Source organism: Cornus florida, unplaced genomic scaffold (genome assembly GCF_030987335.1).
Source record: "Cornus florida cultivar Cherokee Brave unplaced genomic scaffold, ASM3098733v1 CherokeeBrave_3.0.0_Hap2_Chr11, whole genome shotgun sequence".
Classification (NCBI taxonomy): domain Eukaryota; kingdom Viridiplantae; phylum Streptophyta; class Magnoliopsida; order Cornales; family Cornaceae; genus Cornus; species Cornus florida.
Genome location: NW_026775581.1, coordinates 74151179 through 74223267, shown reverse-complemented (window position 1 = coordinate 74223267; position 72089 = coordinate 74151179). Strand labels below are relative to the sequence as shown.

The following is a 72089-nucleotide window of genomic DNA, read 5'->3' as shown; positions in this document are numbered from 1 at the left end:
AGCTCAAAATGCTAATTCCTACCTTATGGATTTTAATTGGTGAACAGTATGACTGGTTCTATCAATTATATGGACTTTGTGGATTGTATGCACCGGTATGGGACGGTGGCATACTAGGGACAGACTGATTTAAAATACTCAGTCCTACCTGTTTTGGAATAAGGGAACGGGTTGTTAAATAAATCCTCCTTATATATATATAAGTCGGTACGGTTGAATACGCCGAATGACTTATCGGATTTCTTGTGAATGGTTAGGAACGGAGTTTAGATATATATGTTTATGGTACCACGAGTTGAGCTTGAGTCTCGAACTTGTTGGTTAGGGTGCGTATATGCAGTGGACGTGTAGCTGGTTATAGTAGGTTGGGTGTACCCTGTTAGGTCTAGGTACTCATGCCCACCTTTGGGTGCGTATTCGCATGTTGCCTTCTATTCAGGTTGAGATCCCTACTGTAGTTCAGTGAATGTCCCATAGTGTGGATATATATATGTATGGACTAGATAGATATTGTGAGGTATCTATGGTGTATCTGCGTATCGGGTCACTGTATGGATTGCAGTTAGATTAGAACTTGCTAGTGGGCCTGACCCACCCTTTTATTATTTTTTTCAGGTGTTCGTCAGTTCTGAGCTGTAGAGCGTGATCGTGCTGAGCAGATACAGTTATTCACTCTACTGATGGCGTAGGATTTTATTTCATGTTAAGACTTGGGTTTTGTTCCAGTCTTTTGAGTACCATCGGTTTTTAGGGGTCCACTAGATGGATTCCCGAGTTGTATACATTGGAGAACGATTTCCATTCTTGGTGGATCAGTTGTATCAAAAATAGTTTTAATTATCAATGAAATTATTTATTCTGAGGTTTTCAATTATTGGATTATCATTCTAGGTTCTTTTCAGCAAAATTTTATTTATTCTTGTTTTCTATATTGTATTCTGTGTTCATTAAATTGCTAATTGTTTTGATATCCTCGGGTAATCGGGCGTGGGCCTGGCCAACCCGCATCCGGAAATTCGGGGGTATTACAAAAATCACCAGTCCCGTCCAACTGGATTTGTACCATTCTCAGAAGCGAATGTGTCTTCATTTCAAGGCCATGGACGCAGACGTAGTGGTGGTCATGGATATGGTCGCAATAGAAATAATTATCATAATCGTGGTGGTCATAATTCCTCATTGGGAACTCCACACCGTCCCACCAGAAGTGGAATTCAAATGCGATCAAGCAGGTAAAAGGAAAAGCTTCTGAGATATATGATGACTAGCCTTGATATAGGTGTGGAATGAAAAGACATTGGTTGCGTTCCTGTCGTATGCCTAAACATCTAGCCGATCTTTGTCGTACCTCAATGAATGACAAGGGAAAAGGAAAGAAAATCGAAATGAATTTTGTTAATTATGACAAACCAGTTGATATTACTCACCATGATGTTTCTAACTTCTCTGCTGATCCTAGTGATAGTATTGATCATTTGATTGATGATGGAAATGTCCATACCAATTAACGTGTCTTTCTCTAACATGTTATCCTTTGTGTGTTTTATTTTGTCTGTATCAGTATGTTTAAATTTTCGTTGTATTAATATGTCCATATCTTGGTTGTACCAGTATGTTTTTATTTTGGTTGTCTTGTATGTTTTTATTTAGTTTGTATTTCTTGTTTGAAGTAATGAAATATATATTTTGTGTGTATGAAGAGGTATGGATCTAGCTAAGGCATTGACTGTACCCAAGATAAATAGTGAAGATATATGTCTGGTAGACAGTGCAACAACACACACTATACTCTGAGATAGAAAATATTTTCGCATATAACATTAGTTAAAACTAGTGTCAATGCAATATCAGGTCCGACATACCTAATTGAAGTCTCCGGGAGAACTATCATTGTGTTATCATGTGAAACAAAACTAAATATTGATGATGCTCTATATTCTACGAAATCCAAAAGAAATTTATTAAGGTTTAAAGATATACGTCTCAACAATTATCATATTGAGACTATAAATGAAGGGAGTGTTGAATATATCTGTATTACATGCCAGAAACATGTATTAGAAAAACTCCCTACTTTATCTTCTGGATTATATTATACAAATATAAGAGCAATTAAGTCACATGCAGTAACGTATCAGAAGTGCTCTGACCCAAATATTTTTATATTTTGGCATAATTGCCTTGGTCATCTTGGGTCAACAATGATGGGCCGAATCATTGAAAATTCACATGGGCATCCACTAAAGAACCAGAAGATTCTTTTGTCAAATAATTTTCCATGTACCGCTTCCTCACTAGGTAAATTAATTGTCAGACCGTCACCCTCAAAGGTCGTCATTGAATTCCCAATATTTTTACAAAGAATTCAAGGGGATATATGTAAACCATTTCATTCAGCGTGTGGACCATTTCGATATTTTATGGTCTTAATTGATGCATCAACACGATGGTCACATGTAAGTTTACTTTCTACTCGTAATGTTACATTTGCTCGATTTTTTGCTCAAAATTTGATTACGAGCACAATTTTCGGACTATTCGATCAAGACAATCCATCTTGATAATGCCCGTGAATTCACATCTCGAGCATTTGATGACTATTATATGTCAATTGGCATTGATGTTGAACATCCTGTTCCGCACACTCATACCCAAAATGATCTTACAGAATCTTTTATTAAACGTCTTCAATTAATTACTAGACCATTACTTATAAGAACAAAGCTCTCTATATCTGCTTGGGGACATGCCATATTACATACAACATCCTTAATTCGCATAAGACCAACTGCATACCATAGTTTTTCACTTTTATAACTTTTAGTTGGTTAATAACCAAATATTTCTCACTTACGAGTTTTTGGTTACGCTGTACATGTTCTTACTGCACCACCACAATGCATAAAAATGGGTCCTCAACGATGACTTGGGATTTATGTAGGTTTTGATTCTCCATCTATCATTAGATATCTTAAACCTATGACAGGTGATATCTTTAAAGCACGATTTGCTGACTGTTATTTTGTCGAGACTGTCTTCCCACCATTAGAGGGAGAAAAAAAACAACCAACAGAGCGGCATGAGATTAATTGGATTTAGCTTTATCTAATTTTGATCCTCGAACAAATCAATGTAAACTAAAAGTTCGGAGGATCATTTATTTGCAAGATATTGCAAATCAATTGCCAGATGCATTCACTGACACAAAGAAAGTGGTAAAGTACCATATACCGGCTGCAAATATTCCAGCTCGAATTGATGTCCCTGAAGGACAACCCATTAGTATTGTAGCTGATGTATTTAAAACACGCCAAAAGCGCGGTAGGCCTATTAGTGCAAAAAATATTGTTCCCCGGAAGAGGAAAGTACAAAAGAAATCAAATAAAGAAATTGGCGCTCCTGAAGAGGCCACACTTGCAAGAGGAAAAACGAAAATGATTGATCAATCTAAATTTTATAAACAATTAGCTCCAAAAGAGATACATGCCCCAGAAGACGCAAGCCCCAGAAGAGACAAAGGCCCCGGAAGTGGAGCATGCCCCGGAAGAAGCACTGGTAATTGAAAATAATGAGATCTGAATAAATTATGGAGAATTATGGGATAAAAATGCAATTATTATTAACGATATATTCTCCTTTGCAGTTGCTCTTGATATTGCAAGTGATAATGAGGATCCCGGACCTCAAAACGTCGAATAGTGTCGACGTAAAAATGATTAGCCAAAATGGAAAGAAGTAATACAGGCTGAGCTAAACTCATTAGCAAAACGTGAAGTATTTGGACCTGTAATCCAGACACCTGAAAATGTCATGCTTGTATGGTACAAATGGATATTTGTACGAAAATATAATGAGAAAAATGAAATTATAAGATACAAAGGTCAACTTGTAGCCCAAGGTTTCTCGCAGAGACCTGGTATTAATTATGAGGAGACATACTCTCATGTGATGGATGCAATCACATTTCATTTTTTGATCAGTTTGACAGTCTCAGAAGGATTGGATATGCGTCTGATGGACGTGGTTACGGCTTATTTATATGGATCACTAGATAGTGACATATATATGAAAATCCCTGAAGGGTTTAAAATGCCTGAAGCAAATAACTTGAAATCACGTACCATGTATTCGATCAAGCTACAACGATCCTTGTACGGATTGAAACAATCCTGGCGCATGTGGTATAATTGTCTCAGCGATTATATACTAAAAGAAAAATATTTGTGAATAATCCAATTTGCATGTCCATGCATTTTCATAAAGAGATCAAAATCTGAATTTGCCATTATAGCTATATATGTTAACAATCTAAATCTTGTGGGAACTCCTAAAGAGTTCGAAATGAAAGATCTTGGTAAAACAAAATTTTGTCTCGGCCTGCAGATCGAGCATTTACCAAATGGAATTCTTATCCATTTGTCAATATACACTGAAAAAGTCTTGAGGCGCTTTTATATGGATAAAGCTCACCTATTGAGTTCTCCAATGGTTGTCCGATCACATGATGTGAAGAAAGATCATTTTCGCCCTCAAGAAGATGATAAAGAAATTCTTAGTGCTGAAGTATCATATCTTAGTGCAATCGGTGCTCTTATGTACCTTCCGAATTGTACTAAACCTGATATAACATTTGCAGTCAACCTACTAGTATGGTATAGTTCTGCACCAACTCGGAGACATTGGAATAAAGTCAAACATATTCTGCGTTACCTTCGAGGAACGACTAATATGAGGTTGTTTTATTTAAGAAAATAAAGCCACAGTTAATTGGATATGCAGATGCAGGTTATCTTTCTGACCCACATACGGCCCAATCACAAACAATGTACTTGTTTACTTATGGTGATACCGCTATATCATGGCGATCTATGAAACAGACCATGACTGCATCTGCTTCCTCAAATCACTCTGAGATACTCGCAATTCATGAAACAGGTTAAGAGTGTGTTTGGTTGAGATCTGTGATACAACATATTTGGGAATCATGTGAACTTTCCTTAATCAAAGATAGACCAATAATATTATATGAAGATAATACAACATGTATTGCACAAGTAAGAGGAGGCTACATAAAAAATGACATAACCAAGCATATTTTGCTAAAATTCTTTTCCACACACAAGCTCCAGAAGAGCCGTGATATTGATGTTCAGCAAATACGCTCGAGTGATAATCTAGCAGATTTATTCACTAAAGCGCTTCCAACTACAACATTCAAGAAGTTGGTGGATAATTTTGGAATGTGTCGACTCAATGGTATTTAATGCTGAATGAGGGGGAGCAATTGAATTGAAAATGTATTGGCATATTTTACTCTTTTTCCTTCGCTATGGTTTTTCCAACTAGGTTTTGTGAGTTGTACGCAACAGAATATACTTAGGAAAGTTTTAGATTATGTTAAAATAGATATGTGTCTTTTTCCAACTTTACTTATTTTAGCAATTAAACAATTAATCACATGTAGATAAAATAAAGCAAAGTATAAAGTTAGAGATGACACCGGGATTTTAGTGAGAAAACCCTAGTTGATAAAATAAGTCAACTGTTATGGGAAAAACCTTATAAACTGTGCAGTCCAAAGTAAACCGATCCACTATGCTTGAAACAAAGTACACTGAATTTTGACTTTGGCTCACACCTTGTCGTTCTACCAAACACCAACTGCTGATAATCCTCTGGCTTTGCGACTCCCCGTCCAACAGCAATTTAACCCCAGGCTTACACTTGATATTTGTAGAAGAGTAGTAGGTAGATTAGACAACACTCCTCGAATGCTCCAACCCTTTCAAAGTGTGATTGTTTTTACTTCTGTTCTTTAACCGTCTGAACTTGATATTGAAGAAGATCTGCTTTTGTCTGATCGATGTAGATACAACTGTATGATCACGATCAGGATTCAAACTCCACAACTCTAACCTCACTAGGTGAATATATGTGTGTTCTAGGAAGACAACATAAAAATCAACTTTGATTTTCTGAGAGAAATAAACTTCCTAAGGCTTTGTATGATATATGAATAATGATGTAAAAGTCGTATCTCAACCTACGTGTATGATATGGTTTATATAGAGGTTTGCAAAGTCCCATTCCTTTTTAAAATAAAGGAAATTTCGTGCATAGGATTTAGAAGAAAAGTTGGATCAAAAAAGAATTAAACAGAATAAGGAAACTGGAAACCTTTTGCAATCAGGACACTTGGAACCAGTTCCCAATTAATCTTGATACCGGTTCCCAAAGGACAAAATATTGTTTCTCGAGTTTCAGCTTCTGGAACCGGTTCCCAAATGCAGGTACCGGTTCCCACTTGACAAAATCCAACGTGAAATTAGAATTTCTGTATTTTTGGAACTCTGAAAATATACCATGTAGGTAATGTGTTGTTTATTCCTTTTCGATGATCAACAGTACTTTCATCTTCTGAACAACCCCTGAGTTCCGCAGTCGATGTCAAGTCTAATATGGTAGCTGAAATTACAACTCGACTAGGACTTGTTTTGTTACCGAAATATGCCAATTACAAAAATATATCTCACAGGTTTTCCTAACAAGGTTTTAATGAGGTAGTTTTAACCTATGCAATACAATTTCCAATGACACAAGGATATTGTACTCTTTTTCCTTCGCTGTGTTTTTATCCCACTGGATTTTTCCTAATAAAGTTTTAATGAGACATATTCTTAGTGTAGTGCAGTGGACCCCAAGGGGGAGTGTTGTAATATAGTGGGGTCCACTTCATCATTTACTAGCTCCATGCATGATTGTTACTGCAGAATATGATATGTTCAGAGTATTGTATATCTCAGTGGATTATGTATTTATTGAAGTGGGTTATGTATTGCGTGCCTTCTATGATGAGTGAAGTGCAGTGCATTAGGTGGTGAAGACTCTATATAAAGAAGTGTAGTGTTTTGTAAAAGGAACACACCAACAAAAGTAAATAAGAGTTCTATCTTCCTTCTCTATCTATTGTTTCTCTTACATTCTGTTCTTGTATCAAGTATGTTGCAACTTCTCAATATTACTCTATATTTTCTCATAGTTTTATATAAGTTTGTGGAATATTTTGTAACGACATTTTGCAACAAATCATTTATTGTTACAAAAAATTAGAAGTTTGTTGCAAAATAGTTCACCTTAGGCAACAAATACAATAGTTGTCGCAAAAACTAAAGAATTGGCCAACAATTATTTTTGTTACTAAAAATAATAGAATTTGTAACAAAATATTTGGTGCTAAGTTCTAATTTTGCAACAAACCATTTTTTTGTTGCTAAACACAATATCAGAGGGTGCTATATGAGATTTTGCAACGACATTAGGCAAACTTGAATTTATTGCTAAGGTATAAGCACTTTGTAACAAACTTGAATTTCGTTGCAAAAAGTATACATTAGGCAACGAATGTGGAGGTTTGTTGTAAATAGTTAAACATAAGTGACAAAAAATTACCATCTTTTGCAACAAATTTGATTTCGTCGCTAAAAATCCGTCCCTAATACCTTTATTTGTTGTAGTATAACTATTGCATGCCATTTTTTCTTTTTACTATCAAAATGCCAATGACCAATTATCGTTCTTGGCTTATTTATTTAAAGTGACTAATGTTGGATGGCCATGATTCAAATTTTCAGGAATTACTGGATTCTCTAAATGAATCGTGTGACAACTCGTATAGTTTTTGGAACAAAATTGTTTATTCATAAAATGAGACTTATTGTGAATTCTTATATATAGAAAGAGAGAGAAGTTGATGGTAGCATCATATACATAAGAGGAGGCCATTTTGGGTAATATTGTGTTTTTTCCCTTTTACCTAGCAAAGAGGGGGAAAGTCGACGAACTTGGGCTCCCACATGACTTGGGGGAGTGTCTTTACCTACTAGGCTACCCAGCTCACCTCTATTAGGGTGCTATTGCGAGTGTGTTTGTTTACAATATAATATAACTAAACTGAACTGCATATCTTTTTCATTTACAAAAAAAAAAAAGTTAGTCATGTTTATCATAACTACACACACGGCGGATAAACATAAAACATGTGAAGTTCTTGAGTACATGTATAAGTAGCAGGGGTGATATCTAGATACAAACTGTACGTGATGGACCTGGTCAGAAGCCTTAGAAGGAAAGAAGAGATATAGAGACTAATCAATTAAATCAGTGATGAATATAGGAAGATCGGTTGCCTTGTGTGTGGTTTTTAAGTTGTTCATTCCTGACTTCATGCATACATATGAAAGTCTCTTTTATAGTCTCTATTAGCTCATTACCTAGTCCTCGAGGGTCACTCTTAAAGCTCGAGCCTACTTCATTAAGCCATCATGACCCTTCTAGGTGTAATAGGATTATAATGGTCTTTCGACTCGTGAAGATGTTTTGTGCGCATTTAATGCACATCCCCTCAAAATTGCGCGGTTGTAACTGAGCGCATTAAATGTGATTGAAGTGTTCCAGTCAAGGCACGTGATTTCATCAACTCATTGACTAGACCTATAGGTAAGGCGAGCTATAACCTTTCATCCTCCAAACCAAAGATCCTTCCATTTCCCAATAAAATAAATGCAAACCCCCGAGACCATCCTACGTACCTTGGTCTCGCCTTACCGCTACATTTATGGGTGTTATCCTCGAGCGCCTTAAGAAAGGCTCTGTTCTCATACTTGAAATGTGGCTACATGGTCTCTCTCAGGGTGCCTTATGAAGGTGTCCTTGATCTCAACCTGAGCCATGATGTCCAGGGAGTAGGGTCCATATGGGTGCCACGTGAACCTGTGGGATACATCCCCTACAGAACACGATGTAATAAACGCATGGATCGGAACATTGTGTAATTAATATTAAATATGATTGTCGTGAGTGGTTAGACCAAATCTTAAAAATGTCTATATATTTTACCTTAAAAATAAGTATATTGTTGCACCTAGGTAGCATCCTCAATGATCGATCGAATCATACTTTTTAAATTATTTTTTTCTTCGTTAATGGTGGTTTCGGGACTCGTAAAACACCAACACCAGTTAAAAGAGAAATTTATTACAAGGATACTTGTCTACTAGTGCGTGTAGGTGTAGGTTCTGTTTCCCTATATGGATGTGCTACAAGTCCATTTTCAATTCAAATATATAAGAGAGGGAAATTAAGATTTTTGTAAATATAAATATATATATATATATATGTTTTAAATTTAAAATAGACATATGTGCTACATTGATAAAAAATAAATAATAAATAATAAATAATAAATAATAATAATAATATCTACTCACCGGAGTACGCAAGTACTGTTTCAATTTCTTAATGATGTTCAAGAAAATTGACAATCTCTAACTGAAAATTTATTAAATAATTTGAAGTCATAGGCGGCCAATCCAATAAAAAATCCACGTACAATCAAATGTCTACATTGATTTTAGTCAACTTTTTTATTGGCTAGAATTTCTCCGATCTTCAACTCGTTGCTGGATTTTATTTTATTATTTTTATTATTATTAGTATTACTATTTATTTTTTGTTTGTGATTGTGGATAATGTCATGAGCAAAGGAAAAAAAAATTTATAAAAAAACTTCTTTTAACCGCAGTCAAATGGAGATAGCCAGGTGTAAGTGGGAACCATCATGATTGGGTTCTGAACTTACCTGTGCTTGGGCTAATAGGCCAAAAAAATATAGTAGGGTTCTTATTAAAAAAAAGGAAGGCTTCATAGCCTTTTCTAAGAATCACCATCCACTTCACGTGCAAAACCATCTACTCTGCTGGGACCGCGCAGCTTCTTCTGATCCAATAAAAATCAGATTCATTACTAGAACCTCACCAGTCTCTCTCACTCTCTCTCTCTCAAACACGAGAAAAGAGTATTTCCATGTGTATCCCGGTTAACATTAAAGTACTGTATAGTTTTCCTTAAAGGTAGGTATGGACCGTTTGGTACTAGTAACATATAATTAATTATATAAATGAGATACTAGGTGAAATGGTATCACTTTTATGTCTTTTTCTTCTTCTTTTTTCCTTTCTTTTGTAGCATGCTTCTACACTCTACTACATATGTGTGTGTATATATAAGAATGAAATTTTATGGTACAGTGCACCACCTTTTTCTCTTCAGGTACAATGTTCAAGAGAACAAAACACTGTTAAAAGAAACAAAAAGTGAAAAGAGAATTGGTAAATTGGTTCAGTTACACATGCACGTACGGGCATGAAAATAAAAAGTTTTATTGTGTGTTTTTGCAGAGATAGTCTGATGATCCTGAAGCATGTATTTAACAATTTCTTTTATGTTTTATGATATTTTAGTGCCAGGTTAATTAATTGTGAATTTTTAATTTTTTTAACAAATACCATTTTAGTGTCAGGTTAAGAACACATTGGGATCATTTGCTGCACCTTCTACATGCATCACTAAAAGGAGAACTCAAGCAGTGTTCATGGTTGGATGCCATGATTGCCAGCTGGATCATAAGGCTCATAGTACCCACAAGTTCATCAACTGAAATATTGAAGTTCCATGGCATTAATTAATTATTGAATGAAACAAAGCCATATTCATGAACTTATTATAAAACGTTACAATACATCTTAAACGCACCAACTCTTCCTCTTTATTCCATATATATATATAGGATAATTATTTGCTGTCCAAACTCTGAACAGTTTATCATATATGACTCATATATAGAGCCATTTCTAAACACAAGGAGGAAACATAGGAATAAAACATAATAATACATGCATGCATGCACTAGAGAATCTGAGGAGAGTCATTAATTAGCGCGAGACTAATGCGTTCACATGTCTCGGACATGGAAGACATTAGGGTTTTTGACAACAATGTCATACATGTGAACAGAGCTGAACCTGGAGAAGTCTCTAGGAAGAGAGATTAGGTCAATGGAAGATTGCTTGTGGAATTGCAGGAGGTTGGGATCGCTGGCGCTGCCGGAGTACCTCTCCCATCCCAATCCCCTCAGAATTTGCTCGAGCGAGGTGTATGAGGACACCACCTCACGCGTGGTTAAGTGCACTAACACCTTCCTTCGAGTGGAGTTAGCTTTCCTTCCAGCAGAATCAGCTCTCGGATTTTCACTAAAGCGAATCACGCCCTTTTCATCGAACTTCCAAACTCCAGACATTTTCTTTTCTATATATATAATCGATCGGAGGCTTGTTAATTTTGTGTTTGTGTGACTATATTCTATATATGTTGTATTGTATGCTATGTTATGATGATGGTTGTGGGTAATGGAAGAAGAGAGGAGGAATGGGTTGTTGAAGAGAGGGGAAGGTGGAAGGTATATATATATATATATATGTTTCAAAGAGCTCGAAGAGTGTGATACTTGTATGGGTAATATATTAACATTGGACCAAAAATGAGAGGGATGAATTGATGAAAGGCATGTATGTCTGGCTTTTGGTGTATAATCTATTAATCATGGGTCCTATTTGGTTGAGACTAGTGGCTACATGGATGCCCTTAGAGTGTAATCTAGGGCACACTTAGCATCCTTGTGGTGGAAAAATTTAGACTTCCGCATGTTGTATCCCCACTTTTGTCACGTGTTTGTCCACGTGAACTAATGCGAGCAAGTGAACTAATGGGAACAAATCAAGAAGCTGCCTAGTTGTATATATATATGGGGGAGAGTTTATTGCCGAAAGGGCATTCTAGGTATTGTAGGCTTTGTAGCTACTGTTGGACAATGGTCGCCTGATGAAGATCCAACAGATAAAAGCATATATAGATATATGGTCCTTTTGAATAGGATATTGTTTGTGTATATTCAAAGGAAAAGTAGCATTTGTTTGGGAAAAAGGTAATTAATGGACTTCAAAATATGAAAATATTTTCAATGTAAACCAAATTGATTAGTATTCCCTGCCTTAAAATAAGTGTCATGCTTTTTTATTTTTGTCTGTTATAAAATAATTATCCACTTTCTTTTTCTCAAACTATATATTTTACATCTTTTCATATATATTGTTTGAATTTTAAATTTAAATATTCAAAACTTAAAAAGAATAATTTATACACTTAAATTAGGACGAAAGAAATAATTTATACAAGAGACTATCAACCAAGTGGTATCTGAGTGGAGTGTTTATTCAGATTATCTTAACGATGGCACAAGAAGATTGAACCGGCAACCTTTTTTTGATAGTGTCAAGTCTTTGTTTGAGTTTTGATAGCACGACTACTACAGGGAGCAAGGAATGAAGGAAAAAGGAAGATAGGGAATTTTCTTTCAGACAGATTAGGCCGCGGCCAAATAGAGATAGCCAGGTGTACGTGTGACCCACTATGATGGGTAATGCCATCTGCCTGTCTCTTTTGAGCTAGGGGCATTAGGCCCAAACTAGTAGGGTTCTTATAAAAGAAGGGAGGGTTTCATAGCCTTTTCAAAGAATCACGATCCACTTCACGTGCAAACCATCCACCCTTTGCCTCTTCCGGGACCGCGCAGCTTATCTCCTCCGATCAAAACAGATTCAGAAAAAGTACACAATATTTCTAAATGGATATAGTCATAAAAAATTTTATTTTGTATTAATAACATAGAAATATAGAAATTTTTACTATTTTTATTGACTGAAGTACCACATAATAAATATCCTTAATGCATGTTTGGTTAGGTAGAAGTACCAAAGAAAAAATAAATTGATTTTTGATTAATTTTTTAATAATTTGGTTAAAAGGAAAAAAGAAAATTTTCTTTAAATTAAGTAGATTTAGTTGATTTTCTTCGAAACATGTCCGGTATAAAATACAAGAAAATTTTAGTTTGTCCTGGAACTTGTCATTTAATATTTATGTTTCCTATTATGCCCTTATCATTAGGTGATTCCATGTGTTTATAGGCTTATGATGGATTTGTCCATGACAATAGCTTAAGAAGACGCATTATTGGAAGGAAATTGGCCTCTATGACTATATATTGTGGAAGCAAGCATCTCAAATTAACCTTCCTCAAATGTGAATAATTTAAAAATGAAAATAAGTAATTATATTATTATTTTTAATAATAGAAATTAACAATTGGTTATCTCTAACATAAATTTATTTATTTTTTTAAACTTTGAAATCATAAGGTAATTTTAGTAACTACAATCAAAACACATGTTAGAAACTTGGGCCTGGTTGGTTTGTTACTCAAAAAGAAATTCTTAATAACTCAAAAAATAGAAAATTATTTTTTAGAGAATTATAAAAGTAAGTTCTTTCAAAAACAGACTTTTTATAATTGAGTTTTTAGAAAATTGAATCAAGTAACATTTTTGTACAAATTTGTAATTTTTATTTCTCTCGAAAACTATTTTCTAAGTTAAACACCAAGCACCCTTAATTTTTCTTTCATTCACTCTACTTTATTTCACTTTTCCTTTTCACTGTTACTTTTTATCTAACCAAACGGACCTTGGATTATGGTACAATTTCTTCGATGGAGGGAATTAAGGAACAGCACCCCTTAATTTTTGTTTCTCTTTTGTACTTTTACATGTATATTTAAAATAAGAATTTACAAAGTGCACCCCCACCCCACATCAATACACACACGTACACCCAAATTTTTTGATGCACCTTCACTTACCCAATCAAACTGTTTATAAGATACAAAATACTCTGCCTATTAAACTCAAAAGCCCTAAAATTTACCCTTTCTAAAAATATATCTTCATTTTTTTCCTTTTCTTTTTACTCCTCTTTTCGTTTTTTTTTAGGTAATTTTTATAATTTTTTCGGTAATTAACTCCTTTTTTTTGGGAAATTTTTTAGTGCAACTTGCAGATTGTGATGCCATAGTTCCTTTGTGCGCTGCGATGGTGAAATGATATCGCTTTTAAGTTTTATGTCTCACTCTAAGTCTCTACCCATATATATATACACCACCTTTTTTTCTTCACGTACGATGTTCAGTTGCAGATACATCACATCAATTTCTACACCAGAACAAAACACTTATAAGAAACAAAAAATGAAAGAAAAAAAAAATTTTTGCTTCGTTCTATTACACACGAAATTGAAAATAAAACCTTTTAATTACTGTGTATGCTTGGAGAGATGGTCTGAAGATCCTACATGACACATGTATTTAACAACTTCTTTTTAGTGTTTTATGATATTTTAGTGCCTGCGCGCGCAGGTTAATTAATTGTGAACCTTTTTTTTAACAAATATCTTAGTGTCAGTTGAAGAACACGTTGGGATCGACCATTTGCTGCACCTTCTACATGCATCACTAAAAGGAGAATTCAAGTAGCATTCATGGTTGGATGATATGGCAGAGAGTGGATAATTGTCAAAGTAGATGGTAAGAGTTTAAGTACTCGTATGACAAAGTAAGTGTGTAATTAGGGTGTGTTTCTTGATATAAAATAATAATAATAATAATAATAATAATAAAATAAAATTTGGATCATAACTCATAATATCCACAATTCATAAACTGAAATAAAGTTCCATGGCATTGATTTATTATAGTATGAAACAAAGCCATATTGATGAACTTACAAAACATTGCAATACCTTAACGTCATAATTAAACACACCAACTCTCCCTCTTTATTCTATATATATATATATATATATATATATATAGGATAATTATTTGCTGTCCAAAACTCTGAACAGCTTATCATGACTCATTTATATAGACTATAGAGTCATTTATAGAGACTAGTAAAATCAGACAATCATAACATATTGCATGCATGCACTAGAGAATAGGAGGAGAGTCATTAATTAGCGCGAGACTAATACGCTCATATGTCACGGACGTGAAAGACATCCGGGTTTTTGACAACAATGTCATACATGTGAACAGAGCTGAACCTGGAGAAGTCTCTAGGAAGAGAGATTAGGTCAATGGAAGATTGCTTGTGGAATTGCAGGAGGTTGGGATCGCTGGCACGACCGGAGTACCTCTCCCATCCCAATCCCCCCAGAATTTGCTCGAGTGAGGCGTACGAGGACACCACCTCACCCGTGGGTAAGTGCACTAAAACCTTTCTTCGACTGGAGGTACCTTGCCTTCCATCATTGTGCTGATTCGCTCTCGGATTTTCGTTAAAGCGAATCACAGTACCCTTATCCTTGAACTTCAAAACTCCAGACATTTTCTCTTTTGTATATAATTTGGATTTTGGGGGAGGTTAGCAATATATGTTGTATGCTTTGTTGTGATGACAGAGGTGGGTATTCGAAAAAGAAGAAGAAGAAGAGGAATGGGTTGGTGAAGAAAGGGGAGGGTGGAAGAGGGTATATATATGTTTCAAAGAACAGATAAAACGGGAGTGACATGCATACTGATATGCGCAATATTGGACCAAAAAAAGGAGAGTGATGATATCATGATAGGCATCTATGTTTGGCTTTGGGTGTATAATCTATTAATCATGGGTCCTATTTGGTTGAGATTAGGGAGAACATGGATGTCCTTTGTGGGGTCTAAGGAGAATCTGTGTCTCTACCAGAAACTTGAGCTCTTTGAATCACACTGTTCTTCATATCATTTTCCTACATTGACTTGTAAAAAAATTACATTCCAATGTAAAATCAGGACATGTTAGTCCCCACTGATGTCACGTGTGTTAAGAGGATTTGGAACTCGGTGTGGTAGCTACTAGTGCTGAACATTTATTATGCACGGTTGTGGCCTATAAAACACATAGATTGGTCCTTCTGAATAGGATGTGATTGTAATAGTTTGTGTCTAGGAAGGGAAAAGTAGCATTTGTTTGGATAAAAGGAAAGTAATTTACTTAAAATATGAAGAAATTTTTTTTTGTAACTAAACCAAATGATTACGGAGTAGTTTATATAAAACAGGAGATAACTATCATAAAAAATTAAATATTAAATGGGTAAAATATCACTTATATATATATATATATATATTTTTAAAGTTATTAAAATTGTGATCCCATATAAAAGTATAGAGTGTTGTAAAGTAATAAAGGATTCTAGAACATTGAAGTGTTCGTAGAAACAAACAGTTTGGAAAGATAGAGATTTTATATATTAAGTAAAAAATTCTAATAACTAAATCTTAGCCGTTGTAATGTATCATAGATGTAGAGTAAGAAAGAGAATACCTGTATATAAGTAAGAGTGACATTTGTAACACTGATGAGCTAGTGAAATAAGCGAAAATCTATAAAATGCTTAAGTTTTGATGGTTTAAAAATAATAAATACGTCAATAATTTTGTGTTTCTTTCAAATATTTTATAAAAGTGTACTTAATATGTGTATAATCCACTAAAAAGACGCTGTATATAAATCAAAAAAGACATCAAATTTAAAAAGCACGCGCTTCTATGGACCACCAAAATCCACAAGGGCATACGTGCTAATTAGCAAGAAGCGCAAGAGCGACCACCAACAACCTCAAAAGAAACTAGATTGACTGCTATGGCTATAAACCTACATTCTCTTTTTGTCTATCTTTTAGGTCCTATATCTTGAAACAGTACGTGTCATTGATCACATGTTATCACATGCATAACGTGGTCCTATGTTGTCCCAAGAATTTTGGAAAATCTTACTTTCAACAACTGTCGGCTTAATATAATTTGACCATTTAGTGAAATATGTTTTAATTCTGAATATATTTTAATGGGTTAAGTACAAAGAATACCTAAACTATTGTCTTTTGCAAATAACCCTGAACTAAAAACCGTCCTAAACTATTAATTTGTTTCAATTAAGAACAAATATTTTGCAAAAGACTATTTTACCCTTTTTTATTAAAATTTGTATTTCTTATTAAATTATTTTTATTATCTTTTTTTTTATGTAAAAATTAATTATACTATTTACTTTAATTTTATTATTAGTATCAATTTATCATAAATAAAAAAAAAATAAATAGATTTGTAACTATCATTTTCTAAATTGATTAACTTATTATTAAAACTTTATTATTTATAATAAAACGTATTATAACAAATTTAAACATTTTTATCGTAAAAAATACCATCTTTTTCATACAATTTATTGATTAAAAATTAATAAAATACTTTTGAAAAAAATACCTTCTTTTCATATAATATATTCATTAAAAAACTAAAAAAAATAATTAATTTTTTTTTAAAAAAAATCTACTAAAATTTTTTAGTTAAATAATTAATTTAAAAAATTAAAGATAAATGTATGCAAATTTAATGGAAAATATCTCATCAAATTAGTATGAATTTTTTCATAATTTATTTAGATAAGAAAAATATATTAAATGTAATTCAATTAGAAGGGGCATTATGGTCATTTAATAAAATATAGTATAGTCCTTGAAGTATGTTGCAATAAAATGAGATAGTTTAAGGGGTTTTATGCACAAAATATAGTTTAAGGGGTTTTATGCACAAAATATAGTTCAAGGGGGTTATTTGCAAATTCAAACATAGTTCAACAGAGTTTTTTGCACTTTACCCTATATTAATATCAAATAATAATTTTTATTTTTTACTTAAAAATTAACATTTTTATTAATAATTAGATTGTTTTATTTAAATGTATCTTAAAATCATCTTTTATTTTAATCTTTCTTGTGACATAATTAATGAACGTTTAATTTTGTATTTAAGGGCGCCCACTTGATAGGAAGTGTTGAACCTGAAAATACTACGAAGGTTAAATTTGTCTTTCACCAATACCCCAGCCACATTTGTGGGCATAAATGCGTTGTATTCATCATAATATATAAGATTTCAGTCAGCCTAACTCATTTTTAGGGTATTATTGTTTTTTTTTTTTTTTTTTCACACCTGTTATTTCTATAGGAATATAGTGGGCCGATGGTATATGTTTAATTCTAAATTTAAGGATGCCCATTTCTCTGTGAAATTTCTCAACTCCGTGGACCTTGCCCAAGTTTTGGGTGAACCACATAAATCTGTGTTCCTGGTGTTCCTTGTTCTATTTTTTGTGATTTTTCACAACTAGTATCAAAACTTCATGTTCAAGCGGCAATGATGGGTACAAAAGAAGGAAAGATCAAGATTGAAAAGTTCAATGTCACAAACTTTAGGTTCTATATGTATCAAAAGAACATGTATCGGTCTCTTTTTGGAATGAAATTAAAAGGGATGAAAGACAAATGAGGTCATTCTTAATTCACAAGTACGTGTTTGAGGTTATTCAATTAACACTATCTCAGAATGTTGCCTTTAATATAACGAAAGAGAAGACAACATCAAGTTCGATGGCATCCCTTAAGAAAATGTATAAGAAACTCTCTGCACTCAACAAGGTATATTTGATGCAGCAGTAATTCAACCTAAGGATGTCAAAAAACGCGTTAATGGTTGAACATTGGAATGAGAAATCAAATTTGATGACAAGATTAAGGAACAATCTTTTTGTCTTCTTTGCCAAAAAGTTGGAACGGTTTATGATGGTGAGCAATCCTTTAGCAAAAAAGAAGTTGAAGTTTAAAAATTTTCTGGACTTGAATCTGAGTGAAGAAAATTGCAAGGGAAACGAATGAATCATTTAGACCTGTTCAAAATACCACAAACAATGAAAGAACATCAAAATGATCAAGCTGAGACCATAATAAATTGAAATTCAAAAATACGAGTAAGTTGAGATTGAGATCAGGAAAACTTCCTAACGATTATTGGAACTGTGGAAATAAAGAACATTTAAAGAAATATTGTTGGGCACCAAAGAAGAAGTACAAGGAAAATAGGAAGTTGTAAACATCGCCACAAAAAGGCTGTTGATTTTGAGCATATATAGTTCAGTTGAGTTTAAGGGTTCTGAACTTAACCGTATCTTTTCAGTCTACCCTACATCAAGAAAAATGGAGAACTATATATGTTAGCGGTGATTTTGAGAAGGTTTTTTATAGGCATGTAAATGAATTAGATTCAAACTAGATCATAATCGATCGGATCCAAATCCAATAATCATAATAGGCATTCCGATCTGATTCAATAATCCGACGAATTTTTACTTAATGAATCTATATCTAATATTTAGTTTATCAGATGTTCAATTCGATAATCCGATCCGAGATTAAAACTACACACTTGCACAATTCAACAAACAATTATCTCATCTTCATTCACTTGCCTATATTTACATAATACATATCCATAAAAATACAAGGACAAACAAAAAAATTTTTTGTTGGTACTCTTTAAAGAAATTAAACAACAAATTTACCCCATTTCATTTAGGTTTCAATCATACCAAGAAGTCCATTACATATTAGAAATTGTTAAAAATTGAATAAGAATATTGACAAAAAAGAAGCGTTAGATGTCATGAATTTTACCTGTATTTGTTACCTATATTAGGTTCTTGTCTAAATACTTTTATAGAGTCATGATTGGACCAAAACACCTCCAAAAATTATATATCTAAAATGAATATGTCGAGCATCATAGCCATCGGAAATAACATATCCCTCAAGTTTTCACAAAAGTAAACTTTAGAAGAATAAACAAGTCATTATATGAAACCTCAAAACCAAAGATAACTAAATATATAATTAAACTTAAGTACAATCTAAAATAAAATGCAACTGTGCTTATAAGCTACTTATGCCATAACAAATGTTGATTACGAAAAAGCAATTAAGCAAGGTTACCAAAAACGAAAATTATTCCACTTCAACTTCTTTCAAAAATTGACATTTCATGTTGTCCATATGTCCTACAATAAAATTTTAGAATGTTAGTTTAGGCTCAAATATGTTAAATATTATATTAACATTACTTTAAATAATTGTAACTTCCATACATTATCCAAATACTTTTTTTCTTTTCTTTTTGAGATGGAAGCCAATACTTTTGTAAACATCAAAGCCTCTATAATTTCTAAAAGTAAGGAACCACGTGGTTCATCATTCACTCTACCTCCTACGTTAAATGTTGCATCAAATGGCACGGTAGTTGCTAGAATAGCCAAAACATCGCAAGCTATTCTTGCTAAAGTAAGAAGTTTAGTACTATTCACTTTTCATCAATTCTTAAATTTGAAATTTTCATTTCTTGAAAATGGTGACTTTTCCAAATATTGCTCTAATTCTAACTTCTGATGCATAAGTATATTAGAAGACCACACAAATACCATGCATTAAACCCATCCGTTTTGTTATCTTTAGAAGCCTCACAAATATTATACAACTAAGTAGAACCATTATCTCTTTAAACACAATGAATTGATTCTGATTAAGGAAAATCAACTTAATACTAATTAAAAACAAATAAAAAAGAGCACTGTGAACTCTTTAAACATATTTACTAATATCATCGATCACCATAGAGCATTTCATAATAATATTCCACCGTTAGCTTGAATTTTGGATTAAAGATAACAATTGCTAACACCAAGCTAGCACACTCCTTCCAGGTGGGCCTCTATGCACTAGCTAGATTCACAGCAAATCTACTAGCTGTGGGTGGATTTACTGAAGGAACAATAGTGGACAATTTCATTGTTAACAACAATTGGGTTTTTCTCACTATCCTCACCAATGCCATTCCTGAATTGCTCAATATACCTACACTATGCTCATCTAGAAGTGACACTAAGAAGTGGATACCTTTTCCTACTAGCCTATATTCATTCAACCACACAGTTACACACTTAATAGGTGAGCTTCCAACTGTCCCATGGCACAATCTAGTTTGGCATTCTCCAACCATACCAAGAATGAAATTCAATCTTTGGTTGGCTGCCTAATCCAAATTGCCAACCCTTGACAGCAAATCAATGGCCAAGCATCACAACATATGTTCTCTGTGTAACATGTCAATTGATTCTCATGACCACCTATTCTTTAATTGCTCTTTCATCTCCCCTTTACGGCGTTTTATCAAATACAAATGCAACATTCATACAACAATTAAGAATTGGGATAATCTAGTATAGTGGACAAGCAACTAGTGGAAAGCAAACAACCCTACAAATCTACACAGGAAATTGGGCTTATCTGTTTTAGTGTATTATACCTGGGAAGAGAGGAATGCCAGAATTTTCAGAGGTCAGAAAGCTTCGCAGAGGGTTGTCTATGCCAAGATCTCCTCCACCATTGCTGTTATTCTAAAGCTAGGCTATCTTAGGCATTGCTCTTCATCTGGATCAATTCTCATGGATTGGAACATCTCCCCGTCTTCTTGCAGACCTCCTCCACGACCTCCAGATTGAGTTTATGGCTACCACACTGGCGAGTTACGGGTGCACAAGTCCCACATCGCCTAGGTAAAGGAAAGGTGAAGTGTTTATATGTAAGTGCATCATCTCCAATTGGTATGGGGCCTTTGGCTCAGTCCCAAAGCGGACAATATCATACCATGTGGTGGAGTGAGTCGTTACAAATGGTATCAGAGCCTGACCCAGCCGGAAGTGTACCGACGGGGACGTCGGGCCTCCAAGGGGGGTGGATTGTGATGACCCTGTGGGCGGGTGTGCCGTGGGCGAGTGCGAGAGACACTGTTAGGCTACCACACTGGCGAGTTACGGGTGCACAGTCCCACATCGCCTGAATAGAGGAAATGTGAAGTGCTTATATGTAAGTGTATCACCTCCAATTGGTATGAGGCCTTTTAGGGTGAAGCCCAAGAACAAAATCGTGCGGGCTCAGGCCCAAAGCGGACAATATCATACCATGTGGTGGAGTGGGTCGTTACAGCATAGCCGTATCTTCGATGTCACTGGACTGAATTAATGGCCTACATTAATGGCCTCATGCCGTTACTGGTAGTTATTCTTTTTTCGGGTTTGGATTTGTTTCCTTGGTTGGGCTGGTTTTGTTTTGTAGCCTTTGTCACAGGCTTTGGGCTTGCTATGTCTTTACTTTCCTTTTTGGGCCTAAGGCCCTCTTGTAAATTTTATTTAATCTATAAAAATTGCTTTAATTTTCAAAAAAAAAAAAAAAAAAAAAACCCTTTGAGGTCACTACAGTGTTTTAATGAATAAAAATTAAATCTTTGAATGAAAATAAAAATTTTGAATTAAACTTATTCAAGTTTTTTTGGACAAATTTCTCACCATTGTATCATTAATATTTGCATTCTCAACCATAATAGAAATAACATTTTATTAATATTTTGATATGAAATTATATATGTGATGTACCTAAAAAGAGGTTTCTATCATGGAAACAATCTATCTACTTATAAACAATTTTTAGCCGCAGCCAAATGGAGATAGCCAGGTGTACGTGGGAACCACCACGATTGGGTTCTGCACTTACCTGTCTCTATCAAGCTAGCTAGGGCTAATAGGCCCAAGATAGTAGGGTTCTTATTTAAAAAAAAAAAAAAGGAAGGTTTCATAGCCTTTGCAAAGAATCACGATCCACTTCACGTGCAAAACCATCTACCCTTTGCCTCTGCTGGGACCGCGCAGCTTCATCTGATCGAATCAAAACAGATTCATTACTAGAACCTCAACAGTCACTCTATCAGTCTCTCAAACACTAGAAAAGAGTATTTACATGTGATATTTCGGTTAATATTTTCAATTCAGTGTTTTCAAATAAAACATTATTAAAGCATTGTATAATTTTTTTAAAAATAAGTATAGATCATATGGTATTAATGTCAGTGATATAGTGCCCTGACAAATATATTTTTATTTACTAAGATTTAATTATATAATTGGGATACCAGGTGAAATGGTATCACTTTTATGTCTTTTTCTTCTTCTTTTTTCCTTTCTTTTTTAGCATAATTATGCACTCTCCTATATATATGTATATATATACAGTGCACCACCTTTTTCTCTTCAGGTACAATGTTCAGATACATCACAACAATTTATACATGAGAACAAAGCACTGTTAAAAGAAAAAAGTGAAAAAAGAATTGGCATCACAACAATTTATACATCAGAACAAAACAAAAAAAATGAAAAAAAAATTTTGGTTGGTTCTTTTACGCAGGCTTGAAAATAAAAAAAATTAATTAGTACCTGCAGTTTGCAGAGATAGTCTGAAGATCCTGACACGTGTATTTCACAACAACTTAATTTTTAGTGTTTGATAATATTTTAGTACCTGCAGTTTGATTAATTGTGAAATACATTTTTTTTTTTTTTTTCAATATTGTAGTATCAGGTCAAGAACACACTGGGATCGTTTGCTGCACCTTCTACATGCATCACTAAAAGGAGAACTCAAGTAGTGCTCATGGTCGGATGACATGGCAGAGAGTGGATGATTGCCAAAGTGGTTGGTGGAGGTTCGAGTCCTCATTTGGGCAAAGTGGGTGTGTAAATGGTGTGCATTTCTTGCTAATAAATAAATAAATAAATACTGTAAACTGGATCAGAAGGCTCATAGCTAGTATCCACAATTCATAAACTGAAATAAAGTTCCATGGCATTGATTTCTTATTGTATGAAACAAAGCAATATTGATGAACTTACAAAACGTTACAATACCTTAACGTCATAATTAAACACACCATCTCTCCCTCTCTTTATTCCATATATATATATATAGGATAATTATTTGCTGTCCAAAACTCTGAACAGCTTATCATGACTCATATATACAGAGTCATTTCTAAACACTAGTAAAATCAGAGAATAATATAACATATTGCATGCATGCACGCACTAGAGAATAGGAGGAGAGTCATTAATTAGTGCGAGACTAATGCGCTCACATGTCACGGACGTGAAAGACATTAGGGTTTTTGACAACAATGTCATACATGTGAACAGAGCTGAACCTGGAGAAGTCTCTAGGAAGAGAGATTAGGTCAATGGAAGATTGCTTGTGGAATTGCAGGAGGTTGGGATTGCTGGCACGGCCGGAGTACCTCTCCCATCCCAATCCCCCTAGAATTTGCTCGAGTGAGGCGTATGAGGACACCACCTCACCCGTGGGTAAGTGCACTAAAACCTTTCTTTGACTGGAGGTACCTTGCCTTCCATCATTGTGCTGATTCGCTCTCGGATTTTCGTTAAAGCGAATCACAGTAACCTTATCATTGAACTTCAAAACTCCAGACATTTTCTTTTTTGTAAATAATTTGTATTTCGGGGGAGGTTAGAAATATATTTTGTATGCTTTGTTGGGATGATGATGGTGGGTTTTGGAAGAAGAAGAAGAGGAGTGGGTTGGTGAAGAAAGGGGAGGGTGGAAGGGTGTATATATATGTTTCAAAAAACTGATAAAACAGGAGTGACATACTGATATCGGTAATATTGGACCAAAAAAGGAGAGTGATGATATCATGATAGGCATATCTATGTTTGGCTTTGGGTGTATAATCTATTAATCATGGGTCCTATTTGGTTGAGATTAGGGAGAACATGGATGTCCTTTGTGGGGTCTAAGGAGAATCTGTGTCTCTACCAGAAACTTGAGAGCTTTGGATCACACTATTCTATATATCCTTTTCCTAGCTTGACGTACTTCAAAAAAAAAATTACATTCCAATGTAAAATCAACAAGATATGTTAGTCCCCACTGTTGTCACGTGTGTGTCCATGTGAACTCAAATCAATAAGGTCATTTGTTTTATATGCATATATGTAGGAGGGTTTGGAACTCGTGGTGTGGTAGCTACTAGTTCTGAACATTTATGCATTAATTGTCGCCTATAAAACCAACCCATAGATTGGTCCTTTTGAATAGGATGTGATTGTAATAGTTTGTGTATAGGAAGTAAAAAGTAGCATTTGTTTGGATAAAAGGAATGTAATTTACTTAAAATATGAAGAAAAAAAATCAAGTAAACCAAATGATTAGTTTATTTTAAACAGGAGATAATTATCATAGAAAATAAAATAAATGGGTAATAGTTCAGTAAGTACAAGCTCTTTTCTTAAAGGGAAGGATTCAAGTATTATATTTGTTTGTTTAAATTTTTAATTAAAAATATGATCACTTATATATTTTTTTTAAAAAAATTATTAAAAATGTGACCACATATATATTATTTTTCTTCAAATAATAGGAAAGTATAAAGTGTTGTAAAAGTAATTATGAAGGATTCTAGAACATTGAAGTGTTTGTAGAAACTAACAGTTTGGAGAAAAGTTTAGAAAGATAGAGATTTTGAAAACATGTATATATTAAGTGGAGAATTCTAACTAAATCTTAACCATTGAATGTAAAATATTATAGTTGTAAAGTAAGAAGGAGAATAATTGTATATTAGTAGGGGTGACATTTGTAACACACATGAGTGAGTGAAATAAGCGAAAGTCAATAAAATGCCTACGTTTTGATAGTTTAAAAAGAATAAAACACGTCAGATTTTTTTAGTTAAAAAATACCTCAGATTTGTAAGTTAGTTTATTTACGACCTAAACTCTATCTTTCATATATTTATCCAAATCTACGTAATATATATTTCATAATCCACTCAAAATGGGACTCTGTATAAATAAATAAAAAAAGGTATCAAATCTAAAGGGCACGCACTTACTATGGACCACCAAAGCCCAAAAGAAACTAGCTAGATCGACGACTACTATAGCTATAAACCTATATTCACTCTTTTTTTTCCTATCTTTTAGGTCCCGTATTTTGAAACAGTATCATTGATCACATGTTATCACATGCACTGGTCGTATCTTTCATATTGTGTCCCACGATTAAGCAAAATTTTGAAAATCTTAGTTTTAACAACGGTCCGCCTAATATAATTTGATGATTTTAGTGAAAAATGTTTTAATCCTTAATATATTAATATTAAATAATAATTTTTATTTGTTACTTAAAAATTAACTTTTTTATTAATAATTAGATTTTTGTATTTAAGCATATATTAAAAATCATCTTTCATTTTAATCTTTCTTGTGAGATAATGAAAGTTTAATTTTTTATTTGAGGGCACACAATAGATAAGAACTACAGAATCTGATAATACTGCAAAGGTTAATTTTGTCTTTCACCACTACCCTAGCCACATTTGTGGACATAAATTCGTTGTATCCATCGCAATAAGATTTTGGTCAGCCTAACTCATTTTTAGGGTATTATTGTATTTTTTCACACTTGTTATTTCTATAGGAATATAAGTGGGCCGATAGTATTATATTTCTAAATTTTATGGTGCCCGTTTCTCTGTGAAATTTCTCAACTCCATGGACCTTGCCCAGGTTTTGGGTTAACCACATAAATTTGTGTTCCATGTTCTATTTTTCTGTGATTTTTCACAACAATTAGTATCAAAGCTTCTTGTTCGAGTGTCAACAATGGGTACAAAAGAAGGAAAGATCAAGATTGAAAAGTTCAATGGGACAAACTTTAGGTTCTATATGTATCAAAAGAACATGTATCACTCTCTTTTTGGAATGAAATTAGAACAGATGAAAGATAGATTAGGTCATTCTTAATTGACAAGTGTTTGGGGATATTCGATTAACATACCATCCCACAAAGTCGCCTTTAATATAACGAAAGAGAAGACAACATCAAGTTCCATGGCATGTAACCCTTAAGAATATGTATAAAAAAACTCTCCGCACTCAACAAGGTACATTTGATGCGGCGGTTATTCAACCTAAAGATGTCAAAAGGCGCATTAATGGTTGAACATTGGAATGAGAAATCAAATTTAATGACAAGATTGGGGAGCGATCTTTTTGTCCGGCCTCTTTGCCAAAAAGCTGGAACCGTTTATGATGGTGAGCAATCCTTTAGTAAAAAAGAAGTTGAAGTTTAATGTCTGGACTTGAATTTTAGTAAAAATTTTTGGAAGTTAAACGAGTGAATCATTTGGATTTGCTCAAAATACCAGAAACAATGAAAAAACATCAAAATGATTAAGTTGAGACTGTAATAAATTGAAATTCAAAAATATGAGTAAGTTGAGATTGAGATCAGGAAAACTTCTTAACGATTATTGAAACTGTGGAAATAAATTACATTTAAAGAGATATTGTTTGGCACCGATGAAGAAGTACAAAGGAAAATAGGAAGTTGTAAACATTGGCACAAAAAAGCTGTTGATGCTCTGATTTTGAGCATATATAGTTCGGTTGAGTTATGAGTTCTGGACTTGGGTGCATCTTTTCACTCTGCCCTACATCAAGAAATCATGGAGAACTATGTTAGCAGTGATTTTAAGAAGGTTTTCTATACACGTGTATACGAATTAGATTCAGACCAAATCATGATTGGTCGGATTCTGTGATACCATTCGATTCCGGAACACGGGGTTGATCGGGTTCACGCACGACACCAAGGGATATAATCAATCAATTAAGATAATAAACAAACACGGATTACAAAAGATAAATAAAGAATAAATGATAAAGTTGAAAAGGGACTAATATTAAATTCTCCAAAACAATATTCTAAATAAAATAATCCTCCAAATACTCTGATACCAATAATCCTTTATATTACAATTCGGAAATCCATAATGTGGACCCCTAATAAAAACCCAACTAAAACAATAACTGAACTAAAACTAAATCCAAAGTCTGAAAGTATAAAGTAGAATCTTACGTAGATAATCAGAAGAGTGATGAAGACTAGTCTTTACTCTGCACGAACAATCTCTACACATAATGAACACCTGAAAACAATAGTGGGTTAGGCTCACGAACAAGTTCTACTCTAATACATCCCAAACAGAGACCCGATATACATATGCATCCTAGTCAACTCATACAGTAACTGCATGGTCCGTATATATATAAATACACACTAAAGGACTCTTACTGGACTATAGGGCGGCATCAACTGGATAGTAATCAACATGCAAAACGCACACATAGTGGGCATAAGTACCATGATCTATCAGGGCACACAACTATCCACTATATCTAGCTATGCATACCAGGCAATATACGTTCTCTAACCACTGATCCTGAGAACTCAAGATCGTATTGTGGCGCGCGCGCGCGCACACACACACACACACACACATATATATATATATCCTATCTAAAACATAAAATAAACTATCTGCCGTAATCTTTCAATGGCTTGTCATCCGGCCACATAGTTCTATGACCTGACATGAATAGATAAGACTTAACTTATTAGCCAGTCCATCCATGATATGCCCCCATATCCTGATAATGGTACATTAATAATCCATAACGAAACAATAGTTTCCACACAATCCAATAATTGATGCAAACATATATATATACATCAAATAATTCAGAAGTAAAACATGATATAACTCATATAGATATCCAATACATTTATTTAAGCAATTTAAATAGTACGCAGTTAACTTACATCACAAGTAATTAACCTACATCTCAATTAAATCATATAAGCATCCACAGTCAAGATTAAAATTATTAAAATAATCTTTTGTAATTGTTACACAATTTTAATCCAAATAATTATCTATTTAAACAACTTAGAAGTTATTTAAAATCCCATATTATCCAAATCCTTAGCATATTAATATATATTATGTCTTCTAGAAATTAATCATATCCATTTAAACAATTAAACTTGATTTAAAACATCCTATAGTAGTATTAAAACTCAAAACCCGAAAATCCAAGTCCCAAGCCAACTGAGTCGACTCATTCCAGAATGAGTCGGCTGAGTGGCCAATTGAGTCGACTCGTTCAGAACTAATTCGTCTTATTCGCCAATCAAGTCAACTCAGTTTCCAACTGAGTTGACTCCTTCAGAATTAAGTCGACTTAGTTGAAAATTAAATCAACTCGTTCTAACTGCGAGTCGTTTTCTTCGTCTTCAGCCTATGTTTTTCGTCCAACTTCCATTGTTAAGGGTCCTAACCTTTGAATTTATGTTCCAGAATGTCCAACCCAATAATTAATTTAAAGCTTTTAAATATGATTACATCAATTTAAAACACAATTCATGCATCAAATCATGCAAGTTATATATAAACTCGATCATAACCATACAATCATACATTGTTCTAGACCGATTTTATCATGCAAAGTGGTTCATTAATTATGTTTAATTATCCTAGAATTAACCTAGGTATGTATAGAACACGTGGTCAAAGGATAAGAGTTAGAATAATAGCTTGCTTCAAGGTTTCGGATTGAAAACCTTATCTTCTTCTTTTCCAATCTACCCTCTGTTTTCCGACAACCTTTGGTTGCCTTCACAGTCCTCTATTGCTCCTAGTCCAACCCACGAACATCCATTCTTCCCCCTTTGGGTTCGGCCTTCCCTCATTGGCCGACCTTTTTTTCCTTCCTCTCTCGATTTCTCTCCTCTTCTCTTTGCCGAGATCTCTCTCTCCTCTATTTATGTCTGCGTGAATAGGGTTTGCCAACCCTATTACAAACATACTATGTGTATATATATATATACTACGTAAATCCTAATCCCTTCCCAACTCTAGTTAGTTGGACAAAAAAAAAGAAAAATAAAATAAAATAAATAAATATAGTAATAATATTAATATCTAAAACTAACTATATATATATATATACACACACACACACACACATACTCATCAATATATGTATATATCCACAACTCATATCCATGGGTCATAATCATATCCATCTAGGCTTTCTATCCAAGTAGTCCATGTGACCCATTTGGTTTGTCCATTACTACTATTCAAATTTATCCTTTTAAATTGAGAAAAATATAGAATAAAACACATAAATTATTTAAACCTAACAATTAAATACAAATCAATACACATCACTTAAACAAACATCCAAATAGAGCACATAATTCATATAACAAATAAATCAAATAAACAAATAAACAAATAGCTAGCCACATAAAAAATTTTAAATGCAATAAAAATAAATAAATAAATGCCAATTATATCCTTTGAATATTAGGGGTATTACAGATCCACATCCACTTACCATAATAGGCATTTTGATCTGATTCAATGATCCGATGAATTTTTACATAATGAATCTATATCTGATATTTAGTTTATCAGATGTTCGATTCGATAATCCGATCCGAGATTAAAACTATACACTCGTAGAATTCAACAAACATTATCTCAACTTCATTCATTTGCCTATATTTAAATAATACATAACCATAGAAATATAAGGACGAACAAAAAATTATTTTGTTGATACTCCTTAAAGAAATTAAACAACAAATTTACCCCATTTCATTTAAGTTCCAATCATACCAAGAAGTCCATAACATACTATAAATTGTTAAGAATTGAATAAGAATATTGACATAAAAGAAGTGCTAGATGTCATGAATTTTACCTGTATTGATTACCCACATTAGGTTATTGTCTAAATACTTGTCTAGGGTCATGATTAGACCAAAACACCTCCAAAAATTATCTAAAATGAATATGTCGAGCATCATATATAGTCATCGAAAATAACAAATCCCACAAGTTTTCATAAAAGTAAACATTAGAAGAATAAACAAGTCATTACCTCAAAATCAAAGATAACTAAATAAATAAAAGTAAAAAACTCAAGTACAATCTAAAATAAAATGCAACTGTCTACAAGCTACTTATGTTGTAACAAATGTTGATTATTAAAAAGCAATTAAGCACGGTTACCAAAAACAAAAGTTATTCCACTTCAACTTCTTTCAAAAATTGATATTTCATGTATGTTGTCCATATGCCCTGCAATAAAATTTTAGAATGTTAGTTTAGGCTCAAATATGTTAAATATTATATTAACATTTTAATATAAAAAAAAAATTAAATAAATGTAACTTCCTTACATTATCCAAATACAATTTTTTTTTTTTTCTTTTTGATATGGAAGCCAACATCAAAGCCTCTATAATTTTTGGAAGTAAAGAACCATGTGGTTCATCATTCACTTTACCTCCTACATTAAATGTTGCCTCAAATGCCACGGTAGTTGCTGGAATAGCCAAAACGTCGCGAGCTATTCTTGCTAAAGCAAGAAGTTTAGTACTATTCACTTTCACCAATTATTAAATTTGAAATTTGAAATTTTTATTTCTTGAAAACAGTGACTTTTCCAAATATTGCTCTAATTCTAACTTCTGATAAGTAAGGATATTAGAAGACCACTGTTGCCCAAGTATTGACTCTAGAGGGGGGGGTGAATAGAGTCTATGGCAAACAATGGCCAATTTTCGGATTTACAAATTTTACTTAACACCCTCTAACAATTATGCAATAATCAAGATATGGATATAAGTAATTAATAACATAAATGTAAAGGGGATAAGGGAAAAAGATTGCAAACATTCACACGGTGATTTTAGCGAGGTTCGGAAACTCCTACTCCTCGGCTCAAGACCCCTCTTGAGACTTCCCAATCCACTATGGCACCTCCTTACAGGTGGAGAGCAAACATTTACATGAAACAACTCCTTACTTCACTTTGCTAAGAGACAACCACTCTTAGTCTTCCTTTGAGTCATACCAACCCTTACAACTATGAAGCTAGCTTGCTTCTTCTTCCTTGGGCCACACCAGCCCTTACAAATTGAAAATCAAATTTGTTGCATACAAGTATATCTCTCAAAGATTGATATGCAAATCAAAGCTCACAACTTTCAGCTCACTCTAGAGTATATATATGAATAGATTGAAGCTCAAGACTATATGAATGATATGGGATGAGGGTGTATGATATAAAATGAAGAACAAAAACTCTTTGGATGCTATATAATGTTTCTCAATGGTAGCAACACTTAATCCCGAAGTCCCCTTACTCTATTTATAGAATTTCAGCAGCTAATTCAAAAATAAAGCTGTTATGCACACTGCCTGAGAGGAAATAGCTGTTTGAGTTTGAATCTGCGCAGGTTCGGTTGACCGAAATGAAACACCATTGTGTTTTGGTAGACCGAAATAATTTTAAGGTTGGTTATCATCCTCAGTATCTCTATTTCGGTAGACCGAAGTAAAATCCTTCTTTGTTTCGGTCGTCCAAAATGGTTTAAGGCTCCCCATCAATCTTTATTTTGGTAAGTCGAAATGAAACACCCTTTTGTTTCAGTCGACCGAAATACCTTCAACATTTAATCCAAAACTCTCTATTTGAATCGGTCGTCCGATTCATATTGCTTCTCTATTTCGGTCTGCCGAAATGGAACTGCTGCCTCAAAAGTTTATTCTAAGTTAATAGATTAGACAGTGTTTTAATTTATATGTCCATTTACTTTAAGTTTACAATGTAAATAAGGAAGTACCACCCATTTGGATTCAATAAAAAATACTAGAAAATTGAAATTCAACTAAATCAAAATGTAGAAATTCAGTTTTAGTACAAATTTAGATTTCCTACAGTTTTGGGAAAAATGAATCCGCATGTAGACCAATGTAGACTTGGTCAACAATTCTGATAAAATCAGTTTAGGCTAGTTGAAGTATAAAGAGTTGTTACTGGAAAAAATTATTTTGAAATAATCATTATTTCAAAAATCCATTTATCACACTTAACCAAAAACACAATTTTTCATGACGCGCATTCTGGGGTCCTAATGTCCGTTACCAACTCATGGTAATGAAGGCTTCTCATGCCTTAATTGTTGACCAATATGAATTATATGATTGATGTGCATGGTCTTAGCATTTCTAGCACAAGTGATGAGTTCTTTCAAAGTTTATGCAAGCTTGAACTAACTCACTCTTTAGCAATGACTTCATGTGTAATATATGAATGAATTGCATAATTAGCTAATAGATATAAGAACATATGAATGATGATATGATATGCATGGTCCTATAGAGATGAGCTTCAAATGGATTCATAAATACTTTGACATTGAATCCTAAATACTCACCATCCTATCTACCTTTTTCTTCAAGCTTTGTCCATGATTGTGTAAGCTTTCAGGTAGACTTGCTTCTTCCTTTCTTTGAGTTGCTTTCTTGTTTGTTGTAGTCCAAGCTATCTTTGGATGGACTTTGCATTTACTTCTCTGCAACTTCATGTCTTCTTTGTATCCATTACTTTCTTTGATGTGATCTTGAATAATGGAATACTTGGAATTGACTTTATGATCTTCATTGAGGTCATCATTTGAATGTGAATAATCTATAACACTCAATGTAAACATTAGTTCTTAAACACCATTAATGGTTTGTTATCATCAAAACCTCTAGATTGTCCTTGGATGAAATCATTAAGGTCAACAACCACACAAATACCATGCATCAATTCCATCCATTTTGTTATTTTTAGAAGCCTCACATGTATTATACTACTCATTAGAACCAGTATCTCTTTGAACACAATGAATTGATTATGATTAAGGGGAATCAATTTAATATGAATTAAAAATAAATAAAAAAAGAGCACTGTACATGAACACTTTAAACATATTTACTAATATCATCACCATAAAGCATGCCATAATAATATTCCACCGTTAGCTTGAATTTTGGATTAAAGATAACAATTGCTAACACCTAGCTAGCACACTCCTTCTAATATTCATCAACCTTTATTTTCAATAGACTAGGCATTAACCAAAGAAAACTATGTTCACTATTTTCCAAGTCAATTAAATTCATTTATACATCACAAATATATCATGAAAATACATATTTGAAGTTAGATACTCACTATCAGAAAAATAATTTGTTGCATCATAAAAAATTCTGAAGCAACCACTTAAAATCCTTGTCGCTTCTCATTCCTCATTAGTGGATTAAATTTATAGCCACGATTTGTCTGTGCTAACCAACAAAACATAAAAATGTGAAATTCCACTAAGTAGGGCAATATATTTTTAGGCCTTTTTATTTATTTATTTTTTATTATTTGTTGTGAAACTGTAGTTTTTTGCATCATTAAACTTTTGTGTTGCATATGGGGATCTTTTCAAATACTTTACTTTTTCTCTAAACTTATGAATAAAGTCTCTAATCACTTTTAAGCGATCTTGCATAACCAAATTTAGTATATGTAAAATACAACACACATGAAATAAATCACCATCAAAAGGCAGCAAAGACTCGTCACAAAGCCAATTTTCTTCGAAGTCACAAAGAGTGTTTTAATGAGTAAAGTTTGAGTATTTGAATGAAAATACCTTAATCAAGGTACCTTTGAAGTTACGAGAGTGTTTTAATAAATAAAGATTGAATCTTTTAATGAAAATGAGGATTTTGAGTTAAACTTATTCGAGTTCCCTTTGAACAAGCTTCTCACCATGGCATCATTAATAATTGCATAGTTAACCACAATAGAAAATAACATTTTATCAATATTCTGATATTATATTAATTATGTGATGTATCTAAAAAGAGGTTCATGTCATAGGAATATTCTATGGACTTATAAGCAATTTTTTTTCCTTCAAATCCTATTAACATCAACAAATAAGATTTCAAACATATATATTCCAATATCATAATAATTAAGAGTCCATATGTTAGTAGTAAAAGTGATCCTACTAGAAAATTGATTTTTTTTTTTTATAAAAAACATTCAACTTATTTTTCTCATTTGCTTGAACATAAATGATGTTGGCCCTTACCCTATTCTTTGACACAAGTTCAAACATTAATTAAAACCATCCACAAATATCTCAAAAATATTTATGCTGAACCATGTTAAATAGATAATTAACCATCCTTGCAAAATCCATTTGACTTATTTCTTCATCAAACTTATTACTTTGAACTTTAGTAGTTAAGTTTGAGGCGTTTTGGCCAAAGATAGCATTTGTTGACCAATATTAATACGAGTTATTGCAACACATCTAGACAAATGAGTTTTCAGGTGGTTGATCCCTATAATATTTTCTCATACAAATTTATGTTTATAATGCTTACACTTTGCAATCTCCTCGTCATTTGTTCATTTTAGTTTATAAATTATTGACATACCAATGATGTGAACTTTCGCTTCTTGGGAGAATTTGGAGTTGAAATATCATGTACTGTAATGACATCCCCATCACCATCATTTTCATTAGCAAACATTGTGAACATGCAACTCAACTGGATCAAATCCTAAGGTTTTGCTTGGGTTGATGGAATTGGAAGGAAAGAGAAAATGAAAAAAGAGGGAGGGATAATGATTTTCATGTTTTGTTTTCCACTGAGGATAGAAAATAAATCATAAGGAGAGATTTGGAGGGATAACTTAACCCTCAAAATCTCTCATTTATTTTCCATCCAAAAGGAGAAAGATTTGGTGTCAGAACCGGCGTCGTCTCACGTAGATAGTGTCCGTTTCGCACAATTTTCATGCTTACGGTTTCAAAATGTGTTTATACACTTAGGAGGTGTCCACACACAAACACCCATTCTTGGAATCCATTGTCCTCGCTGGCCTGGCCTGCATGGGCTTGTGCACTCTCAAAACACGTCTATACAGTTGAGTGTCGTCAAACCTTTCCCCCCTAAGCGATGTGGGATGCCATCACCCCTCTTGGGACCCGGCATCCTCGCTGGCATGACCCTATAGGCTTGTGCACGCCCGGAATTAACTCTAATACCATCGGTCACATACCACCACACCTCGTATAGATATTGTCCACTTTGTATACTCTTCGTACTCGTTTTCAAAACGTGTTTTCACAGTTAGGACGTTTCGACACATATAAGTGCCAACAACTTTTCCCCTCAGGCCATATGAGACGTCACAATATCTACACGTGGCGAGGCGAGATGGGTCATGACAGATTATATCAGAGCCAATCTCAAGGATGCACAAACCTATACGGATCATGCTAATGAGGACGCTGGTCCCTAGAGGGGGGATGGTAGTTGGCTTCCTTAACTAACAGATTCACTCGACGCTAATATCCCACATCACCTAGGGAAGAGGTTTGAAGACATCTAATTGCGTAGATGCGTTTTGAGGAAAATCGTGAGCACCGAGAGTAAAGTGTGCAAGCGGACAATATCTACACGGGTTGGAGTGGGTTGTGACATTTGGAGAGAAAAAATAATTTAAATGAAACTTTTCTAATACCAAAAATAACCATAACATTTTTAAAAGAAAAAGATATGATAATAAATTAGTTAAAATAATTTATTTTCTTTTCTCTCTCTCTTTCTCTTTACCTGTCTTGCAATCTTTACTTAAAACTTGAGAGTTAAGACCCAAAGCCAATAGGACATTGTAGACCAATTAAGCTTGATTTCCTTATAACTAAAGAAAAACTAGGTGCACCTATTATAGCTCCCACAAGTTCTTCTTATATGTTAATTAGGTCAAATTTTGAGACACAAACTTGGTCTTTTTGAAAGAGAATAACAAGATAATAATACAAGTTAAAAAAAAAGTATCAAAATTATTTTAAAGTAGAGGGTTGTATCAAAATTATTTTAAAGTAAAGGGTATTTCTGTATCTTTACATCATTTTGTGCAAAAACAACTTCACAACATTATGCAACAATACATTACATTGCTTAAGTAACAAAAACGGCTTTCATCTGCTCTACTGACTTTTTCATTATTAGTAATTTTCGTACTAAAATTTTAATAATTATAAAAAAGCCCACATTGAACCCTTAAAAAGGCCACAAAAATTAGGAATGTCAATTTTTACTGCCTCGCCAGGGTCCCGCCCCGTTAATAACGGATATGGGAACACTTTTTATACTGTTGGAGCAGGTATGGATACATATTTTGTACCCGTCGCTGGTCACGGGACGGGTAAGGGTTCAGTATACATATCATAGGAGCCCCGCCCCGCCTCGCCTCGCTAAGTATATAACTATATATATATATATATATATATATATAATATTAATAACTTATTTTAGCGGTTTACCCAGTTACCCATCTCTTACAATCATAATGTGGGAAATAAACTTGGTATTAAATTTGCTTTTGTTTTGGTCATGGTAGAAGTTGGAGCTTAGAACTTCTTGTGATTTAGTTGTATTAAACTTTTATTTTTGTTTATTCTGTTCTCGAATTATGTTATGTGCATGTTATTTTTTTTATTTTTGTTGCTATACATAATTTCATTTATGTTGTGCCATTCTTAGACTTTCCACATTTAAATAACAGGAGCTTAAGTTCCAAAAAGTGGGAGAAAAAAATTTGTTAGTGGGGCGGGCACGGGGGCACAGTATTTCCCAACGGGACGAGGCTGGACATGAAAATCCAACCCGTCACGGGTTTTGGGGCGGGCATGGACTTGACAAAAATTAAAAAGGATAGGGCGGAATTTAGGGAAACCCGCTCCAAATCAGTCCCGTTGCCATTCCTACCAAAAATTCTTAAAAAAAACTTTCAAAAAGAAAAAAAATATCCCTCATTTTCTAATTCACCACCCATCAAAATTTTCAAAAATTCAAAAATTCAAAAAAGACCCATTTTTTTTTTTCCGCAATTGAGTCACACAAATTTTTAGAAATCTCATTTGCTATGTAATTATTTCGGTTAAAACTCTGACACGAGGAGATTCGGATTCTAATCGAACTATATATTTGTTTTTTTGTTTCGACAAAATGAACAGACTAATTCATACTCTATATGATTTTATTTTAAAATATTTTGATAGTATAATTTTGTAAGATATGTCTAAACTTGAGCAACATAATAATATGATTTGTCCACCACTAATGTGCTAATTTGAAGAATACAGCGAGGGGCAACTTGAGAGGGCCTCCGAGGGGTATTTTGGTATCGCCAATAAATATCGAAGCCCTAATAAGCAAATACCCTCATAAACCCGTTTTCATATATTCCAGGCACGCCGAGACAATATCGAAAACACGAAAAGGGATTATTGGTGAAAGCTGCTAGGGTTTCCAGGTTTTGCTTTAGGGTTTCAGGTTCTTTTCTCTTTTCTTCTCTCTGTACACGCATAGACATCCCTGTTTCTCCCGTTTTCTTTCTCGTTGTCTCGGATTATACGTTGTCATGAAAATTCAAATTTTTGTCAGATTTGTTAAGATCAAGCATGTGATGCATACAAAATTGACTGATTTATCGGACTGTGTTTGTATTTTATTGATTTGGTTCAGTTAAAAAAAGGTGAAAGGTCCAATTTGCTTTTGATTTCCTTTTTTGTTAGTGTTTGAAGAATTTATTCAGCTGCGTTTTCTTTTAGGACATGACAAAACCCTAGGTCTATGTTTTCCGCTATATCTGTTTCATTTTTTCTTAATATGTTGTTTAATATGTTGTTCACAGAGTTCTTCACTAGATCTACATTTAGTCTAATGTATAATTGTGACCATATACTGGTCGACCTTTGCCACTTGCCATGTACTGAGATAAAATCTAGAGCGTATGATGAAGAAATTTCGTTTCTATATGTATTTGTTGTATTTAATGCAAAATGAAGAAAATTGTGGGCTTATATTATTCTTGGGCTTTTTTCTGGTATAAATTATGTTCTAATGACAGGCACTTAGTCTAGAAGATGTCTCGTGTATATGTTGGGAATTTGGATCCACGCGTCACCGAGCGAGAGCTTGAAGATGAGTTTCGTGTGTTTGGAGTTATCCGCAGGTAAACAGTTTGAGCCAATCTATTTTCCATCATATGATTCTTTTATATTGCTCCAGCTTGTGGATAAAATTTAGACTATTTATCTATAAACACTGGTACATACTATCTATTATATTATATTATATTGTATTTTATTGCTGCTTTTAAATGCGTTTTTTGTTGTAGCTTTGAAACATGATGTCTGGTATCCTTGGAAGCTAACATGTGAAGTTCGTGTGAAGTTGAATGCTGTTGCTTTAGGATTAACTTTTTTGAATAATGTTTATTTTTATTTTAGGTTCTTGTTTATGTAGGCCTTGATTATTTTTGTTTGGGTTGCTACAATAAGGACTATTATAACTAGATTGACTGGGGTGGTGAAATACTTTCATTTGGTAAAAGCTTCTTCTTCTTCTTTTAGTTTACAGGATGTCGGAAAATATTCAAGTCATAGCTCCCATGCCGATATTTTCTTCTAAAAGTCTACTATTGATAGTTAACTGGCTTTCAATTCTTAGAATAATCAGGCAATGTCTTCCTCACATGACATCGATAGTACACATCACATTTTGGGTTTTTGTCTGTTCTGGTTGACTAACTTGGTCTATTTTAGGTCTAAAATAAGGTAATCTATTCATAATCATTTGAAACCACTTCCGACCACTTCCTGTAGTGGTCAGACATGCATCTTTCCACCATCACATAGTTCAATATTGGCATGTACCACGTGTAGAAAAACACAATCTTCTGGTGACAGTCCTCCAAACTCTTGACTAATCCTAAGATTTTAGGTGTAAACATGAATTGTTTAATTTAGAAATGTATAATTTGAGGTGTATGCTTTTGCAATGCTTCCATAATTTTTCCCACACCTTTTTAAAGCATTAATTTTAAGTGTTGTAATTACGTTATGATCACAAGTGTGTTGGTTATCCAGTCTTATTGATTGTTGGACCCATTCGTTGTTGCAATTGGTTTTTCTGGATAGCATTTCTTCTTATCCCTTTTTACAAAAAAGGCCATGTGAATCTCTTTTTGTTTGGCCGGTTGGCTCATGCAAACCATGCCACAATGCGACAACTTTATTAAGATACTAAACCAATTTTACTAAGATACTAAACCACAATAACAAAACCAAATGTTACTACTTTGAAGTAGGTTCTTACTTGGCTAAATAAAAAAATCAGTATGCTAGGATCCATTTGTATGTCATTGCTTGTGGTGTTTCTGCCTTGAAAGTTGCATCAAGCCAATTGTTTAGGCATCAGCAATTTTTCAAGATAACCCGACTTTTCGTTTAGAAGATCTTTATTTGGCATTGGTGATGTATACTCCTATAATTAATTGTTGTGTATTTTTTGTTTGAATATTTTAAATGCAGTGTTTGGGTTGCAAGAAGGCCACCAGGGTATGCTTTTATTGATTTTGATGACCGCAGGGATGCGCATGATGCAATTCGTGACATAGATGGTATGTGTAGATAGTGGCAGCTCCCAGACACAATATATTGCCTTTTTTTTTTATTGACATTTTAACTACATGACAACTTTCTTCTAGAAAAGGCATTTCTTTTATTTTTCCCCTTTGTCTGCTTCTATCTTTGGACTTGCTGTCACGTTTTTAATTTTTTTCCTTCTTTTAAAATAATATCCCCTAAATTTCTGAGCATTTGCAATAGTGTTATGTTGGCATTTAGATCTGACAACTTTATTTTTAGGAACAATACATCTAACTATGGACTTTTTAATTTTAACAAGTTCCTCATAATTGTGCTTATCAAGAGACTCAAAAGAAAAAAAGGCCATAGTTTGATCAAGTCTTTAGTATGATGAATGGTTAGGCATGCATGCTGGTTTTGTACATTTTTGGTTAAAAGTTGAGTTCCTTTGACTACTTTACTCATCCCCCCAACCACCACCACCAAAAAAAAAAAAAAGGTTGAGTTCCTTTGGTTACTTGATTTTGGAATTTTTAAATAGAAGTCAAAGCAAATATTGCATACTTTTGAGGAAGGTCTAAGAAACGCGGTACTACCACGGTTACTAGTTAGGACTTAGGATTGATAGATAAGCTTTTACTTATGGAGACATGGCCTTTACCTAGCAGTTGTGTCTGTTCCCTTCTACAAGAAATTGATTTTGGAATTTTTAAATAGAAGTCAAAGCAAATATTGCATACTTTGAGGAAGGTCTAAGAAACGCGGTACTACCATGGTTACTAGTTAGGACTTAGGATTGATAGATAAGCTTTTACTTATGGAGACATGGCCTTTACCTAGCAGTTGTGTCTGTTCCCTTCTACAAGAAATTGAATCCCCCGTGTTGGGATTCTTTATCAAATGCACTTAATTGGATGGTAACATAATTTGTTCATTATTAAGTAATGATATGAGTTAATAGACAGAATCTAAGTGCTTATTGGAAGAACCTTGAACAATATACGCTTGATTCAAAGGGAAGGGCACAAGAAATGCTAAAATCAGGCTGACATTATTAGAATGAAGCAATGTTATCTGTTTCCATTCAGTATGTGATTGCAGCATTTATCAAAAGATGATGTTGTCTGCTCACCCAACCCTTCAAACAAGGAGAAGTAGAATTTTGCCAAGTTTGAAATATTAAATTACATAAATGGCTTTTAAATATATTTTGTTCAATTAGTTATATAAATGAGGTTGTGTGCTCACAGTTTCCCTGCAGTATAAGTGGGTAATATGTGAATCTGATAACTTTTTCAATCCAATATTTTCCAAGAATCCTTTCACTTGCAAAGCAATGTGTAAATTTTATCTGCATCCCCCTCACCCCATCCCAATAAAAAACATTTTTTGTTAAATATCTGATGCACGTCTTCAAGGCATATTCTCAAGTTTTTGCCTTACTACTCATGGAATAGGTAAGAATGGCTGGAGAGTGGAGCTTTCTCACAACTCAAGAGGTGGAGGTGGAGGTGGCGGCGGCGGTGGTGGCCGAGGAGGCCGTGGACGTTCTGGTGGTTCTGATTTGAAGTGTTACGAGTGTGGTGAGCCTGGTCATTTTGCCCGTGAATGCCGTATGCGTGATGGTGGTGGTGGTGGTGGTGGTGGTTATGGAAGACGTCGCAGTCGCAGCCCCCCTAGATATCGCAGAAGCCCAAGTTATGGTCGAAGGTGAGGTCATTGAAGCAGTTATTGTACAATTTTGTGAATGGAGTGCCTTTCTATTATCATTATACTGAATTGAATGGCACATTGTGGTTGTCATGCAATGTTTGAAAAAAGTTCAGTGGCCTATATGTATTTGTGTCCTTACCACGAATAAATGTGATAGATGTGAAATAAATGTGGGAAATTGACACTCGTGATGAAATATTTAACTTGGTTGAAACTTGTACATTTAATACGTTGCTTTGATACTCATTGGTGTACACTGAAGCAGGAGTTACAGTCCTCGTGGGAGATCCCCCAAACGTCGCAGTGCATCACCTCGTGGTCGCAGCTTTAGCAAGTCGCCACCGTATCGTGGACGTGATGAGTTGCCATATGCCAACGGGTGAAGTTCCTTTCACTTTAGTCTCTGTTTATTTATTTTAAAAAATTTGCTGTTGGGAAAGGCTCTCTTTGGAGTTCAAAATTACCTGTTGGCAACCCTGCTGAGATAGCAAGTCAATAATTTTAAAATTGTAACAATAGAAGAAATAAGGGTGCATTCTTCTTTTCTTTTTGTTGTTGATTGCTTCTTTTTCAAATCCCAATTTATGTATGCTTTCACCAATATCTCCTACTGCTCATGTTGAAGAAGTATTTGCGCTTGTATTAATAGCCTTGTGCCTTTCGTTTTGGTAATATTAGCTGCTGCTCCATATATAATGCTTCTGATATTAATAGGCGAACCTGAAATGAAATTTAATGAATGTCATCATACTTGATGATTATCTTTGCTACTACTTGATGCTACTTATAATAGACCATGACAAATCCCTGCCAGAAATGGCATAGATATTGATGGTTGAGAACAATTTGAAATCATAGAACTCAGTTCAACTTAGAAATGCTTTGGGTTGTAGATTAAAAAGGTTTTCTGGTATAAGAAAGAAGGTTCCAGTGTTTTTGTGGGAAGATTCATGGAACTCTTGTCTGTTATATAGGAATTAATTTTCTGTAAAGCTAAACAAAATAAGCCCCTTTATTATTAAAACCAAGAGAGTAAGGCTCTGTTTGGCGGAACGTAGTTTTAAGTTGACAAATTTATCCTTAAATAACTGCCCTCAAGCTTTTCCAGAAAGAGTACAAACCTGCCCGTAGTTGAATTGTCATATAGCATGAATAAAGAAAATTAAAAAGTGGTAAAATATAATTAAAGTGAAGAAGTAAATATCACTGATGATAGAGCTCATGTTCATACTTCCATTATTGTCATGCTCATCATTTATTGAGGATGAAAAAGAGCTCTCCACTTTACTATCAAAATTCTTTATGTGACTAAGGAAAACGATGAGATGGCACAACTAGCGTGTGTGCGCCTTCTAAGGTTAAATTGCTCTTAAAAATTAGCAGGTTTTTGAAGACTTGCCAACTATTTAGAATTCTTATAGAACTTGTTTAATTAGAAAAAAGTATGTAAGTATTGGAATTTGGATGAGAGCAGAAGACTATCAGGATCAATATCTCATCGTTCTTGTTTATCTACAGAGCACAACATGGGCTAGTTTCACGAAATAAAAGGGGGCATATTTGTCTATAAAATTTGTTACTATAAATTAGGCTGGCTTCCCGAGGAATGAGTTTCAAAAGCAAGTATTTCAAACTTTCTGTGAACAGACTTCTTAGGACTTCTTCTTTTGTTAGAATTCCTTTTTCCTTGTTTCACCAAACATCAAAATTTTTTTGAAAAGGACTTTTTGTACTTGGAAACCCGTTTGAAGCCTCTAGGAAGCTCCCCCAAACAGGCACTAAAAGCTCACCTCCTATTTCCTCCTACATGATCCTCAAAACTCAACCTCATCTCTGTTAGCTATTACATGACCTTGGTGCAATGTCTCTCTTTCTATTTGTCCTCTTTTGCTGCACCCTCTGTTGTTGGCTTTGTTGCTGATGGCTTCGATGGATCTTGGGCTGTCACCGATTAGCTTCCATAGAAAGGACGATCTTGAAGACAGGAGAAAGGAGGACCAAGGAGGACCTGGCGACGATGGTTGAGGGGGTCAAAGTTGTTCTAATACTTGGTATTTTTCAGCAGCACCAATGATCCTATTGCCTATCTTGTTGGAGTTATTTTGGCCAGCATTTTCCTGCCATTCACACTCTCTTGAATGATCTAGTAGTGAACAAAGAAATTAGAGAGAGGAGTAGAAAGATGAAAGATCTTTGGCTACATTTGTTATGAAGGAATGGAATAAGAATGGAATGACCATTCCCATTCTACTATTTGGCTGTAGAAATGAAATGATGCAAGAATGGAATGGTTTGAATTTTAAAGTGAATTCTCTAACATACCCGTAGTGACAAATAAATTAAACTAACAAAATAACATTCTTCAATAATATATTAAAAAGAAAATTAATATTTACACTTTATTGTTCTATACAAGTGCTTATTTACAAAAAAAAAATAAAAAATCTTAGAACAAGAATAATTTTTTTAAATTTTATTGTTTGTCAGGTTATTCTTGCAGAGAACCTGTCTTGATTAAAAAAAAAATTGTTACCAAACGAGAGAGAGAGAGTGAAATACGTATATACATAGAGAGGCTGGGGATAACACTAATCTGGAATTTGTGTAGTTACTTGCCACTAGAAAGAGAGAGAGAGATAAATAGGTGAGAGAGTCAAGCCCGAATATCGAAGAGCCGAGCTGATTTCCGACAGTGCTTGGTCTCCGACCATTGCCAATGGCTGATTTCAGACGCAATAGTGGTACGTTGAGTTTTGAGATAGGGATGGGCTTCTTTTTTTTTTTTTATTTTTATTTTTAATATTTTAGGTGGGAATGGATGCATTCTTTAGGTTAAGAAGTGAAATGGTCATTCTAGCTTTTTGTGGGAGGGAATGGTCATTCAAACTTTAAAATTTCTTACCAAACAAAAGAAAGGGAATAAGAAGGCTGAATGGGCATTCCATACCATTCTCATGTACCAAATGTACTGATTTTACCTCTCCATTCCTTTAAAGCTAAACCAAAGTTGGAATGTTCATTTCCACAAAAGATAGAATGAGCATTTTCTTCTTGATTTTAGGAATGCTCATTTCATTCCCACGTAAAACCAAAACAAAATTAATCAAAGACCAAATAACCGTCTCCCACCCACCCAAAAAAAAAACACCAACACCAACCACACTCACAATGCAAGTGTTTTTCTCTTTATTTTTTAGGGTTTAATTCAACATTAAAAATCCCTTAAATTGTATTCATTACTTAGTGTAACCTTCTGCAACAAGCCGACGGCAATGGGCAACAGTGATGTCCTCCTCAATTCTCTCCTCTCTCATCATGGATTCTTTTTGTTGGTTATCTTCCTCTAACAAATAACAAGAAGCCAACGGCGACCAATTCATTTAGCTATATGTTAATTTGTTATTTAATTTATTTATTAGAGATACAACTATTTTGGACAAATCAATTTAAGACCCTATATGGGCATAATTATTCAATTCTTGTGTCATTCCATACAATCAAACAGTATAATGAGAATGGTCATTCCTTTCTTATACCATTTTCATTCTATTCCCTCGTGCATTGCATTCCTACGTTGTTCCTTTCTTGTACCAAATGTAGTCTAAGATAGAGAGAGGATGAAATGAAAGTTAAAAATGAAGTTTAATGAGGTCAAATTTGGAGTTAGAAAGAGAATGCTGATAAAATTAAGAGTTTTACGTTCTATCAACGAGGGGATGATATGGTATTTTTCATTTTCAGGACACGGGACAAAATAGGAAATACATTTAGTTCTGCAATGTTAGATTATCACTAATGGGTTAATTGTATCATGATTCATGACCATTAAAATGGTTTGATGGTCATAACAGCAAAAATTAGTCATGTTCTTTGGCTATTAAGTTCTGTTGTTTTTTAGTGGCAATCTGGTGATGGTGGGACTGATTGCAATTTACATTGGCCATAAAATTTAGTTCAGGGGATAGTAGCAAAAAATGGAACACTACAGGGGTCAACTGCAATATAATGGGACTAATATTTAAGTCTCGTCTGTCAGGATTCCCCCCCTCCCCTCGAAAAATAACATAAAATAAAATGAAAAGAAGGAAAAGTCCAACCAAGTTTGTTCATGTTTCACTCATTTGATACAACAATCGACATAACACCGGTTGTCGGTTGTTTGCTAGAATCAACTAACCAAATCAGATACAATAACAGCTATTGGGGTTGAAAGAAGAATAATTTATTTGCTTGCCTACCAAATTTTGGAGAAGGCATCGAATCCTCTGGTTTTCATGAAGGCTTTCTGAAATTATGTTTTGGACATGCATTTTTCTATACAATGTAGCCAACCCCAAGTAATTGGGAAAGAGACTTGGTAGTTGATGTTATATCTTTTTAGACAACGTGAAAAGTGGTTGTAATAAACGGAGTCATTTTGGGGATCTATATCACAATATGAGTTGAAAGATATTTGCTGGACTCATTTGTGGTGACATATCTTTAGGGTACAGTATGGTGTCATATTATGATCTTTTCTTTTTTATTCTTTATGGAAAAAATCTGTAAGAATTTCAACATCTTTTGCTAAACGTTGTTTCTTTCTGAATTTATGCAGAAATGGTCTCAGGGAACGAGTTGAACGACGCCGAAGCAGGAGTTGAATATTTTAGGCTTGGTAACTTCTTTATTGAGAGAGGTTTTGGATTTGTGTGTCTTTACTATACTTGGACTTCATTGCGACTATGTTTAAGTTGGGGGCGCCCTCAGTTGCGACTCATGAATTTGGTTAAGTTTCTTTCTTACTTTATATGAAGGCTTGTTAACTTTCTTTTCTTCGCACAGTAATTGTAGTTGTGTAGGAAGTGGATCTTAAGGTAGCCACTATAAAATTATGAAATATATATATATATATATAAAGGAACTGAAAGAGTATTGCTAAAGATTTATGCTTTTGTTTTTTGTGTCGAGGTGTCTTCATGATCTGCTTCATTGGTTTTGTGCTTCTGCACTCTTCTCTGGTTTCGTTCCTCGCGTCCCTGCTCTGGGATCTCAATTTTTCTGCACTCTTCTCTGGTTTTGTCCCTCACATCCCTGCTCTGGGATCTCAATTTTGAATGGTTGTGGGTCCCAGCTGGCTTCATCACTAGAGGCTTCTGTTTGATAGAATCTCTGCGGCTGCGCCTCTCTTTTATTATGCTGGCATTTCTTTTAGTTACCCATAAGGATTGAGGAGCTGCTTCAAACACCTATGGCAGGTACTTAAAATATGTTCCAAGAAATTTTGGATATGGCATTCTCCTTAAACTAATTGAATTTCATGTTTATTCAAACTGGATTTTGAAAGATTATTCCTTTAATAATTGGGTTTCTTGCTTCTCAAAACAACTGAATTTCCTATTTTTGTCTGCCTAGTTGGGAAAATGAAGAAATGGCTTTCTAATCTTTTCAACCCTTTTCTTTTGCAACTTTATTCGACTGGAGTGGCTGTCATAAGTTTCCCCACACAAAAAAACATTTAAACAAGTATTTATTGTCTCACAACCCTCGGCAGCTACATGGTCATTTTAAACACAATTGAAATCTTTGAGTTCCTGATTTTGGGTTAGAACTTACTTGGGAGATGGAGTTATGGATTTTTTTTAGAAAAGTAACATTAATTTGGGGTTGTCATCATACATTTTTGGTCACATCACAAAGACATGTCATATATGTACATATTGTCTTGCAACCCTTGGCAGCTACATTGTCATTTGAAACACAATTAAAATCTTTTGGTTCCTGATTTTGGGTTGGAACTCACTTGGGAAATGAGTTTTGAAACTCTTTCGCATTCTCCCACTTTTATGGCTTGTTGACATTATTTTTTTCATAAAAGTTTCATTATTTTGGGGATGTTGTTTTCATGCATTCTGGTACATGACCTCCAAGTAAATGGTGTTACTCCCAACTTGCAAGAATGGTCCTCCAAATTTTAGGGAATCAGTGACAGTTGGACTTCTACTTGAAGAGTACCTTTGATTGCCTCTGATGAAGATCTCAACCAGCTGATGGAGATTTTCATACCCGGAATAGACATTGTTGCAAGCTCCCACTTCTTAACATGGTATCTTTAATTTGATTTGCATAAGCTTCATTGCAAAACCACTTGCTGGATGTCTGATCTATTAAAATTTGGCTCCTCATGTTTTTCTGTCATTAATGTGCACCTACATTTGAAACTTGTGATGAGATTTTGATGTTGGTTCAAATGATCAACAGATTGTGAGAATTAAAATGTGAAAGACTTTTTAAATTAAAATGTGAAGAGTTTTTTAAAATTAAAATGTGAAGAGTTTTTTAAAATTAAAATGTGAAGAGTTTTTTTTATGTTTTTTTGAAGTAGTTCCCAAAAATAAATAAATAAGTAGTTCCCAAAATGCTTTTTGTCCAATAATTAGGTTTCTTGACCGATTGGCTCCATGAACAAATTTCATTGTTTATTGGAGCTGTGTTTTTGGTCTTTTTGAAGTGTTTTTTGATATGGGAATTATAGTAAAGCTAATGGATAAAATTGGAAGTGTTTCCAGTCTAGGCGCCTCAAACGGACACATGCACACACCCCTTGTGGTTGCTTTAATATCTATTTATATTTATATATGTATTTATATAAATGTTTGCGGCACATTTATTTTGGGTAAGTATTACTAATCTGAGTTCATGGTTTTTTCTCTTATGACGATTTATTCTTTCAGTTATAAACCTATTTTGATTAAAATTATAATAATTAAATTAAATTTAAAAGAGCTTAAAGATCAAATTCAAAAATTTAGGTGGTTTTTTCACCAAACTTCTTGTTTATGTTATTCAAAAATTTGAACTATCAGTGAAAGTTTCAGCTATTTTGTGGAATCAGGAACCTATCTAAGGGGCTGTTTGGCTACTGTTTTCAATTTCATATGAAAAAGAAATGTATTTGTTGTTTGGGAAAAAAGTTCGCGATGTTTGGATGATTTATACGTTATTCAAAAATTTAGGTGGTTTTTTCTCCCGAACTTCTTGTTTATGCTATTCAAAATTTTGAACAATCAGTGAAACTTTCAGCTATTTTGAGGAATCAGGAGCCTATCTAAGGAGCTGTTTGGCTACTGTTTTCAATTTCATATGAAATAGAAGTTACGTATTTGTTGTTTGGGAAAAAAGGTGCGCGATGTTTGGATGGTTTATACGTTATATTAACTTAAAAAAATTAGAATCTGTCAAAATTTAAGCCAAACATGCCATACAGAATTTCAATTGCAAATACATTTATAGGGATTCATCCTTTACGACACAGTCGATGAACATCGTCAATTGGTCTTAACAGTAACAAATGTCAATAAAGTGGTACTCTTGGTTGGATGATACTTGCGAAAGTTTCCAGATCAGTGATTTCATAGTTCAAACAAATAGATCAGTTATTATCCCACATATCTGCCTTCTTTTCATCACACATTTATACAATTTAATAAGAATTTTCTTTTATATACAGAGGGAAAATTTTCTTATATCACGTCATTGTCTGGCTTTAGAAACCAAAAAAAAAAATCACCAAAATAAAAAAATCAATAAAATAAAATTACAAATCGCAAAAACAGGCTCTTGCCAAATGGGAAAAAGGTAGAAACCTCAATTGACAAGCTATAATATACACACATGATTTCAAATTGTAGTGGATGGCAACTACAAATAATTGATTACCTATCAGATAAGATGGAGTCACTCCACGAAAGCAGGACATCCCGGGCAACGGACGGAAAGTCTGCAAGATAGACAATCCCAGCACAAGCAGCATATGTAAATCATCTAAAATAAAGTTCAGGGTTTTCTCTGATTTAAAAAAGAACCGATAATCAACCATGCTTAACATTTAATGAAAGTTTTACCTCGAGCTACCGCCACAGCCATAGTAGGAATATCTATTTGGTCTTCAACTAGTCTATAAACATCCACAAGCTATAGAAGACACATTTTTACAGTCAGCATTCTAATGGTTAGAGGCATATCACTAAAAACGCAGAATACTTGCTTCGTGTAACTCGTTTTACATACCTCTTGAATGTGAAGCTTGGAGTCTTCAGTCAAAGCAAGAAGAAGCTGCCTACGGATTCCTTCATCAACTAAGAAAAGGCGAGCTCCGTCCTTGATGGTGTCTGTGAGATCCAATTTTCTTTGAACCTGCCTGTCTCTTGACCTTTGCCTATTGAAATAGAAGTCCTGCTATTAAAATAGTTTCTATAAAGGTCAAGCAGAAATGGAAACAAAATAGAAAAGCGAAGGATGAAAAGATGCATACGTGTCCTTCACTTGCAGTGCAGGGTTGCTGCTCATCTTCGACACATTTTCCTTTGCTAGAACAATTAGGTTTTCAAGCCGTTTCCACTGGAAAATACCATCTTTAAATAGAACCTAACACATAGAGCAAGATTATTACAAAATTACAATTTGAGAAAACATCTATGGCCAATGCAATTTGGATGTGCCAACTAGGTCATTTGGTAATACACTGACGAATGACTGGTTACAACAAAAATTTCCATGGCTCAATGTCAAAGCATAAGAGAAAGAAATTCACATATTGCTATCTGACAAATTCAGCATAGGATGAGTCGTAAAGCAACTTGTGCAATTTCAACCATGCACAGTTGCTAATTCATAACAAAGCCGAACGTAAAAATGATAAATTTACTTCAATGAACCTATACTAAACTGGCCCACGTACTCTTCCTCAAATTATATGCACAAGTTAAAGCACCACTGGCAGTCAAAAACGCATCATCAACATTATATTTAGAACCACTATGGCGAGAAAATCACCAAGAAAAAGAAAAATGAAAATAATAACAATAATAAAGAAGCAAAAAATTTAGTGGAATAATTTGTGACAGAGCCATTTTACTCACAATCTCAATTATTGTGAAGGAGATTACTCTCAACTCCTCTGAGGTTTCTAATATTACAACCGCCTTCCCTCTAGGTTATTGCCATGATTACAACCTCCGTTCCAAATCCAAGCCAGTTAAGCCTTCCATGTAGAGGTCCTTCTCCCCCCACCCTTCTTTCTGCCCCCATTTCATTATAGCATGTGAGCTAGATATGCAGAAACAACTCTAGTGACAATCCTAACGTACAAGCCATTGGAACCTGATGAGTTACTCAAGGCTGTTCACAAAGTCACACTGTCCATTCTGGAGGAAAGGTAATTGTGACTTCTGTACAATAACTGGAAGAAATATATGTGGGTAATGCTACACATCATGAAATTTTTCGAGATATCACTCACAAACATTTATTGTGGGTTCATTTCATCTTATTGCACCACACAAATTTTGTTGATAGAATGAATATTTTTTTTTTCTTAGTTGGGCACTCACACACACATGCCTCCACAGAGGCTTGAACCCCTGACCTCTCTTTGAGAGGTAGGGGCTTGGTACCGCTAGACCACTGGCCTGTTGGTGATAGAATGAATATTTCATAGACGAGCATCCCGCCAAGTTTTTTTTAATTTCATAAAATGGGGAACCTTTATCAATGGACTTGAATTTTAGCCGTTCAATATTATCATTGAAATTCAAGCACAAAAATCAAATGGTCAAATACTTTAAAATCGTGTAAAAGTTGGTGGAGCCCTAATCCAGTGAGTCTTCTTTCTATCCATATGGTTCAAGTAACAAGATGAAATTAACTAGAGCCATAAAATTTTATTGTGATGGATGTCCCAGAAAAAAATAAAATAAAAATCATGATGAGTATTATTTTCCTTTATTATATATACATATAAATAAAAATTCCACAGCAATGGCATCTCACATTTTGTTGATCCAAAAACAACAACAAATTGCGTACAACTTTATATTTAGGAGGTAGATCTTAAAGCAGCTCCTTGGCTGTGCGTCCTCTTGACACTTTTCTCCTTCATTTATTTATTTCTTATTTTGCGTTTTTTTGTCCTTTTACGCTCATTACTGATATTAGAGTGGGAGAGCATTATTTCACCATCATAAGATGGTGCATCAAAATTTTTGTGCGTACTCCAATAAAGCTTCATGCTTTCTCAAATAGAGAGAGAGATTGCATCGTCATTTTCTTTATATACTGCTTTAGGATATTGAAGTTGGATAATTGTACGATAGCTGCTCAGTTTTGGAGGATTGTAAGATATGTTACCAACATGAGAACTTTTTGTGATGGTGAACATGGTAGGATGTGAAGGTATCAATGGCGTGGAAGTGCAGTTTTTGTTCTCTCTCTCTCCCTCCCTCTCCCTTTTATTGGGTTAAATACAAGATCATCACTTCATATACAAAAGATCACAAGGTCCAGTATGCGGCTGAGTGTGCTTTACTGGTACTAGTCACAACCAAGGCATGGTTCGCTGAGATTTGCATAAGCTATTCAAAGATCATAACCATAAATAGATTTGTGTTGTCCCTAAATTGCTCCTCTCATGGAGCTTGAGGCAGCAAAGAATTTCAAACAAGTTATTGTTGACTTGGGTAAGAGCAGGATTGAGGTACAGCAATCCTTGGGTGTAAGGCCAAGTTGGTCCAACAGAAATTCTTAAGCTTGACTAGAGGCGTCACCTCGAGGCGTCACATGTTCTCAGGGCCTTGCATTATCTGGCACTCAAACTCGCTGAACTGAACTTCACGACTTAATGTAACCCCTATGGTTATTCTTGCCTAAATGAAAATGACTTGCTTCTGTGAGTTCCTTGCCTGTGTAAACTGGTGTGTTCTTATTTTGGTCATGCCCTGCAGATGCCCTTTTCAGCCCTGCCTTATGAAGCACCAGTTTCATCAACATGGCATAAACTTTGCAGCTATGTTATTTGCTCAGTGTGCCCTAGTTTGGTGGTATCAAAGACATGAACACTATCATCTTACATGAAGAGATGGTGAGAAACCTTGGTGCGGTGACAATACCAATGTATGACTCAGACTTACAGACTACATGTCAAACTAGTATAGCTGCCCGTGGTCCAATCAGATCGAGTTATAATCAATAGATAAGTATATTAGTATTAGAATTATTAATAATGAAAAAGTTGAGAAAGAAAACATAAAGCAATGCAATTCACACAAAATATGATTTGTCACATAGGATAAGGCAGCTTCCTGTAAATCATTTAACAATAAAAAAATTATATTAATGAACATAAAATCATTTAATAATGACCTACCCAAAAAAAAAAAAGTTCAAGTAATGAACAGTAGAAAATAGAGATGCAACATAATCAATCCCTAGATAAGCACATGAATATCAGCATTATTGATAACAAAATTTTAAAACAAGAAAGGACTAGCTAACAATGGAATTGCTTCGAACAAGTATGGTTTAACACATTTTTTAAGGCTACCCATCAGAATTGTGAAAAAGAAAATAAAAGAAAAGTTATGGAACAATTAACTTTATATATATAGATCATGAACATTACTTATCAAAAAAAATATAGATCATGAACATGAAAAACAGAAAAAGTAATAAACAGTAGAGAGTATAAATGGATAGTCATTACGATGAACTAAACTGACCTGTATGAGGCGTTCACGTAGAGCAGGGTTCGGATCTGTTAGGAGGCGCTTTGCTACATACGGGTAGGCAACCTAGTAGAATGCTTGTTATGAATAAATTACATTAATAAATATAATGACAAAACATAGAAATTCATCGGCATGAGTAAAGAAGTTGGAAAATACTCCTTTTTGCCAAGGTAATTAGATATCTATTATTCCTACTTCATCTATTAAGCAGGTGCTAAATAATAGTATTAATGTATGGGTTTCATGGATAACATGGAAGATTAAAATTTTTAAGAATGTCTCAGTACAATTTCTTACCATGAGGATAAACTATAAGGTTGATAATTATGATTTATATGTGTAATTTGTACCGATATTAGCAAATTAGGTGAGAAGAACAATTAAGATTAGCTGAACTTTTTATCTCTGCACGCAGCATGTTAACAGTATAACAAAATTAAGGCGAATAATATTTTGATTGTATAGTTGTATTTCTTCACCACTAGAATCTCATATAGCATTTGCATAATCCTGAAAGGTGTATATTATAAGCATTTGAAGCACAAGAGATCATAAGATTGATAATATCTCCATTTCCTTCCCTATATGGTAAAAGTTTAAAAATCGTATGAATTATTCACATATTTAAGACATGACACAAAAAGTTAGAAATAACACAGGACAAAGATAAAAGAACAAAAAATTTCACCTCAAGAAATTTAAAATCTGGCTGCAGTGTGAAACAGATGCCTTCTTGAGTTAATAAAGAACGGATAACAAGAGAAAACCTCTCGGGTATCCGGATAGGATACTGGTACACCAGTTGATTGAATTTACCTGCAACATGTAAAACACAGGTCCTAACTGAATGCTCATTAAATGTTTAACAAGAAAAAAGAAATAATTTAATGTCAAGGAATAGGCTCAAAATAGATCATGTGTACTGTGTGTGTAATCACACAGACATAACTCAACAGTGATCAACAACAAATATGACACCCTAAACAAAAGTGAACTCCAGTAAGCACACATGTCCACAACAGTGATCAACCAACTTATATGACATCCTAAACAAAGTGGACTCAAAGGCTCTTGGTATTGATGATGAACCCACCCCAATAGAGGCGGAGACCAGGCATGCAGCTTTAAACTAAAGCCATTTTGTAGATTCAAATTATGCTGAATGGATTTAACAAGGGGAAAAAAGGGAATTCTATGTTTCATACATGAGAATTAATAAAAAAAATGTTCTAATATGCAAATTAGAGAAGGTACCAACAGCAAATGTAACCTGTAACAAAGAAATAGTCTTGAGAAGCAAGAGCGAGAACTGAAATGCAATTTTTTAAAAAAAAAAACACAGGACACTGCATTTACCTGTAACACTTCTGAAGTTAAAATCAGAAAGTCCTTTTCCAACAGAGTTCTGCCAAATTGCTTCTAAAGCTGGAACAATTGGAGAGACATCAGTGCCGCTAGCAAGGAAACCAAGTCTTGTAAAATCATTCGCCATCTCAGCATAATCCTCATTTACAGCATGGACAACAGCATCAATCAAAATCTGTTTATTTTGCTGGGAAAACAATAATGAAAGTAAATAAATAATATTAGTCTTCAAGAATCCTGAAATGGATTAGAAAGCTGGCGAAGCCTAGCAAATCTTTTGCTACATACAAATTAAAAAATAAAAAAAATGAAGAAGAAGAACTATCATATATCCTTCTAATTGAAAAGGGCAATAATAAGTATCATATATCCTTGTTTATTATTATTATTATTTTTAAATAACACTAGTTCGAAAAGTATGTAAGATCCTTCTAATTGTAGGAGGGAGAAAATACAGGTATCAACACTTCTCTGCTTTCTTTTTCGTATCTTTCACAATAAAAGCAAAAAAGTTCTTCATTTTTCAGTTATGTTCTGGGTAGTTCATTTTCCTGAAATTTCAATATTTCTTACCTGCATGATACCCTTATGCTTCAGTTCACAGATTTATTAGTGAGAAAGGAAAATAAAAATAAAGGGAAAGGGAAATAAAAACACAAAACAGTTTTCGATATATTTCCTCTCATCCTTGTATGAACAGACTAAATTTGTTGAAAATAAGAAAACTGAAAATGCAAAAGATATAAAATTTAAACTTTCTTCCTCCCTCCCACTCATATTTTCTTTTGCTCCATGTTTTCCATGGTAATAAAAAATAGGAGAACAATTTCCTTTGCGCTTTCTTGTCAGTTCCTTCACTAAATCTGCAACCAGCAAATCCTTCAATTCTTATATTTTTCAACAAAACCATTTTAACAGTCCTGATAATAGTCCAATTCTTGTCACAGACTATTGAGCTTGGCATAATACTGTACAATAGACATATCTTCCTGCTTGGTCTCATGAACCTTCTTCACCAATTCATGACCTGTGCATCATTTCTCATGTGAGAATAAGTCTGACCCACAACAGCCCAGATGACACTGGCTGAATCAAGAAGAAGATAACTACTACTGATATGTGGTTGCATCGAGTGTAACAACCAAAACATCACCAGTGAGCTCTCTGATTCCCATTGGTCATAAGAAGAATCCAATTACTTCGATTCTTCTTATGCTCCCAAGTTAAATAACCATACAGGCCACGTACCTGAACTGACAAACATGGGCAAGATCACGCTAAGCAATTGACTCCCATTCAATTTTGCAGGAATACTCTGGAGAGATGGGTTATCACCACGGGCAGACACATGGCCTAATCCGCCTCTCTCACTACTAGAAGCGCTTCCACTGACCACTGGCATTTTATCTCAATAAATTCAATAGCCAAAAAGATCCTCCTCTCTCACTACTAGAAAGCTTTCACTGACCACCGACATTTTATCTCAAATAATAAATTCAATAGCCAAAAACACCCAAAGAAATCTGAAAATTAAACTCACTTACCACATCAACAGAACAATCATACAACTACCAGCCTTGAGTTGGATGTCATAAATGTTAATTATTATCTACTCTAAATGATTAAGCTATTAGAGATGGTGTAACTTTAATAATTAAATCCTCCAAAACATCCCCTCATGTGTGACCTTCTTTTGGTCCAACACGTGTTTCAATTTTAATTATCAGGGTGACGGTGAGGTTTGAACTCTGAACCTTACCTACATTGATACTATGCTAACCACCATCTACTCTAAAAGTTTAATATATCAAAGTTCGTGTAACTTCAACATTTAAATCCTCTAAAATATCAAAAGTCAATTAAATACAATCCTGGACAAGAATAACATGCAGCAACACAATAGCATAAGATATTCTAAAAGAGCTGCAAGTCCAAATGAAACAAAAGACAATTCGATCCTTCAAATCGTGCAACCAAATGCAATACAATCATACAGATGGCCTAGTCGCAACCATCTGCGATGGATTGAAGCAAACTATCCAACCAAAAACAGCCTGCTAAGCAGATCAAAAAAAATATATCGCCTAAAAAAGTTCTGAAAAATGAGAAACCCTAGAAAATAGCTTTAAAAAATTCAGGGAAAAAAAAAAAACAGCATGCTCAGCAAGAAGAGTCAATGTAGGAGGATGGTTTTCGGGCCTTAACCTGCTGGTGTCAGCAAGATGTCAGCACACCTCCAGGCCTTTTCCAACTCTTTTGAGTGTTGTGATGTCCTTCCGACATTGATTGCTAGCTCTGATACTTTTATTTATTATATTATAAGGTTTGGATGATTGGGGTTTGAAGAGAGAGAAAGAAGAAGAGAGAATGAAAGAAAGGGTTGTAGGATATTTCTGACATCTCTGCACTAACATATTTATATTAATGAAAAATAAGATTTACAATAATACCCTGCATGGTAATATCCTGCTAATTATGCTCATTAGCCGAATATTCCCACATATTCCAACACACTGAGACTCTTAAGAGGCAAATGTGCCTTCTTAGTTTATCAATCGTAATCTTTCCTTCATTATGCTTGCCTTCTAGTTCTAGAGTTACTCTACACTTGAAGCATATCAAAGTTAAGCATTGATGCTGACTGGAGAGATAAATATCTCTCGATGCCCATTTTCTCTTACCATTTCCTCTTATTTCTTTCTTACAAACTTCTTCATATCAGAAACCCATATGTATTGCAAATAAAAGCTGATGAAGGAATGTTGAGAATATATCAGTGTCCTCTCTACTATAATGAACCTTGGCCTTTCTGTTTTTGTGTTTGCCCTCTACTTATTTTTCTACATACATATATACATATATATATATATATATATATATTTCTAACTAGAATGGAAGTTGGATCAAGAAAAATTTCTCTCATTATTCCCTTCCTTCGTGTCCATTTTTTAACTCACTCCCAAACATCTTTCTTCTGTTTTAAATTAAGGCTTACCTCTAGAGCTATTGATATACAACCAAATATATTATTGTTGAGATTTAATGCTGGGTTAGATCAAAAAATTGTTTCTTTAGCCCCTTTAGTCTTATGTTCTTTGGAAAATCCCACAATTTGCCAAAAGGAGAACATTACTTCGAATTTTTTTCCTTAATGATGTGTAGATCAGAAAAAAGCAACATTCTGACAGCTCTTGGTTGTTTTTGTTGTTGTTGTTGTACATCTGAAATTTATTATACTATTTTCAATAGAGGGTAAAATCAACAAAATAGTGTTTGTTGATAATTTTTTAGGAGATTTATCTCTTTCATGCTAGCGTTTTTTGTGTCGTATATACTCCACTTGTACATGGATTTCACCCAATTGAAGCCTCTTCAATATACTCTTAACTATCACAAAAATCAAAAGAATGACGTTATTTTAAAAGTGCCAGCCAACTAGATGCTTATGAATTTTGAAAAACATTATGGTCTGCCTTTCATAGTAGTCCAAAATCAAAAGAGGAACTGTTGGCTAATGTTTTTAAGAAGTACCAAAAGTTTAACACTATGTGTTGGAAATCATATCCATAAGTTGACTCAATGATTGTGGCAGATTTATTGGGTTTTCAATATAGGCTAATATTTAGGGATTTTATTTTTATTCTGATTTGATTTTATTCTCTTTATTCTGATTTAATTTTATTCTCTTTCCATATTTGTAATTTTCCTCTTGTATATAATGATAGTCAAGCTCTCAAATTGAGTACGCCAATTTTACCAAGTTACTTTTTGGTATCAGAGCCTCAAACCTACGCCTCCCCCCTCTCTCTTTCACCACCTCTTTTAATCTCTCTCTCTATCTCGTCACAGTCCCTTCCCTATTTCTTTTTTTCCTTTTCTTCACAGACCCTCTCTCTTTTTCAGGCCGTTGTTGCGACAGTCCTAGGGAGAGCCAATCTCCTCTAGGTTCGACCTCTGTAGGGGTATTCCCTTAGTCTTTTTCATGCACTAAGGGTCAGAAGACGTGTTTGTAATTTTTTGGGACTACCGGGACATTCGGCAGCATTTTCGGATCAGACCGTCGTGTCTCCGGCTTCTTGGTTTGATCAAAATCAGGTTTATTCCTCCTTTATTTGAAATTATTGGTAATCTGTTGAATTGTTCTATTTAATATTATGGCTGAATCAAGTAATAATAAAAAAACTCTCTTTTCGGCGCAACACACACCGGCTCAACGAGTTACTAGTGTGCTGTTGAATGGCCGTAATTTTGCATCCTGGGCTCATTCCCTCCGCCTCTATGTTGGTGGAAAAGGCAAATCAGGGTAGATTTTGGGTACTGAAAAGATGCCAGATATTAAAGATCCTAAATATGCTCAGTGGGATATGGAAAATTGCACCATTTTAGGATGGATGTTTAATTCTATGGAGGAACGCATTTATAATATATTCATGTTTTATGACTCTGTTAATGACTTGTGGACTGCTTTGAATCAAATGTATGCTCATTCTAGGAATGATGCTCGTATTTTTGAATTATACCAAGATATTGCTAAGGCCTCGCAGGAAGGCCTGAATTTGTCTGTAGCTGATTATTTTGGGTATTTTAGATCTCGCTGGGAGGAACTAGCTCAATATGAGCCTCTCAGTGAATTTCCTTCCGAAGCAGCCTCTCTTCTTGTCAAACGTCTTGATCGTCAGCATACCTATCAGTTTTTGATGAGATTACGCCCAGAATTTGAACCACTAAAGTCTCAGATCTTGAATGCATCACCAATGCCATCCCTGTTGGAAGCCTTTGCTACTGTTGATGGTGAAGCACGCAGGCACCGTTTAATTTAGCCCTCACTTGTTCCTCTACCAGTGTCTGAGCCTGCTGGGGATAGTATGGCTTTTGCAGCCAACTTTGGATTACGAGCTTCTGGAGGTCAGCTTATTTGTCACCATTGTGGAGGGGTTGGACATGTTAAGGTTCGTTACTTCAAACTTCATCCTAAACTGAAGCAAAAATTTTCTAGGAACCATTTATCTGGAACTAGTTCTTCTCGTACTGCGGCTGTTGCAGAAACTCCTGTTACTACTGGTGGATCTACTGTATTTCCTGAACTGAGCCAGCTTCAGTCTCAGATTAGGCAGATCCAAGACCATCTTGGCTCCCTTGCTTCTAGAGTTGAAGCTCCTTCAGCTGCTCCCATTGCCACTATTGCTACAGGTACTCCTACTGCATTTCATGTTAAGGCCAAACAGCCCACTAGGGTTCTGGATTCTGGGGCCAATAATCACATGACTGGTGAGTTATCAGTTTTTTCTTCTAATGTCATACCTGTTACCCAATCTGTGTATCTTGCGGATGGCTCTACATCTTACATTCACAGTAAGGGTGATATTTGTCTATATCCTGATATTACTCTTTCATTTGTCCTTCATGTACCTAAACTTGCCTTTAACCTTTTATCTGTTAGCCGGCTTGCAAAAAACCTCCAATGTGCAGTTATATTCTTACTAGATCACTGTTTGTTGCAGGACCTTTGTTCGAAGAGGATTTTTGGCAAGGGTTATGAGCGTGATGGGCTTTACTACTTTGGGGAACCAATAGGAACGAGTCTTCAAGCTTCTGTCCTACCTAATTCTAGTGTTTATGATGTTTCTTTTCGCACCTTTAGTCTATGGCATGCATGTTTGGGGCATGTAAACTTTCAGTATCTATGTCTATTGTTTCCTTTGTTAAATAAAGCATGTAAGGACCATAAGTTTCAATGTGAAGTTTGTGAACTTTCTAAACATACTAGAACTAGCTATATTTCTCATATGAGTCGTGCTCCTAGTATGTTTGATCTTATTCATTCTGATGTCCGAGGCCCTTCCCCAGTTACTGCTTTCTCTGGACATTGATATTATGTGACATTTATTGATGATTATTCTCGTTGTACTTGGGTTTATTTATTGAAAAAGAAATTTGATGTATTTCTTTTATTTACCCAGTTTCTTCGAATGATCAAAACCCAGTATAACACTGTTGTCCGTAATATTCGTTCTGATAATGGACGAGAATATGTTTCGAATGAGTTCCGGACTGAACTTAATAAAAAGGGGATTTTACATTAACTCACTTGCCCCTACACTCCTGAGCAAAATGGCGTGGCTGAAAGCAAAAACCGTCATCTTATGTCTGTGGTCCGATGTCTTCTGAGTAGTATGCATGTGCCTAAATTCTATTGGCACATGGTTGTTTTTACAGCTGCTTTTCTGATTAATCGTACTCCCGGTCGAGTTTTGGGTGGTAAGGTCCCACTTCAGATTCTCTAGCCTGATTATACATTGTTTCACCTTCTGCCTCGTGTTTTCGGCTGTACTTGTTTTGTTCATAACCGTAGTCCTTCTCGTCATAAACTTGATGATAAATCTATTAGGTGTATTTTCTTGGGGTATTCTGCTATGTCAAAGGACTATCGTTGTTATGATCCTGTGACCAAACATATGTATTATTCTCTTGATGTGACATTTCATGAAACTGTTCCTTTTTATAGTACTAATTCTGTGGTACATGATTCTCTCTCTTTTGATCTGGAGAAGGAGATTTCTCCTATTGCCCGTCCTGTTCCTCTTTTTGAAAATCACACTGTCCTGGAATCTCCTTCTCCATCCATGCAGGGTTCCCCTCCACCTTTGCAGGTCTACTCTTGTCACCATCACACTCAACCTCCCCTGCCAGAATCATCTTCAGAACCAGGTCCAGTTAACTTTCCTTCTCCTATGGCACCTACCATTCCTGAGAATACCTCTCGTTATCCTACCCGTGATCGTCACCCTCCTAATTGGTATGGTTTTTCTAGTAGCACTAACCACCCTATTTCCCAGTATGTCTCATATGATGGTCTTTCAGGTGCATATAAATCCTTCCTGGGCAAGATTGGGACCGTTTCTATTCCTCGATTCGTGTCAGAGGCCCTCCAGGATCCCAATTAGGTGTCTGCCATGACAACATAAATGGATGCTTTACAACATAATAATACATGGGAACTTGTTGCTTTACTTGCTGAGGAGAAAACGGTTGGCTACAAATGGGTCTTTAATGTGAAGTACTTAGCCGATGGTTCTATTGATCCGTATAAGGCTTGATTGGTGGCAAAAGGCTTTACTCAGATTCCGGGTAAAGACTTTAGTGCTACCTTTGCTCCTATGGCAAAGTTGACGCCTGTGCGACTGTTTATCTCCTTGTCTGCTGCCCATTCTTGGCCTCTGCATCAGTTAGATGTCAAGAATGCATTTCTTAATGGAGACTTACTTGAGACTATATATATGGATCCACCCACTGGATTTCGGACTGAGGGGGAGTATGCTGGGAAAGTTTGTAGGCTGCGAAAGTCTCTTTATGGTCTGAAGCAATCTTCTAGAGCTTGGTTTAGTCGTTTCAGCGATGTTGTTCTATCCATGGGCTTTGCGTTGCCACTTAGACCATACTTGCTTTATTCGACGTCGCTCTGATGGTTGTTACATTATGTTATTGGTATATGTAGATGATATCATTATCACAGGTGATGATACTTCAGGGATTGCTCAGGCGAAACTTCATCTTCAAAAGTCCTTTGATGTGAAGGTCTTAGGTCCTCTTCGATATTTTCTTGGAATTGAGGTTGCTAGATCCCGTCGTGGAATTTCTTTATCTCAAAGGAAATATGTTTTGGATCTTCTTCAAGACACTGGCATGCTTGGGTGTCGACTTGCTTCCACTCCTATGGACCCCAATCTCAAACTCTCTGTTGAGTCAGGGGAATTACATTCAGATCCATCCGTGTATCAACGTTTAGTAGGTCGTCTTATCTACTTGACTAACACAAGGCCCGATTTGACATTTGCTGTTAGTGTGGTTAGTCAATTCATGCATGCCCCTCGCTCAACTCATATGGATGCAGTCTACCATATTTTGAGGTATCTTAAGTCGTGCCCTGGTCTTGGTCTGTTCTATGCCTCAGGAAATCAGTCTGGACTCTCATGCTTTACTGATGCAGACTATGCTGGATGTAAGACAGATAGACGTTCTACCTCTGGCTTCTGTACTTTCTATGGTAATCATCTCATATCATGGAAGAGTAAGAAGCAAGCTGTTGTCTCTAGATCCTCTGCTGAAGCTGAATATCGAGCTACCGAGCTATGGCTCAAGGTACTTGTGAGCTCCTTTGGCTTCAATCAATTTTGGGAGAGTTGGGTCTTGTAGAGAAAGGTTCTTCAAGGCTGTTTTGTGACAATAAATCGGCCATTATGCTTGCTTCCGATTCTGTTTTACATGAAAGGTCGAAACATATTGAGGTAGACATTCACTTTATTCGAGAGAAGGTTCAATCAGGTATCATTAATCCTATTTTTATTCCCTCTTCCGAACAGACTGCAGATGTGTTCACAAAGTCTGTTGGGCCTTCTCTTCTCCAGTCTTCCATAGTCAAGCTGGGCTTGGTCAACATATTTGCTCCAGCTTGAGGGAGAGTGTTGGAAATCATATCCATAAGTTGACTCAATGATTGTGGCAGATTTATTGGGTTTTCAATATAGGCTAATATTTAGGGATTTGATTTTTATTCTGATTTGATTTTATTCTCTTTATTCTGATTTGATTTTATTCTCTTTCCATATTTGTAATTTTCCTCTTGTATATAATGATAGTCAGGCTCTCAAATTGAGTACGCCAATTTTACCAAGTTATTTTTCTATGGTTTGCATTTCTTAGCAAAAATAAAGAAATTTGTTCCTTACCCGATTTGGAGCCTCTTCAATATACTCTTAACTATCGCAAAAATCAAAAGAATGACGTGTAATTAAAAGTGACATCTGACTAGATATTAATACCAATTTTGCAATATATTATGGTCTGCTTTTCATAGTAGTACAAAATCAAAAGAGGAACTGTTGGCTAATGTTTTTAAAAAGCACAAAAAGTTCAACACTATGGTTTGCATTTCTTAACAAAAATAAAGAAATTTGTCCCTTTTGCAATTTTTACTCACATCAACACAAGTTTGCCTAGACAGTCCTCAGGGTCTAGTGAAATAATATCGTCATGTAAAACTATTTTAATAAATATATACAGAAAAAGAGAGATTTTGTATCCCAGAACCAAGATCTAGTTTGAGCATTTACTTAAAAAAATTAATAAATAAATAAAAAAGATACCCTGAATGAAAGGGTTTTGATTAATATGTCAAAGATGAGAGAAAATGAGGCCTTCATGAGAGAGAGAGAGAGAAAGAGAGAGGGAGAGAGAGAGGACCCATCTTATTCTAGGACAATATTTCTACTGAAAATATCTTTGAAGTACAAATATTACCTCACTTAGCTCAGCCACATTCCCAAAGTCCACATAAGCAATTCGTCCATCACGCATAGCAAAGATATTTCCTGGGTGTGGATCGCCATGGAACAGCCCGAATTCTAGCAACTGTCGCAGCGCAGCACTCACACCAACAGTCAAAAATCCATTTACATCAATCCCTGCCTCCTTAATAGCCTGAATAACATGGAGTAATATATATAAATACATGAATATAGTAGGCATGCTAAAGCACTGCTGTCAGAAAGAAATATGTATTCAAACCTTTGGGTTAGTGCACCGTATACCATCAATCCATTCCATTACCAAAACACGTGAACCAGAGAGTTGTTTATAAACCCGAGGAATTTTTACAGTAGGATCATCTTTAAAGTTCACCAGAAAATCCTCAATATTACGAGCTTCCTGAATAAGAAAAGTAGTGCCAACTTATTATATGTAAAATTATAATTTTAAATACCTGTGTCAACATAACACGATAAGGTGGCAATTCGTATTTGTGGGTTGTGTTTGTGTCGTGTCGATGTAAGGGTATTATACTAAATAGGTAAACCCAAACTCAACCAATTTAATAATCGTGTCAAGAATCTTCAACACTAACTCAACCCGTTTATTAAACAGGTAAGCGTGTTAACCCGTTTAATGACCTGTTTATCAAAATGAGACATTTAATATTTAATCAAATACTAAATAATAGAAAAAAAAATGGTAATAATTAACCCAAATATTCAAAATAAAAAGAAAAATCATAAGGCATAGATAAGTTTTATGTTAAAATGATTTAACTATCCATAGTAATTGGGTTTAAACAGGTAACATATTACATAGGTCATATTCATGATTATAACATGCTCATTTAAATGGGTCATAAACGGGTTACACGGGTTGAATCCCTCAACCCTAACCCGACACGGTTAAGTAAACGGGTTAATCGTGTCGACCCTTTTATGACCCAAACCCGTTTATGCCAAACCCAAACCCTTTTAACTCGTGTCGTGTCGTAATTTGCCACCCCGACATAAATATGAATAAATACATGGAAGAAGAAGAAAAAGCTTAATTTGATATCAAAGACGGGTAGAAAATTTATGAGACTAGTGAAAACCCCTTTTTTCACCACATTCTATTTAATGTCAATTCTAACTGAGTATATCCTTAAATGATAATAACATATACATTACACTATTGCACAATACATTAAATGTGCACGACACATCTAAATTCCTGTACCCGACTTTTGGACATATTTCAAGTTAGATAAGGCTTTTAGACATATACCCACACCCGCACCCTATACACATATTAAACTCCATGTAACATGGGCATATACTACATCAACATGTACAACGGATACTTTGTGGGAGTTTCAATGTCCATGAAGTGAGAGTCATAAAGTGAACTTACATGAACCTTTTGGCCAGCAAAATGCATAAAATTAAAGCTCCGGACTAATGTGGCTCAATCTAATATTATTTTTATCTAAAGCATCATTTAATTTAATTATTTTGTTGGAAAAAGAAGAACAATGTAAAATAGTACCAAGGTGTAATCAAGCTCCTCCAAAAGCTTCTCACCAAACTCATCGACTATAAGTTCTGCATTGCATCCCAGCTTCTGTAGACTGATTCCATTTAATAATGACGCAAGATTACGGAAAAGAAAAAGATCCCGATAGATAATAGGCTCTATCTGTGGCCTTTGCACCTGCAAGTAAAGAAAACAATATTATCCATGTTAAGCCAGATGATGTCTACTGGTTGGTAGTGAGAGGACTCTTAGTACCTGCATACCCAAAAGTATCCATCTTAATATTTGTTTTATTATTATTATTATTATTAATGACAGCCAATGTTATGAGCTCACTTATAAAATTAATGATGAAAATGTATTTGAAAACAAAAATAAAAAAACCTCATGTTGTATTAGGGGGATAAAGAAGAAGGAAAAGGGAACAAAAGAAAAAAAATTAAGCATTGGATATCTTCTAGGGACATACTAGTCTTTTCAGTGTAATTCCAATTGAGATATGTCTATACAAGTGAGAGAAGAAAAGAAATAATCTCTCTCACACAAAAATTCCCCAAACAATGTGTTCATCTTCGCTTTTCTTTGAACCCTAATTTTAACATGGTATCAGAGCAGGTAGGTCACGTGTTCAAACCTCACCGTCACCCTCATCTAAATTGAAACACGTGTTGGACCAAAAGAAAGCCAGTCGTGAGGGGGCGTGTTTAAGGATTTAAATTACACCCTCTCTAATAGCTCAAGCTTTCGGAGTAGATGGTTTTTAACAAGTACCTTTACCTTTGACCCAAAACTGAAGTTTTAGCAATATCATTAAAATATCCACTTAACCAAAATAGAATAATTTTGCCTCTTTGTTTCATAGAACACAAGTGGTTCTTTACAGTAGCAACACAACTGCACACTTGCACCAACACTTGCTATTTAATAAGATCAGCCATAGAAACAAATTTGCGTAATGTTATAGCCAACTTACATACAATGAAGGTTTCTACATCAAAATACTATATATTCACGAACAATAGATGGCAGATGAAAGTTACGGACTGGTTTGGTAATGTCTTCAAACGTTATTTTCATTTTGACTTTTTTCTAAAACACATCCTGGATGAGGTTCCATTGTGTATGCCGGTTGCTAATCACGTTGCTTTGATTAGTAAAGCTAACATCAGAATAAATGCTAAAGTTGAGATTTAAAGAGAAGTTCTAGAATTGAGAAGGGATTGAGATTAGTAAGACTAGAACTAAATAAATAGAAAATAAAATAAATAAATAAATAATAGAAATACAAGAGGGATGCAATGAAAATTAGAGTCAAGAGACACCAAATGCCAACAATTTCATTACCTAGATTTGATGTGGCTACATTACGAGTAATGCTAGGGGATGAAAAATACCAAAGATAAATATGAGTTGAGATAGTAAGGAAAGATATTATTGCATGTGGTTTATATAAATAAAGTAATGACACGAGATACAGCAGAATAAAAGAAGATATGAAGCCAATCCTAAATAAGAAGACCAAAATATTTGAGTTGAAAATTTCTGAAATATCGAATCATTGAATATATATGTGTGTATGTGTATGTGTATGTATATATATATTAACGAATTCTTTTTGGATCCCTTTCATTTTCTAATAGAATCAATTTTTTGGAGAACTCAAAAAATTACATTCAATAGTTTCTTCAGGAGGGGAATTTTAGAAAAAAATTAGGAATAGTTTTCAAAAACACACAGCTTAATAAATTCTCTATGTAATTTTCAAATTTTGCTTTTTGAGAATATATTTTCAAAAATTATACCAAGCAGGCCCTACACAACATTGACCAAAACTGATATTCCCAACTTTGGAAAACATCACCACCCAACAAATGGAGACTTCTTCAACCCAGCAAATTGGGACGAGTTTCAACTTGTGTGGAGAAGGAATAAATAACAAGTTACGAAAGGCAACACAAAAACCGCTTACAACCTTAATAGCAACATCCTCTCCTGAGGAACGTAGAGTAGCTCGGTAAACTTGACCCAAACTTGCGGCTGCTATTGTCTCTGATGAAATTTTGCTGAAAACAGCTTCAAGGGGTTGGCCCAATTCCTCTTCTATAATTTTGAAGGCAACCTGACAAATTGTTAAACCACTCACTGCTCAAGGAATAGGAATAACACTCATCATGATAAAAGAAAAATGACTCTTAACAAAAACCAATGACAGACTTCAGTTAAGTACCTGATTGGGAAAAGGAGGAACATCATCCTGAAGAATGCAAAGTTCATTCATATAATCTTCTCTAATAATATCGGGTCTGTTTGCAAGAACCTGGTTAAAAAAAGAAGGATGGGGAAACATCCAATCAATAGGGAAATCTAAGAACATAGAAGCATATTAAATGCAGTTGGTTTTAAGTCAGACCATAGCTTAAACTACATTGACAAGTCAAATGTCCAAAATGAGGCAGCTCATGACATGAACATGCATGTAATTATATAAAAAACTAGAAAATGAATCACCTTCTTAGCTTGAGTATCTTAAAATAAATTTATCATACATCAAGCCAATAACCCAAGTTTAATCCTCAAGTCTTTTTCCTAATACTTTCTGTTATAAAGTAACTATAATCTAGTATTGGAAAATAATTATAGAAAATCAAATTGCACATGCAAATATGGCCATAAAATCACCATATCTGGACCAAAATTTAGAGGCAGGTAATCACTTATTGAAAGATAATCGAACCATGTGCAAAGGAATGTGGCAGATCTATTTCCGGGATTCATCGAAGCCTGCACTCATTCCGACCATGGTGGATTTAAACAATACATTATTGAATGCAACACACATAATCTCTTTACTAAACGCCCAAATGGAAGATGAAAACACTTCCAAAAATTATCGAAAGTTTTTCAATTTCTCAATAATACAATACACATTAATTGTGTATACTACTCTAGATATATGATGGAAAAAATATATTATTATTCTCGCTTTCTCTATATACCACATACAAAGTGGATCAGAAGATGCACCGTTTAGAAGAGGAAGAGTTGATTGCCTAGAAGGTAAGCTACAAAGAGGCTGACCAAAACTTACATGAAATAAAGTAATTGAAATTGATTTTAAAAATTAAATATTAAAGGATATATGGTGTATAAAAGGAAAGAATGGAAAACGAGAATTCATGCTGCCAACCCCACCCATATGGGATAAAGGCAAGGATGATGATGATTTTTGGAGAGAGCACCAACCACTTCGATAAACCTTGATTAGGTCCTGTTTAGAATACATCAGAATAGTCTAGGGTAGGTAATTTATTTAGTAAAATATCAATATGAGGGTTGCAAGGATGAGTGTTATTCTCATTCCCAAAACCTTTTTTTTTTTTTTTAATTCTCAATTCTCTCTTTTCCCATGATCATTTTTTTCTGCAACCCTAATTTCAACAGGTTTTGCATTCCGACTTGATATCTGAAACACTGATTGGAGTCATGCTAACGTCATCATGATGTTGACATTAGCATCTGTATGGCCAAAACTCAAAGAGAATATTTCAACCAGCCTTAATTTTCTAAGAATTATGATCTGTGTACAATTGTTTGAATCCATTTTATGTGAATTTTCAGTTTTTGAAAGATTTTTAGAAAAAAAGGGCTGAATTTATAATAAGTAATTCCAGTTTTTGGATGAAGTTTTTGGATAAACCTGACTCTATGGAGTGTGACCCTAGGAAGCACAGCCATGGACATGGACGTGACACAGATACGACACAATACGAACATGACAATACACAAATCTCAAAAAAATAGGACACGACACAGCAAGAATACGTCAATATATATATATATATATATATATACACACACACACACACATATATATTATTATAACTTTTTAAACTTTCCCAATGATACAATACTCATTTATTTGATATATGATGGAAAAATATATTACCATTCTCGCTTTCTCTCTAATTTAAATTTTTTTTTTTTTTCTAACTCCAATAAATTTTAAAATTCGAGGTAAGCCCCAAGGTTTTTAAGAAAAACATTTACAATATGACCCGTCGTGCCCCAAAACTAGTGCTGGCTGTTTCTTTGTGTATCCAGCCATGTCCTCGGCATATCCGTGCCGTGTCTGTCTAAAAAAAAACAATCATTTAAAAATGTGGACACTTCTAGCTGTATTGGACATGTGTCTGGCTGTGTCCTAGCGTGCACTGCCACGGCACCTCTGACGGAGTGTCCGTGCTTCCTAGAGTACGCCTAGGCCGTAAGAGACTTCTTGGTTGATGTCATTACGAAGTTGTCACCATACGGCGGGTTTTGGCTCTCTGTATGGTTCAACTGGCATAGGAAGCTTCCATTTTGTGGTTATTCTTTTTACCTTCACAACAGCGATGCTGAGCTAAATTCATAATTTTTGTTATATTCTTGCTTTCTGAGTATGCTTTGGTGGATTTGTGATGCTTAGCTAAGCAAAGAATTATAAGTAGACAGATAAAAGAGCACACAATAGAGAATGCACAGAACAGTAGAATTTAGCTCAAACCTGCCCAGCTTTGATAAAAGAAGGCCCCAAATCACATAAGAGATTCCTAAGCTGCCGAGCACGAAAAGGAACAACTTCTTCATCACGACCAACAAAGCAATCATACATCAAGGTAGACCAATAGAATCCCAAACTCCAAACTATCTCAATTCCACGACCAACCAGAGACAGAATTGCACCTCTAGATTCCAATACCTTATTCCTTACCTAATAACCAAACAAATATATACACATATACACACAATCGGTAAGAAATGTTGAACATCAAATTGAAGTGAATTTATATATCAAACTGAACAAGTTATGTCAAATCTTACATACTGTATCGGGTGAGTACTTTCGAAACGGAACGCAAACGCCACGTTCGATATCAAGCTGTTCCAAGGCACTACTACTGGGCTTTTTTCCCGACTGTAGTGCTTCGGTTTGGGCCGAAGTCCGGCTTCTTCTTGGACTGCCGTTGATGGAATTGGCATCCGCAGAAGCCATTTTCGATGCTATTCGCTGTAATTTTCCCTTGTTTGTTGTTTGAAACACAACAGTTTGACTACCAATTGAAGCTTGCCGAGACATGTACCCGACGAAATTATAGCTCGAAGAAGTGCATAATATCGATTCCATAGTTGAATAGAAGAGGGCACGAATCTGCAAATGAAACCCTAGATGATTGGGGGAGGTGAGACAAAGGGAAGAGAGAGAGACTGTGGAGAAGCCACGTAAGTTGGGTGATGAATTTAGCAAGTAGGAGCGCGCAGCAATTTTTCAGCTTCAAAATTCTGTTATTTTTAATAAGGAATTGAATCAATCAGATCTGAAAACAAAAACAGACCACACAAAAAGCAGTTTGAAAACGTATTTTTATTTGACAAAAATATGCAGTTTTGTTACTTTTGTACAATGTAAAAATAATAATAATAATAATCTATATCTATATACATTTTTATTATTTTTATACATTTTTTAATGTACAAAAATAAAGTAATAAAAGAGTTTCCATTTAATGTATTGTTTTTTTAAATATTTTTTATAGAGAATATTGAGAATTTATGTAGCTTGCACTTTTTGAATTTACAATCCACCTCTATAATATTAAATTTTTTAAAAAAATTTATCAAATATTATTTCAAGTATTTAACATAAAATTTGAATAACTTGCACCTTTTGAATTTTTCCTTTGATTTTTTTCAACAGTTACGAACTACTTGCATAATATTGAGAATTTAAATAGCTTGCACATTTTAATTTTTTTATTTTTCAACAGTTACAAACTACTTCTAATTTTAAATTTTTATAAATTAATAATTTAGGTTTTTAATAGAAGAATTCAAATAGTTTGCAGCTTTTGAATTTCTTTCAACAATTACGAAATCATCTCCATTATATTACGAATTTAAATACTGTTTTTTATAAACAAAATTAAAATAATAAAGTTTTTCCTTTCATTAAACTAAAAGTGTATTGCAAGAATTTTAATTAAATGTGTTGTTTCTTCTTCTTCTTCTTCTTCTTTCTATGGATAATATTGAGAATTTAAATAGCTTGAAGCTTTTGACTTTTCCCAGTAGTTACAAACCACTTCTATAATAATGATTGTTTTTTTTTTTATCAAATAAAATTTTAAGTATTGAATAGTAATCTTCCTCATGTCATATATTATTATTGTTATTATTTATATTATGTTATTATATATTATTTATAATTATAAAAATATTTATTTGTTTTAAAAAATTTGAACTACATACATTGCGCCTATATTTTTCCTAATAATAAATAAAGATTATTCTAATAGAACAAAATGAAAGTGCAATATATATTAAAAAGCGATAATTGCCATCACACACGTGACAAATCAACTAAGAAATCTTTATTTTATCCTTATTCTATGGACTAAAATGTTTTGGAAAATCAGGTTGGTGCTCCGTATAAAGTTAAGATTACAAATAGTTTTACTTGTATTTATACTTTTTGAAGTGAGAATTTCATCACCTGAAGATGATGCGCTTATATCAAATCCTAATCACCCCAATTGAATATTAAAGTCATGATACAATTAGGACTATACCAATTTTTAAAAATATTTTTAGGATAATTTGTTGCTAAATTATAAAGGGTATGTTGCCAAAATTTGAAAATTTAGGGATTAAGTTGTCAAAAGTTGAAAGTTCGATGAATTTTTGCATTTTTTTCAAAATTTAAACCAGTTAAACCAGCATGGTAGGGAAGGGTTGGAAATTTCATTCTAATCAATGTGATACCTAGTAATGAAATTATCTAGTGTGTCGTTCATTTTAATCATGATATGTATTTTTCTCCGTTTTTCCAATGAAGTAGTTGTATTTTTATTTTATTTTTTTCTATTGACTAAATGAAATATGATTTCTTTATTTTGT

The 72089-nt window shown here is 34.3% G+C and overlaps 6 protein-coding genes across 9 annotated transcripts; 2 read left to right on the top strand and 4 right to left on the bottom strand.

Moving 5' to 3' along the window:
* The first annotated feature begins 4341 nt into the window (after positions 1-4341).
* On the top strand, positions 4342-4940 carry LOC132281302 (secreted RxLR effector protein 161-like). The gene is made up of 2 exons (XM_059783018.1): positions 4342-4647; positions 4749-4940. Exons 1-2 carry the CDS (start codon positions 4342-4344, stop codon positions 4938-4940), a joined length of 498 nt encoding a protein of 165 aa, XP_059639001.1.
* A 5849-nt stretch (positions 4941-10789) lies between these two features.
* Positions 10790-11134, bottom strand: LOC132286691 (flowering-promoting factor 1-like protein 1). The gene has a single exon (XM_059789059.1). It carries the CDS (start codon positions 11132-11134, stop codon positions 10790-10792), a length of 345 nt encoding a protein of 114 aa, XP_059645042.1.
* A 3628-nt stretch (positions 11135-14762) lies between these two features.
* LOC132286726 (flowering-promoting factor 1-like) lies at positions 14763-15116 on the bottom strand. Its single transcript, XM_059789101.1, has one exon. It carries the CDS (start codon positions 15114-15116, stop codon positions 14763-14765), a length of 354 nt encoding a protein of 117 aa, XP_059645084.1.
* Positions 15117-23619: 8503 nt separating this feature from the next.
* LOC132286670 (flowering-promoting factor 1-like) lies at positions 23620-23973 on the bottom strand. Its single transcript, XM_059789031.1, has one exon. The coding sequence runs from the start codon at positions 23971-23973 to the stop codon at positions 23620-23622; it is 354 nt and encodes a 117-aa protein (XP_059645014.1).
* Positions 23974-37484: 13511 nt separating this feature from the next.
* On the top strand, positions 37485-46230 carry LOC132282644 (serine/arginine-rich splicing factor RSZ22A-like). The gene is made up of 6 exons (XM_059784388.1): positions 37485-37609; positions 38187-38291; positions 39652-39740; positions 41166-41418; positions 41687-41800; positions 46019-46230. The coding sequence occupies exons 2-6, from the start codon at positions 38203-38205 to the stop codon at positions 46062-46064; spliced, it is 591 nt and encodes a 196-aa protein (XP_059640371.1). The 5' UTR covers positions 37485-37609; positions 38187-38202; the 3' UTR covers positions 46065-46230.
* A 2652-nt stretch (positions 46231-48882) lies between these two features.
* On the bottom strand, positions 48883-70500 carry LOC132282643 (protein ACTIVITY OF BC1 COMPLEX KINASE 1, chloroplastic). 4 transcript variants are annotated; one of them, XM_059784387.1, is made up of 14 exons: positions 70017-70495; positions 69700-69906; positions 67384-67473; positions 67129-67275; positions 65169-65333; positions 63894-64034; positions 63627-63806; positions 54321-54516; positions 53653-53780; positions 52956-53027; positions 49715-49827; positions 49471-49618; positions 49305-49374; positions 48883-49180 (listed from the first exon to the last, which is right to left on the bottom strand). In XM_059784387.1, the coding sequence occupies exons 1-14, from the start codon at positions 70173-70175 to the stop codon at positions 49116-49118; spliced, it is 1881 nt and encodes a 626-aa protein (XP_059640370.1). In that variant the 5' UTR covers positions 70176-70495; the 3' UTR covers positions 48883-49115. The 4 variants fall into 4 exon arrangements, 2 of the variants coding, with proteins under 2 accessions (XP_059640370.1, XP_059640369.1); XM_059784386.1 differs by having other exon boundaries at positions 70021-70495; XR_009471807.1 differs by lacking the exon at positions 48883-49180 and having other exon boundaries at positions 49471-49638; positions 70021-70500.
* Between the last annotated feature and the right edge of the window lie 1589 nt (positions 70501-72089).

What these genes read in the sequence shown, in the direction of transcription:
- LOC132281302 (XM_059783018.1), top strand. Translation starts at nt 4,342, where the DNA reads ATGAAAGATCTTGGTAAAACAAAATTTTGTCTCGGCCTGCAGATCGAG. An exon ending in CATTTGCAGTCAACCTACTA is followed by an intron (nt 4,648 to 4,748) that starts GTATGGTATAGT and finishes GTTTTATTTAAG; the next exon opens with AAAATAAAGCCACAGTTAAT.
- LOC132286691 (XM_059789059.1), bottom strand. Translation starts at nt 11,134, where the DNA reads ATGTCTGGAGTTTGGAAGTTCGATGAAAAGGGCGTGATTCGCTTTAGT.
- LOC132286726 (XM_059789101.1), bottom strand. Translation starts at nt 15,116, where the DNA reads ATGTCTGGAGTTTTGAAGTTCAAGGATAAGGGTACTGTGATTCGCTTT.
- LOC132286670 (XM_059789031.1), bottom strand. Translation starts at nt 23,973, where the DNA reads ATGTCTGGAGTTTTGAAGTTCAATGATAAGGTTACTGTGATTCGCTTT.
- LOC132282644 (XM_059784388.1), top strand. Translation starts at nt 38,203, where the DNA reads ATGTCTCGTGTATATGTTGGGAATTTGGATCCACGCGTCACCGAGCGA. An exon ending in GTGTTTGGAGTTATCCGCAG is followed by an intron (nt 38,292 to 39,651) that starts GTAAACAGTTTG and finishes TTTTAAATGCAG; the next exon opens with TGTTTGGGTTGCAAGAAGGC. An exon ending in GAGTTGCCATATGCCAACGG is followed by an intron (nt 41,801 to 46,018) that starts GTGAAGTTCCTT and finishes GAATTTATGCAG; the next exon opens with AAATGGTCTCAGGGAACGAG.
- LOC132282643 (XM_059784386.1), bottom strand. Translation starts at nt 70,320, where the DNA reads ATGGAATCGATATTATGCACTTCTTCGAGCTATAATTTCGTCGGGTAC. An exon ending in TACGTGAACGCCTCATACAG is followed by an intron (nt 49,828 to 52,955) that starts GTCAGTTTAGTT and finishes TCTATGTGTTAG; the next exon opens with GTTCTATTTAAAGATGGTAT. An exon ending in GGCTGTGGCGGTAGCTCGAG is followed by an intron (nt 49,181 to 49,304) that starts GTAAAACTTTCA and finishes TCTATCTTGCAG; the next exon opens with ACTTTCCGTCCGTTGCCCGG.